The sequence below is a fragment of the Nicotiana tabacum genome, chromosome 20 (genome assembly GCF_000715075.1).
Source record: "Nicotiana tabacum cultivar K326 chromosome 20, ASM71507v2, whole genome shotgun sequence".
Classification (NCBI taxonomy): Eukaryota; Viridiplantae; Streptophyta; class Magnoliopsida; order Solanales; family Solanaceae; genus Nicotiana; species Nicotiana tabacum.
In genome coordinates this window covers 29,600,358-29,672,446 of record NC_134099.1, presented here as the reverse complement: position 1 = coordinate 29,672,446, position 72,089 = coordinate 29,600,358, and the positions used below count along the sequence as shown (strand labels likewise).

At 38.4% G+C, this 72,089-nt stretch overlaps 3 protein-coding genes and 2 long non-coding RNA genes across 5 annotated transcripts; 1 reads left to right on the top strand and 4 right to left on the bottom strand.

The window, feature by feature from the left end:
* Nucleotides 1-10,444: 10,444 nt before the first annotated feature.
* LOC142174320 (uncharacterized) lies at nt 10,445-10,828 on the bottom strand. The gene has a single exon (XM_075240100.1). The coding sequence runs from the start codon at nt 10,826-10,828 to the stop codon at nt 10,445-10,447; it is 384 nt and encodes a 127-aa protein (XP_075096201.1).
* Nucleotides 10,829-33,470: 22,642 nt separating this feature from the next.
* LOC142174951 (uncharacterized) lies at nt 33,471-40,938 on the bottom strand. The gene is made up of 3 exons (XR_012704110.1): nt 40,742-40,938; nt 38,944-40,266; nt 33,471-33,966 (listed from the first exon to the last, which is right to left on the bottom strand). It is a non-coding gene; the product is annotated as an uncharacterized LOC142174951 (long non-coding RNA).
* A 324-nt stretch (nt 40,939-41,262) lies between these two features.
* On the top strand, nt 41,263-44,008 carry LOC107824019 (uncharacterized). The gene is made up of 2 exons (XM_016650744.2): nt 41,263-42,116; nt 43,389-44,008. Exons 1-2 carry the CDS (start codon nt 41,509-41,511, stop codon nt 43,801-43,803), a joined length of 1,023 nt encoding a protein of 340 aa, XP_016506230.1. The 5' UTR covers nt 41,263-41,508; the 3' UTR covers nt 43,804-44,008.
* Nucleotides 44,009-50,277: 6,269 nt separating this feature from the next.
* Nucleotides 50,278-54,132, bottom strand: LOC107762648 (uncharacterized). Its single transcript, XR_001642851.2, has 2 exons — nt 53,280-54,132; nt 50,278-51,041 (listed from the first exon to the last, which is right to left on the bottom strand). It is a non-coding gene; the product is annotated as an uncharacterized LOC107762648 (long non-coding RNA).
* A 13,092-nt stretch (nt 54,133-67,224) lies between these two features.
* LOC107762649 (homeobox-leucine zipper protein HOX16) lies at nt 67,225-69,834 on the bottom strand. Its single transcript, XM_016581022.2, has 3 exons — nt 69,418-69,834; nt 68,507-68,901; nt 67,225-67,957 (listed from the first exon to the last, which is right to left on the bottom strand). The coding sequence occupies exons 1-3, from the start codon at nt 69,494-69,496 to the stop codon at nt 67,562-67,564; spliced, it is 870 nt and encodes a 289-aa protein (XP_016436508.1). The 5' UTR covers nt 69,497-69,834; the 3' UTR covers nt 67,225-67,561.
* Nucleotides 69,835-72,089: the final 2,255 nt, after the last annotated feature.

Sequence of the window (72,089 nt, the reverse complement as noted above, 5' to 3'; positions counted from 1 at the left end):
TTTAATAAGAGGCCTCGTCATTCGGGCAGATTCAGTGGTGCCTCGTCTGGAGGCAGGGATTCGTATGGTAGAGGCCATCTTCCTAGGCCCTTTCAGTCAGCACTTCAGGTTTCTCATGGCGCTTCAGGTGGTCGTGGTTCTCATATGCAGTATTCGGATCAACAACCCTACAGTGCACCACCAGCTCCTATCAGTGCATCACCGCTCTAGAGTTTTCGGAGTGGTCATTTAGGTCGCCAGGGCTAGACTTAGTTTACTCAGCCTGCAACACTCAGGTGGATGCTTTGAGTGGGGAGAGTATGGTCATATCCGGAGGGCTTGTTCGAGATTGGTGGGTACTCAGTAGCATCAGCAGGGTTCTCGTGCTATGGTTCAGGCACCAAGTGTTCCGCCGCTCGCTCCGCCAGCTAGGGGTGGGGGTAGAGGTGCTAGAGGTGGAGGTAGAGGTGGAGCCCAGACCGCTAGAGGTGGAGGCCGGCCAGCTGCAGGCCATCCCAGAGATATAGTCCAGGGTGGTAGGCCCCATCCCCGATGTTATGCTCTTCCATCCAGGCCTGAGGCTGAGGCTTCCGATGTAGTTATCACAGTTACTGTTCTATTTGTGGCAGAGATGCTTCAGTTTTGTTTGATCCAGAGTCTACATACTCCTATGTATCATCTTATTTTGCACCGTATCTAGTCATGCCTAGTGATTCCTTGAGTGTCCCTGTATATGTGTCTATACCGGTGGGTGATTCTATTATGGTAGATCGAGTCCATTGCTCGTGTATAGTTGTGATTGGGGGTCTTGAGATTTGTGTGGATTTATTACTCCTGGATATGGTTGATTTTGATGTCATATTGGGGATGGACTGGTTATCGCCTTACCACACTATCTTGGACTGTCATGCCAAGACTGTGACCTTAGCCTTGCCAGGTTTACCTCATTTAGAGTGGAGAGGGACTCCTGGTCATTTTACCCGTAGTGTTATCTCTTACGTGAAGGCTCGGTGTATGGTCGAGAAGGGGTGTTTGGCCTATTTGGCATATGTTCGTGATTCTAGTGCCGAGATTCCTTCTATTGATTCTGTGCTTGTTGTTCGTGAGTTCCCTGAGGTATTTCCTTCAGACCTTCCGGGTATGCCACCCGACAGGGATATTTACTTCTGCATTGATTTGGCTCCGGGTACTCAGCCCATTTCTATCCCGCAGTATCATATGGCCCCGCCTGAGTTGAAAGAGTTGAAGGAGTAGTTGCAAGACTTGCTTGAAGAAGGTTTCATCAGACCTAGTGTTTCGCCTTGGGGTGCACTAGTGTTGTTTGTTAAGAAGAAGGACGGATCGATGAGAATGTTTATTTATTATTGACAGTTGAACAAGGTTACAATCAAGAATAAGTATCCATTGCCAATGATTGATGATTTGTTTGATCAGCTTCAGGGTACCAAGGTATTTTCGAAGATTGACTTGAGATCTGGCTACCTTCAGTTGAGTATTAGGGCATCCGATGTCCCTAAGACAGCTTTCCGCACTCGATACAGGCATTATGAGTTCTTGGTGATATTATTCGAGTTGACAAATTCCCCAGCAGCTTTTATGGATTTGATGAACCGAGTGTTCAGGCCTTATTTGAATTCGTTCGTGATAGTTTTCATTGATGATATTTTGATCTATTCCCTCAGTCGAGAGGAGCACGAGCAACATCTTAGGGTGGTTCTTCAGACTTTGAGGGATAGTCAGTTGTATGCCAAGTTTTCGAAGTGTGAGTTCTGGTTGAGTTCAGTTGCATTTTTGGGTCATGTCATATCAGCAGAGGGTATTCAGGTTGATATGAAGAAGATAGAGGTAGTCAAGAACTGGCCTAGACCCGCATCAGCTACAGAGATCCGGAGTTTCTTGGATCTGGTAGGCTACTATCATCAGTTTGTGGAGGGGTTTTCGTCTATTGCAGCCCCGATGACCAGGTTGACCCAGAAGGGTGCCCAGTTCAGGTGGTCAGACGAGTGCGAGGTGAGCTTTCAGAAGCTCAAGACAGCTTTGACTACGGCATTGGTGTTGGTTTTGCCCACAGGTTCAGGGCCATATACAGTTTATTGTGATGAATCTCGTATTGGACTTAGTGCGGTGTTGATGCAGGATGACAAGGTCATTGCCTATGATTCACGGTAGTTGAAGATTCATGAGAAGAACTATCTGGTTCATGATTTGGAGTTGGCAGTCATTGTTCACGTGTTGAAGATTTGGAGGCATTATCTGTATGGTGTGGCATGTGAGGTGTTCACGGGTCACAAGAGTCTACAATACTTGTTCAAGCAGAAGGAGTTGAATTTGAGGCAGAGAAGGTGGTTGGAGCTGTTAAAAGACTATGATATGAACATCTTATATCATCCGGAAAAGGCCAATGTGGTGGCCGATGCTTTGAGTAGGAAGTCAACCAGTATGGGCAGTCTTGCTTATATTCTAGTCGGTGAGAGGCCGCTTGCTTTGGATGTTCAGGCTTTGGCCAATCAGTTCGTGAGGTTGGATGTTTCTGAGCCCAGTCGCGTGTTAGCTTGCACAGTCGCTCGTTCTTCTTTATTGGAGCATATCCGAGATCGGCAATATGATGATCCCTATTTGTGTGTCCTTAGAGACACGGTGCAGCACGAAGGTGCCAAGCAGGTTACCTTAGGAGATGATGGAGTTTTGAGATTGCAGGGTCAAGTTTGTGTGCCTAATATGGATGAACTCCGAGAGTTGATTTTAGAGGAGGCCCATAGTTCCTGGTACTCTATTCATCCGGGCGCCGCTAAGATGTATCAGGATTTGCGACAATATTATTGGTGGCAGAGGATAAAGAAGGACATTGTTGCTTATATGGCTCGGTGTTTGAACTGCCAACAAGTTAAGTACGAGCATCAAAGACCTAGTGGTTTGTTCCAGAAGATTGAGATTCCTGAGTGGAAGTGGGAGCGTATCACTATGGACTTCATTGTTGGACTCCCACGGACTCAGAGGAAGTTTGATTCAGTGTGGGTTATTGTTGATAGGCTGACCAAAGCAGCACATTTTATTCCTGTGGTAGTCTCCTACTCTTCCGAGAGGTTAGCTGAGATCTATATCCGGGATATTGTTCGTCTTCATGGTGTGCCCGAGTCTATCATTTCAGATCGAGGTACGCAGTTTACCTTCCATTTCTGGAGAGAAGTTCAGCGAGAGTTGGGCACACGGGTTGAGTTGAGCACAACGTTTCATCCTCAGATGGACGGACAGTCCGAACGAACTATTCAGATTTTGGAAGATATGCTCCGGGCTTGTGTCACTGACTTTGGAGGCTCGTGGGATCAGTTTTTGCCTCTAGCAGAGTTTTCCTACAACAACAGCTACCAGTCGAGTATCCAGATGGCCCCTTATGAGGCTTTGTATGGTAGGCGGTGTCGGTCGCTGGTTGGATGGTTTGAGCCGGGGAAGGCTCGGTTGTTCGGTACGGATCTGGTTTAGGATGCCTTGGACAAGGTCAGGATTATTCAGGATAGGCTTCATATAGCTCAGTCCAGGCAAAAGAGTTATGCCGACCATAAGGTTCGAGATTTTGCACTCATGGTCGGTGAGCGGGTATTGCTTCGGGTGTCGCCTATGAAGGGCGTGATGAGATTTGGAAAGAAGGGCAAGCTTAGCCCTAGGTTCATTGGCCCCTTTGAGATTCTTGATCGCGTGGGAGAGGTGGCTTACAGACTTGCGTTGCCGCCGAGCTTATCAGTCGTGCATCCAGTGTTTCATGTGTCAATGCTTCGAAAGTATCACGACGATCCATCCAACGTGTTAGATTTCAGCACTGTCCAGTTGGACAAGGACTTGTCTTATGAGGAGGAGCCGGTAGGTATTCTAGACCAGCAGGTTTGTCAGTTGAGATCGAAGAGCTTTCCTTATGTTCGTGTTCAGTGGAGAGGTCAGCCTACTAAGGCATCGACCTGGGAGTCCGAGTCCGATAAGCGAAGCCGTTATCCCCATCTTTTCCCCGACTCAGGTACTTCCTTCTTATGTCCGTTCGAGGACGAATGATTGTTTTAGAGGTGGAGAATGTGATGACCCAAAAGTTCATCACTTATTTTAAAATGAATTCTGTGTTTCGAGGCCTTAAAAACCTCTTTCAGCATCACCTCGATTTGCATGCGTAGTCCGGGCGCATAGTCGGGAATCCATTATGTGTAATTTGTGGAAAATGATGAATTTTGACTTTAAAATGGATTTAAGTTGACTTCAGTCAATATTTTGGGTAAACAGACCCGGACCCATGATTTGACGGTCCCAGAGGGTCCGTAGAAAAATATGGGACTTGGGCATATGCCCGGAATCGTATTCCGAGGTCCCAAGCTCGAGAAATGAATTTTTAAAGAAAATTATTTTTTGAAATTATTTATGAGTTTTGGAAATGAAATGAGTTTAGAATTTGATGATATCAGGCCCATATTTTGGTTTCAAAGCCCGGTACAGGTCTTATATGTGATTTAAGATGAGTTTGTGAAATTTGGTAAGAAACGGAAGTCGTTTGAGGTGATTCGGACCCTTAGTTTTGAAAATTGATACTTTGAAAGTTTTGAAATTTTTCTTAGATTTCTATGCTAAATTCGTTGTTTAAGAGGTTATTTTGGCGATTTGATCACACGGGTAGGTTCATATGATGTTTTTGAGTTAGTATGCATATTTGGTTTGGAGCCCCGAGGGCTCGGGTGAGTTTTGGATGGGTTTCAGAAGGTTTTGAACTTAGGAAAAATTGCAGGTTTTTGCTGTCTCAGTGCACAGAGGTTTTGTTCTTTGTGTTCGTGTAGTCCCACTCGCGAACGCGTAAGGCAATTTCCTCAAGTGCCAGTTTGCTCTTTGCGCATGCGGAGCTTGGGACACGAACGCGACGCTATAGGGGGAGTACCCTTCGCGAACGCGTCCAGGCACTCGCGAACCCGTAAGGCTAATGGCATGGGGGGGTTCACATTTGTTCTACGCGAACGCGGCCATCTGACCGCGAACGTGAAGGCTCCAGGAGCTGAAGGTCTGAGAACGCGAGCCGAAAAACGCGAACGCGAAGGTCGCCTAGGTCTGAACCATCGCAAATGCGACAGGCCTATCGCGAACGCGATGAAGGCCTGCCGAGTGATTTTTAAACAGTAACAGAACACTCGGGATTTCACCAAAATTTCATAACTTCTTCTTCCAAACTCCAAGTTGGGTGATTTTTGAAAGAGGACTTCACCACAAATTCATAGGTATGTAATCTTAGGCTCATTTTCTTCAATTTCCATTAACACCCATTAGATTTCTAGGCCTAAATCATGTTCTTAAGGGTAGAAAATTAGGGATTTCGGTAGAGTTAGGGCTTTTTGCATAATTGGAATTTAGACCTCATTTTGGGGTTGGATTTCGAAACTAATTACATATTTGGGCTCGTGGGTGAATGGGCGTTCGGGTTTTAGTCCGAACCTCGGGTTTTGACCAAGCGGGCCTTGGGTTGATTTTTGACTTTTTGGGAAGAATGATGGAAAATCTATAATTAAACATTGGAATTGAATTGTGTAACATTTATTGATGTTATTAAGTCGATTATGTCTAGATACAATTGATTTGGAGCCAAATTCAAAAGGAAAAGCGGTGTTTGAAGCTTGAGTTGGCCGTGGAAGTTCGAGGTAAATGTTTGGTCTAACCTTAGCTTGAGGGATTAGGAGTTGTGTCCTATTTGCTACATGTTACTTGTTGAGTACGACGTATAGGCATGGTGACGAGTATCTATACGTTGGTGTCAAGCATGACCGTGAGTCTTAAATTGAAATTGTTGTGTTCTAAATAAATACTACGAATGCCTAAGTTGTTGATTCTTTGTGTTGAACAAGGATTATGATTATCCTCGTGGAAATTACTTATGATTGAGTATTGGTGCTGGTTGAGGTAGTTAGATATTGGAACAAGTTTGGTTATAGCTGATTCTCCCTTGCCGGGACATATTTACTTATACTGTCGATTACCTTACCGCGATAGTATTGTTTCTTTATTGATCCCTTGCCGGGACTCTTGTTGGCATTAGTGTTGAACTGTATATGTGGATCGAGTTGCGCACCCCAATAATATTATATTTAGATCGGATTGCACGCCGCAACGATATTATATTTGGATCGGGTTGCACGCCACAACAGTGATAAATGATATGGATCGGGTTGCTCGCTGCAACAGTGTCATTATATTTTGGGATCGGGTTGCGCGCCGATAATACAAGTGTTTATGGATTGGTTAAAAGTTCCTTATTGTTTTGCTGTAAATCCTAAATTGCCATTATGCCTTTCTCTAAATTTACTATTGATATTGATATTCCCCCGCAGCATGTACCCCCTCCCATCTTTACTTGTTTATTCCTGTTTTATTTTTCGCTGCACATTATATAACTGCACAGGTTTATTTGGTAGTCTAGTCCTAGCCTCGTCACTACTTCGTCGGGGTTAGGCCAAGCATTTACCAGCACATGGGGTCGGTTGTGCTGATACTACACTCTACATTATGTGTAGATACCGGAGCAGCAGCTTTTGGACCGTAGCATCGGGCAGCTGCCTTCAGTCTAGTTAGAGATCCCGAGGTAGTCCTGCAGGCGTCCACAGGCCCGACGTTCTCTTCTATCTTTATATGTATTCTGTTTTTATTTACTTCAGAGACAGATTGTATTTTTCTTTCCAGACATTTGTATGTAGTATTCGTAGTTGGCCTGTGATATTGTGAATCCGAATTTTGGATAAAGATGTATGTTGGTATTCTCTTACTGGTTTGGCTAAGTTATCAGATTAAGTCTTTCGTATGTATTTATTTATCGTTAATATTTCATTGTTGATCACATGTTAATTTAAATTGTTAAAAGGGCTAAATAAAAGAGTTAGTGATTCTATACTACGCGGCTTTGCTTGCTTTCACGAGTAGGCGCCATCACGACTCTCAAGGGTGGGAAATCCGGGTCATGACAGAAACTTTTAACATTCCCATTGTTGCATGCATATCATTTTCCTTTGATCTTTTTCTATCTCTACTTTCGATTTCTTGTAATTTCTTCAATTTCAGTCCCCGTTTTCCTTTTCGGCTGACATCTTTTTTCTCCGACTTTTCTGTATACACTTTTACTACTGAAATATATCAAATTCCCCACTCCTTTATCGGTGGCCATTCCTCCCGGCGGTGATGAATTCGTGGTTGAGGAGGAAGATAGTTTCCCTATTGTGGAGGAGGTGGTTCCCAAGAATCCTTTGGCCAGACATGATTTCCCAAAGGAACCTGCTCCTTCTCCTGCTCAAGAGCTTTCTGAGACGGGGCTGCGTCAAATAGCCGACCTCCGGTCCAAGTACTGTATTCCCTCTTACGTCAAGATTATCCTGGAGGGAGATGATATAGTGCAGGTTCACGGCCTGTATATTGTGCTTTCTATGTTTACCCGTTCTTAGTCGGTTATTCTCTTCCTCTCCCCCCATTAGCGGAGGAGTTTTGTTGCTTTTATAACATTTGCCCTGCGTAGCTATCCCCTTATTATACAAAGCTTTTCTGATGCTAGCAAAGTATGCAGAGTTGGCCGGCTGTGAGGTCAATATTTGCCATCTGTTGCATCTATTCTCGCCCAGCTTTTATAGAGGCACATTGATACATCTGCGACATCGTGGGGTCAAGGGGTTAGTGGCGGGGATGGATGATAAGATGATCCGGCGATTCTGGCGTAAATACTTCTTCATCAAGATCGAGCACCTAGTGGCGAATCCGACCGGGTTCCCCGAGTAATGGAATTATAATCGTAAGCGTCCTGCGGAATGTTCGTTATTTTCTTTCTGTCTCTTTTGTTTTTGAATCTCATGGGTTTCTTATTTTCAGCTGAGAGGCGTGCACCTTCTCGCGTCTTCGATATTGAGGATTGGGTGACTCGCGTGTTACCCCACACCGTGAGAATTTGTGACTGGGACTTCCTTTCACAAGCATTTTTGACCCAATACTCCGTCCAGTAAGTGTTATTTCTACCTTAACTTATTGCCGTTCACTATTGCCTTTAGACGCGACCTTCTTTTGGTGCTAGGTCGGCGAGTTTCCAAAAAGGTGAAGGCTCCAGTACCTGTATTTCACCAAGCTATCGCGTCGGCTGGAATGCAATTTGCTTTAACTGAGTTTGCTCGAGAAGGTCAGACTCAATTTCCGCCAATGAGGGACTCCGCCCCTCAAACTGTTGCCGTGCGGGATGAAATCTCTTCTCAACCTATCTTTCACCTTGTAGACGAGCCATCTAATGACAAGGAGATATTGTCGAGGAAAAGACGAAGGGTGGAGATCGGGAAGGCCATTGTCGCTGACATTGAGCCGGAAAGATTTATTGCTTTGGAAGCCAAATCTGTGCTTACACCAGACATCGAGGCCATTTCTGCGGTGGGTTGTCGTCATGGAGAGGAGACCCTCTAGGGTTAAGGGTGGTCGTGGTAGCGGAGAAATTACACGGGCCGCAGAAGGTGGCTCATCATCGGCGGTCGGGGGAAGTAGAGTTGTCCCTGCGGGGGACTATGACTCTGGCTCTGACATCGACCCTAAGGAGGTATGGACCTTCATGGAGAAGACTACTCGTGTGGAGATAAGGACGGAGGGTCCTAATCGGTATATAGTCATTCCTATGGACTATGACCTCTTGGCCAACTCAGAACGGGCGGCGTCGGCCTTTGCTCCCCTCTGCGCAACTTCCTAGAGTACGACACTACAAGCGATGAAAGATGCGGATCTGTCATTGGGTATATCTGGCATGGCCCTGCGAGTGAGTGCTTTTCCATGTTAGGTTAAGTTTTTTTCTTATGTATAATATGCTTACACTAACTTCTTGTCTTTTTTTTACATGCTAGACTCTTATTATGGGGATTGAGCGCGACCGACGGGAGTAGCAGAGGACGACCATTTTTAAGAAGATGACTTCCAAGTACAAGGAGTACCGTACCAAGCACCGAATGTTGGCCTACTTTCTCAGCCATGATGGCGAGTTTCAGTTGCTTCGTGATGGGCTCAAATAGAAGGACGATGAGTTGACGAAAAATGATGAAGAGCTGAGGGAGAGGGACGACGAGCTTAGGAGGGCCATCAGTAGGTGAATCGAGCTTGAGGCAGCGCTAAAGGCCAAAGAGGACGAGCTCGATGTGAGTAAGAGGGCGATGGCTGAGAACAGTAACCTTCAGGTGCAAGTGGCATTCTTAATGATTGAACTCGGGAAGAGGGACGCAAGGGCTATCGATTTGAGGGATGAGCTGAGTGCCAAGATCGAAGAATCGGGTCGGGCCGAGAAAGGCAGAATGGCTGCTATGGCTGAAGCGGTGGCCCTAGATGATGCTCTCCGTGTTTGTAGGTCCGAGCGTACAAATGGTGTGGAGACGTCGGTGCTCAAGGTGGCGAGGTTAGAGGAGTGAATGATGGGTTTGGAGGCGGAGGTGTCTGAATTAAATGAGCAAGTCGTTGCCCTAAGGACTGAGAAGATACAATAGCAAGCACAACCATCTACATCTCGTACTTCTGCCGATCCCAACGTGTCGCGAGAGTTGTACGAAGTGTGGGTCCATGCCGGGGCTCAACTTGACGTGTACAAATCTTTATAGGTTATCGGGAAGGTCTCCAAGGTGGAGCTTGAGGGCGTCTGTGTCAAGGCACATGCCGCTCGTAAAGCTTGTGGTTACGACCTTGGTACACCCGGTGGGGATGATGATGATGATGATGATGCCGCGTATGGGCTTGCCTCCGATACTTGGTATGATGACGATTATGTTGATGGGGACGATGTGGTGTGAAGCTTTTATACTTAGTTTTTTTTTGCTTTGCTATTTTTGTGAGGGCGTTCTCAAGCCCTTTGTAAAAAGTTGTAATTCGAACAATTGAAATGGAACGATTGCCTTTTTGCTATATATTTTTTGATTCTCGTTCTCTTCTTTTTTTTTTGTTTTCTATGCGGGGAAGTCCCTGACTTTTTGGCCGTTTGCATGTAGTGTTTTGGCATAGTCGAGCGTAAAATAATTCGAGCGAGGTCGAATGTAGAGTAATTCGAGCGAGGTCGAATGTAGAGTAATTCGAGCGAGGTCGAATGTAGAGTAATTCGAGCGAGGTCGAATGTAGAGTAATTCGAGCGAGGTCGAATGTAAAGTGTAAAATGACTTGGTGGAGTTGTGCAAAGATGTTGCTTTGTTTATTTCATTCATTGGAGAATATTACACGTTTCTGCTTGTTTCATTCATACATTGGAGAAGTTTTAGTCTACCTAGTCCTTTCATCGTTCGACCTGGAGAAGTAGTCGATAGGCGAGGAGATGAATTATACTCGAACTTCGAGACATCCCCTTCGTCGCGTCATTAAAAACCTCCCTAATAAAACCCAATCAGGACAAAACCCGGGTGAGGGAAAAAGAGTACAACTTGGAGGATGCCCGTTCTTATAAGTTGAAGTATTTGAGGTGGGCGACGTTCTAATTGTTTGGTAGTAGCTTTCCCTCCATTATTTCTAGTTGGAATGATCCTTTGTTTGCTGCTGCCGTGATTTTGTACGGCTCATCCCAACTGGCTCCTAGTTTACCTTCTCTTGGGTCTTTGTTTGCCTGTGTTTTGGCTCTGAGTACATAGTCCCTGACTTTGAGTGGTCGTACTTTGGCCTTTTTGTTGTAATATTGTTCTGCTTGCTGTTTTTGGGCTATTATTCTTATGTAAGCCATGTCTCTTCGCTCCTCCGCTTCGTCGAAGTCTTTCTTGTTCTCGTCGTTGGTTGGTCCGCTCTCATTGGAATATCTCAAACATGGTTCCCCAACCTCGACTGGTATCACTGCATCAGTCCCATAGACTAGTGAATATGGCATTTCTCCTGTGCTTGTTTTTGGCGTAGTGTGGTATAACTACAACACTTCTGGTAGTAATTCCATCCATAGTCCCTTGGCATCCTCAAACTTTTTCTTCAAGATGTTTAGTATTGTTTTGTTGGAGAATTTGGCATGGTCGTTGCCGGCAGGGTGATATGGCGTGGAGAGTATTCACTTGATGTGCCATTTCTCGAAGAATTCGGCGATCTTTTTTCTGGTGAACTGAGGTCCGTTGTCATAGTTGATTTCTTTGGGGATGCTGAAGTGGCATATGATGTTTCTCCATATGCATGTGATAACTTCCTATTCGCGTATTTGGGCGAATGCACCTTCTTCTAACCACTTGGAAAAATAGTTAGTTAAAACCAAAAGAAATCGTATATTACCTCGTCCTACTGGAAGGGGTCCGACAATGTCCATTCCCCATTTGATGAACGACCATGACGATGTGACTGAGTGGAGGTGCTCGCCCACTTTATGTATCATAGGAGCGTACTTCTGGCACTGCTCGCACATTTTGACGTAGTCAGTGATTTCCTTCTTCATGGTGGGCCAATAATAACCTGCTCATAAAAGGCATCTGACAAGGGCTCGGTTGCCGGTATGGGCACCGCAGTGGCCTTCGTGTACTTCCTCGAGGACGCGTCTTGTTTGGTTCGGCCCTAGGCATTTCGCCAAGGGGCCTCCAAATGTTCTTTTGTATAGGTCGTGGTTTACGATGATATACAGCCGTCTGCATTCGAAGCTTTTTGGCTTCTTTTTTGTCTGATAGGAGTACTCCCTCCTGCAAATATATTATAATGCGGTTGTTCCAGTCCCACATCAAATTTATAGAGTGTACCTCAAGTTGGTCTATTGACGAGTGGAGGAGGGTAACCACGTTTTCTTTTGTAATGTTCTTTGGGCTGTTGCTAACTTGGCAAGGCCATCTACCTCAATGTTTTGTGCTCGAGGTATCTGGTCGAGTTGACATTCGTCGAATTCTGGTAGTAGTTTATGAATTTCTGCCTGGTACTTTTGTAGCCTTTACTCTTTGATTTGGAAAGTCCCTGTGACTTGGTTGACAATGAGTTGTGAGTCGCATCTGAGAACGACTCGTCGTGCTCTGTATTTGAGAGCTAGCTTTAGTCCTACAATTACAGCCTCGTACTCAGCCTCATTGTTAGTCATATCAGGGCACTGTATGGATTGGCGGATGACTTCGCCTGTTGGGACCTCGAGTACGAGTCTCAGTCCAGATCCTGATGCGTTGGAAGTACCATCGGTGTATAGGACCCATAGGTTGGGTAACCCGGGAAAGGTACGAGAAGTTTCTTGCTCTACCTCGGGAATTATTTTGGCACTGAAATCGGCGACGAAGTCGGCGAGCACCTGCGATTTTATCGTTGTTCGCGGCTGATATGTTATATCGTGCTCGCTCAATTCTATGGCCCACTTGGCCAATCTCCCTGACATTTTGAGTTTATGTAGGATGCTCCTTAGGGGGAAGGTCGCCACCACTGATATAGGGTGACATTGAAAATAGGGTCTAAGCTTTCGTGAAGCTATGACAAATGCCAAGGCCAATTTTTCAAGGGAGTGGTACCTTGTTTCGGCGTCGACCAGGGTTTTGTTAATGTAATAGATTCGAGATTGCGTGCCTTTGTTTTCATAGACTAGTACTACACTTACTACGCCTCTGATACGACCAAGTATATCAGGAGGCACTCGCCGGGTTCTGCTTTGGCGAGTAGCGGGGACAAGGACAAGTACGCCTTTAGTTCTCTTAAGGCCTCGATGCATTCTGAATTCCACTAGAGCCCGTTGTCCTTTTTAAGCATGTTGAAGAATTTGTGGCATCTGTCAGAGGATCGTGAGATGAACCTCGACAGGGCAGCTATACGACCTGTTAGTTTTTGTACCTATTTCTTGCTGGTAATACTTCGGGTATTCTCTCATTGGCTTTGATCTGGTCGGGGTTGACCTTGATGCCTCTTTGTAACACTAGAAATTTGAGAAATTTGCCCGAAATTACGCTGAAGGCACACTTTTTGGGGTTCAGCTTCATACCGTATTGCCTTAGTATGCCGATGGCTTCCTTTAGGTGGTTGATGTGGTCTTCCTTCCTTTTTGATTTGACCAACATATCATCTATGTAAACTTCCATTGTTTTGCCGAGTTGGTCCTTAAACATCTTGATGACTAGCCTTTGATAAGTCGCCCCTGCGTTCTTCAACCCGAATGGCATGACTCTGTAATAGTACGTTCCCTGATGAGTGATGAAAGTAGTCTTTTCCTAGTCCTTCTCCTCCATGAGGATTTGGTTGTAACCTGAGTAGGCGTCCAAAAAGCTCAACAACTCGTGCCCTGTCGTTGTATCGATGTGAGACAACGGAAAGGAGTCTTTCGGGCAGGCCTTGTTTAGGTCCGTGAAATCCACGCACATCCGCCACTTACCATTTTTCTTTTTCATTATGACTACGTTGGCAACCCATTGGGGGTATTTCGACTCTCGGATGGAGCCATTAGCGAGTAGTTTATCCAACTCATCATTGACAGCCTCGTTAATTGCAGTGTTGAATTTTTTTCTTACTTGTCGTACTGGAAGGTAGAGTGGATCGGCGTTCAACTTGTGTGTGGCAACATCTTTCGGGATACATGGCATATCTGCATGGGAGAAAGCAAACAGATCGGCATTGTCAATTAGAAACTTATGAAATATACCTAGTTTTGGCCTATGTAAGCCCTTTTGCTATTGTCTATGTTGTCTAGTTGGATAGGGTCGAGATCTTCTACTGTTGACCCTGCAGCTTCCACGAAGTCGGGTTCCTTGATGATGTCTTTTTGTTCATCGAGTTCGGGCCCCGACTTTGGTAATTGCTATGCTCTCGAGTTTATTCCCTTTAACTGTTGAGTGTATGTATAATCTTGGGCGATGCGGTAGCACTCTTGGGTTGTGTGTTGTTCGCCTCAGATGCTGAATATCCCCCACGGAGTAGGGAACTTGATTACTTGATACATGCTGGACAGGATGGCTCTCATGGCATGTATCCATGGTCACCCTATGATGGCGTTGTAAGTTGTGTCCTAGTTCATGACATGGAACGTTGTTTCTAGGGTGACACTTCCGGCTAGGATGGACAATGTTATCTCTCCTGAGGTTCGCTCAATTGCATTGTTAAAACCTATTAGTGTTATGCAGCGTAGCACTATCTTGTCCTCAAGTCTCATTTGTGTGAGAACTCGGGGGTGAATAATACACACGCTGCTTTCATCGTCTACCATTATTCTTTTTACATCAGTATCTAAAATACGTAAAGTAATGACAAGAGCATTGAAGTGAGGGAAGGTCAAACTATGGGTATCTGACTTATCGAAGATGATACTGTCTTCGAGGTCATCATACCATTCATGGGTGATCGACCGCTTTAGTTTACGTGTGGTTGTGTACTTCACGTGATTGATTGCTGCTTCGTTGCCTTCGTCGATGATCATTTGGATGGTGCAGGTGGGGGAGGGTGGCTTTGGAGGGCCTTGGTATTGTTCTCGTTCGCAGCCGAAGTTGGATCTTCCTCGATCGCTCATCAGCTCCCTTAGGTGTCCTTGATGAAGCATGTTCACTACTTCTTGCCGTAGGGCTATGCAGTCTTTGGTCTTATGGCCTTGTTCCTGATGAAACTCACAGATGACGTTCAATTTTCTAGTACATGGGTCGGACTTCATCTTCTGTGGCCACTTTACCTTCGGGCCGAGCTTCTCTAGTGCGTACACAATTTCTGAAAGGGAGACAAAAAAATTGTGAGCAGATAAGAGTGAAGGCATACCTCTTTCATTTCGCTGAGTCCCTGTATGTGGCCTAGGCGGCCCTTCGGCATGGCAAGGAGAGGGAGCGATGGCCGTTCTGACATATGGTTGGTACATGTCCCGGTTGGGGCGTGGGCCTGAATGGTTTCTTCGGCCATCATTACGACGGTCTTTTTCTCGACTTCGTTTGGACTGACGTTAGCCGTTAGGTTGGACCATTGAGATCATCCTCTTCCGCTCTCACCTCGGTGCAATAGGAATTGTGAATTTCTTCCCAAGTGGTGAGAGGGTATTTCATAAGTCTGCTCAACAACTTTCGGGTTGCTCTTGAAACATTCCTGTTCAACCCATTTTGGAAGGCTGCCAACGCCATCCCTTCTGATAAGTTTGGCAAGCTCATTCTTACTCTATTGAATCTGGAGAGAAAGTCCTTGAGTCCCTCGCTAGGCGATGTCTGACGGCGAATATATCATTCACCCTGGCCTCTGCCTTTTTGGCCTCTGCATGGGTGATAACGAACTTGTCGGCCATTCCACCAGTAATTTTTTCACTGCTGGTGGCGCTTCTTCAGTTGTGGACGTGGAGGCTCCCCTTTCGCGTGAAGCGGTTACACTTCCATGTTGGGAGGTGAGTCACTCCGCCTGGGTGTAGCACTCGGTGTCACGTTCTTCTCGTCTTCTCGGTCATCCTCGTTGATGGTGTTTAAGAGGTTGGTAGTGACGCCCATTGTAGACATGTAATTTTTGACCCTCCTCGAGATTTTACGCATTTTAGCGTTTAAATATTTAGTTTAGGACTAATATCGCTATTTTAACTAGTTTTGACTCTTTTACTTTATTTAAGAACAAAAATTAAAAATCACAAAAATAGTTCCATATTTCTCTATTTAATTCACGTATTAGGTATTTTTAGAAGGATATATTACTTTGAACCTATTTTATTTTAATATAATATTTGAAAATACCAAAAATAGTTTCAACTTTAATTTTAATTTTATTTTAAATGTAATAGTTTATTAAAATTAATTAAGAGTTATTTTATATCTTCTTATAAGTATTTTTTGAAGTAAATTAAATTTTCAGCCTTTTCTTAGCCCAATTTTGTAGATTTAGAGCCTCATTCAAACCTAGGCCCATATTTTATCTTACCCTAATACATAAAACCTAGACACCCTTCTTAAAAAAAATCGAGAGACCTAAACCAAGAAAACCCTAGAGAACACCCTAATAGCACAGCCGCCAGTCCACCTCTCTCCACCGGCTGCTCACGCCGGACAGCCGCATCACCCCCTCTTCACCACCGACCGTCATCACCTCCATCGCCTCTCTCAACTTGGGGTGCGAAATCCGCCGCCGCTGCCATCTCCGGCCAATTATCGCTGTCGTGGTATTCCTTCCATCAACTACAAATATTGTTCCTAGGAAAATATTTCATTGATATGGAAGATAATAGTCTTTAATGTGTTCAAAACGCCTAGGTGTCATTTCCTCGACAGCTTTCATCTCAGGCCAAATACTAGCCAAATATAGCCCTTCCAGCACATTTCTTCCTCTGTTTTCTAATAACTAACTATGAATGAATTCTTGAACCACGGGCTTTGCATAAGATATTAATAGGTTTGTCTGAGATTGCATTCTGAAGAAGCTTTTCAAGATTGGAAATGTTTCTTTAGTCATCTCTGTGATTGATGATCTATTTGCATGAACGAGTACACAACATTCGTCGAGGTTATTAGGTTCGTTTGGGGTTCCGTCGCCGATTCGAGGTTTGGTCAATAGATCATTTTTTTGGTTTGCTGCTTTGGAAATTTTCAGTCATTGTACATGGCGAAAAATACGTAGCGATAAAGGTCCAACTTCTTCCCCTATTTATTTGCTCCTTTTAATTTTACAAATATGTGATGTTTTGTTTGGTGTGATTCAATGAATTCTTTCATGTTTGACCACTGAATAGACTCATTTCTATCTTAGTGGTCAAGGTTGTTTAAATTAAACAGACAATCTGTTACTATTTGAGTGAAATTTTTTTGATTAATAAAAAACACGTGACATTTTTCATTTTTATTAGATTTTTCATCACTTGAAACTCAATGTGTTTGAAAGAAGGGGAAATTAAGAATCGAGCATGATATGAGATGTTCACAGACTAGCTTGTGTTGGGATTTTAGGCTTGCAGTATATTCTGAAATTGGGGTCAGTTATTATGAGAAATGAGAGGAAATTGGATTGAAAATGATCTCGTCACTTTAGTTTATTTATTGTTTAATCGCTAGGAGCATGCTTAGGCCGACCACACTTGGGTAGGCAAGCCTTAGGGTTTTGTTAGTTTTGAGGCGAGAGGTCGTTCCCTTAGTTAAATTTATCTGGAAAATGCCCCGTAGATTTTGTATATATTTTTATCCGGGGTATGCCCCGTAGTATTTGTATTTGGAGGCTGTAAGTAGAACTTGTAGTATTTGTTTATTTTATTATTTTTCTTTTATTAGGTAGGGACGACCTCGAGCCTCTTGTGTGTTTATTTTTCTTTCTTTTTTTGTGTTTATTTACCTCAATTTAAATATTTTAAAAGACAACTTGATCATGTACGCAACCGTACTATTTACGGGACTCGGGGAATACCTAACACCTTCTTCCGAGTCAAATGAACCCCCTTACCTTAATCTCTAGTGCAGACTTAGTTTTGAAGTCCTAAGTGTTTTAAAAGGAAAAATCATTTTTAAAAAAACGGTGACCTGACACATCGAAACCAATGTCAGGTGGCGACTCTGAAAAGTCCTTTTGAACACAAATTTTTGTCACTTTCTAATTAAAAACCCTTTTGAGCTTCAAAAATCACTTTTTATTTATTTTAAGAAGGTTAGTGAGGTTGTAAAAAAGGGGTGTGACAGCTCTAGCGACTTTGCTAGGGAGTTGCAGGTCCGAGCTGATACTTGATTTTGTTGGCTTTTAAGATATTCGATTAAGGTATTTGTTTTCTTTAGCTGCTTTGTTTGTTTGTTTGTTTGTTTTATTTCTTGTTTTGTTGGTTACTTATTTGTCGCTTTTTCTTATGTGTTTACCGCTTTATAACTGTCATCATTTGCATAACCATGAGTCTTCTTTCTGTAACAAGTCTTCCGGAGTACGTTTGAGCGTACACGGCCTTTTCGTGAGTCACCGTGTCCTTAGGGGGGTGGCATGGGAGCGTGGAGTGGGCGGACAGCTAGAGCAGCCGCCATCAACCACGTGTCGCCCCGAATTGCCTTGTCCAGTGAACCCCAAGCTTAAGTTAACCTTTAGGTCATTCTTATTTGCATCATGTCATTTAGACCTAGTAGGACTCGGTCCCAAGCACTGTATTCCGTTGTAGGAGGCCTATCCAAATTATGTCAAAACGGGCCCATGTCCCAAAAAGATATTTAATCACCTTGTGTGTTACATGCTGCATTCTTTTAGGGTAAAAAGGTCATTTGGCGGACAAATGACGGTTTGAGGGTAAATGAGAAGGAAAAGAGGGTGAAGTATAAAAATGAAGCAAGTAGGGCCCAGTTATGTTTTTCCTTCACAACCTTTTCAAGAAAAGACCAAAAAAATTAAAAATGAAAAATCTAAAAAGATTTTGCACTTTCCCATCATTTTCCAAAAAATAGAAAAGAAAAAGAGAAAAAGAAGAAAAAAAGGAAAAGAAAGAAAAAGGAAGGAAAAAAGGAGAAAAAAGAAAATCCAAAAAGATTTTACATTTTTCCATCATTTTTCAAAAAGACAAAAAATATAATTTTTCCAAATTAGCTGCATTTTTTTAAAAGCTTTCTCCTATGTCCAATCTTCCCGAACTACACATACCTGATTCTCATCTTTCGGGGCAGGATACGTAGGCAGCCCACATAAGGTTCGGTCTTCCTAGTGAGTCTTAGGTTCTTGGTTTCGCGGGGTCTTAGCCAAATCTTGTATATCTAGCCACGTTTGGCCACATTGGTTATGTGGTTATTTTACAAAATAGGGCTATTTCTCAAAATGACTTATTATCCCATGTCTTAGAGCCCTAAGTCCACAACAAGGTGTTTTCTCAGTTTTAAGGTCCATTCCTGTTGAGTTTGCATGTCTAGCCATTGTTTGGTCACATCGGCTATTCTTGAAAAATGGGGCCATTTTTACGCAAGTGGTTCAATGGCCCATGTCTTAGGATCTTGAGTCCACAACTAGGTACCATATTACTTTAAGGTCCATCCTTATTGAGTTTGCATCTTTAGCCACTTCTGGCCATATCGGTCGTTTTTTCAAAATGGATCATTTTTGCAAATTAATCTTGGGCCATGATTATTTGGAGTGTGAATCCATATAAACCTTAGTGAGATATTTCCATATCTGAGTAGTCACCCTTGCTGAGTTTCCACTTCTAGCCACTCTTGGCCACATAGGTTAATTTTCAAAAATAGCTCAATCGTGTCTTGCATGTGTCCAATAGGAGGTGTTGTGGTGTCGCATAGTGTCTTGAGTCACTGATCTATTTCGTCTTATTTTTCTCATTCAGGTGTGGATCCATGTACCAGGACTCGAGCATGATAGATACCCCAGGACCACTGCATTCGGGAGCTACTTGAGGAGACTTTTCTATATTTTTGAGTTTGTTTTCATGTTTTCTTTTACTTTGTAGTCATGTCCAGTAGTACTGCATCTTTTAGGTGATGTCAGAGACTATCATAGTCTAGTTGAGTTTGTCGAGTCTTTCATTATATCGTACTTCCTGTTTTGTATTTGAAAAACTAAAAAAATTATAAATGAAAAATCCAAAAAGATTTTTGTTTCTTAGTTTATTTTGTCCACTATATTTTCCAGAACTACGCTTGATCTGATTCATGAGGGACATGATACGTAGGCAACCTACATAGGGTTCGATCGAATAATTATTTTAAAAAAAGGAATTAAAAAAGAAGAAAAAAAAAAGAAAGTTGCGGGATGTGAGAAATGAGAGAAAAGAAAAGAATGACAATTAAAAAGAAAAAAGAGAGGAAGAAAAATGAGCGAGCCAAGAAGTACTAGAAAAGAAAGAAAAGAGAAAATTGAAATGAACAACATCGGGATGATGCCAAATGACCATGTGACCCTCGAAGCCATTATAGAACCGTTAATTGTTGCTAGGGGCATTGCACGCAATGTGATATTTCTATCTGATAAATGCTCTAACGCTAACATGTTGGCTTTGTTTTGCTCCCCTTGGTTACTTTCATTATTATTATAACAGAGGGTGGTTAGTTTATGGCACTTTGACGATTCATCCATACAACACAAGGTCAAAAAGCAAGGTAGTCATGGCTAGCAAAGACTTGGATACATGAGTTGTTGACCCCTCGAGGGAGATTGTGGAGTCGGAATCTGAATTGAAAGAGGAGATCCAAAGGCTAAAACAACAAATATCTGAAATGTGTCAGGCATGGGCCAATGATCAAGGACCACCCCTTTCTCATGTTTTCCCAGAGTTTACACCCATCTCGACTACTACCACTCCGGTTTCATTATCTGATCAATTCTATTCATTTAGGTTCAGTCTTCATCCCAATTGTATGACTATAGCTGGAACTTCTGTTGCGCACTCCCAAAGTGTGCCATTGACAACCAATCAGACAACCACTACAATTATGCCTGTCTTCACCATCCCACAGCCGACGGTAGTGTAGAGGAAAACTCATGAGTCACAATTTGCTACCCAGCAAGAAAAATACCATTCTCCTGAGTACCATTCCTACCTATTTGATCTTCCTGCAAAGATAGAGAAGCCCACCGGAAGAAATAACCCAAAGACTGAAAAGCTTAGAACAACAGTTGAAAAACATACAAGGGCTGGCAGGTCAGAAGAGTATTGTCTTCAAGGATCTATGTATGTTCCCCGATGTCCACTTGCCACCTGGTTTCAAGACTCCCAAATTTGAAAAGTATGATGAACATGGAGACCCTATAGCCCACCTGAAAAGGTATTACAATCAACTAAGAGGTGCAGGAAGAAATAAAGAATTACTGATGGCTTATTTTGGGGAAAGCCTTACGGGTATAGCCTCCGAATGGTTTATGGATCAAGACACATCTTGCTGGTATGTCTGGGATGACATGGCCCAGGACTTTGTCAAACAGTTCCAATATAACATTGACATCGCCCCGGACCATAATTCCCTCTCAAATCTGAAGAAGAAACCAACTGAAAGTTTCAGGGAATATGCCATTAAATGGAGAGAACAAGCAGCCAGAGTTAAGCCACCCATGGATGACCACAAGCTAATCACTGTCTTTCTTCAGGCTCAAGAGCCCGATTACTTTAAAACCTAATGTCCACAGTTGGAAAATCAATCTCGGAAGTAATTGTCCCAAGTCACCAGTTGAATCCCGAATCGAGGAAAGGGTGGACTCTGTTCAACAGTCCGCGAACCAGAAATCCGAGTAAGGAAATCTGTTAACACGGGAGAAGGTGTTAGGCATTCCTGGGTTCTGTGGTTCTATCATGGTCGCTCAACTGTCATATTTGGCTTAATTATCTAATTTTAATCAATTATGAACTCATGTGCAAATTTCAACTTTTAACCGCTTTTATTCAATTTTTAAAGAAGATTAAACGTCGTTTAAAACACGTCTTTGGATTGCGCCACATGAAATGCACCTGCAATCCTAAACATATTTTATTCAATGTTTTAAGATTTGATTTGGGTTACATGAAATGCACACCCGAGTTTAGGAAGGTAATATTATTAATATACGCGCCTAAAGCAACTAATGCATTTGCGGCTTTGCGAGGGCCACGGAAAATTTGCTAAATGACAAGCCTCGAATTCTAAGGATTAAACAAGATTAATAAAACGAGGGCCATGCAATTTAAGATTTTTGTTTGGGCATGACACACCTCGGTTCCAATTTTAAAAAAATCCAAACTAAATTTCGGAGGGCCATAGCTATTTGTGTTGTTAAATATGGCGGACCTCAAGTTCATTTTAGAGAGTCTAATTAATTATGGAAGAGAAGAAACCCCAGGAGTTCAGAATATCCACTATGCTAAAAGCCCGAACTAAATTTGCTATCAGCGAACAAGCAAGCGATGGAATTGGGCCAACGGAATCAAGCAGGCCCAAACTATGCCAAATACGTAATTCTGATTCTAGGAAAGTCTTTCCGAATTCAGGCCCAATATGAGCCCAAAACCCCGTGAGTCTGAGAGTGACGAGAAAAGACTCGACTTCGAATCCCTGAAGCGCTCAAATTGCGTCCGGAAAGCCATGATGGAACCAAATTTCAACAAGGGCAAACTGCTGATTCATGAAATTCTTTAAACACAAAATTAACGTTCAACTTTGACAACTAAATGATATGCAACCTCAAATCACAAAACCTCACAATAACTCTAAGTACTGACATGAGGGTAAACCTCAACAAATCCTGTGAAAGTGCCACTAAACAGCCATATGATTCCAATTTGTTAAAAGAAATATGTGACGAACTGTGCTAGGCTGAGACATTCTCAGAACAAACAAAAAAACCATATCTGACTTTTATTTGAAATCCCTCATTGAAGCAAATCATCACATGAACAAAAGAGAAAGGGTGAACAACAAACTTCTGAAGTTACTAGACTATGCTTCAAACCATAAGAAAGCAGGATTTAAAAACCAAATGGAAGGCAGAACATAGATCAATTGTGTTGTACCCAAAAATCTGAATTAATACATTTGAACCCTAATCATGAAAGGCACATCTATAAACAAACAATTTCAACCAATCAGCTAAGAGCCACAGTCCTCAATCAATACACATTAAAAGGTCTAACAGTTTTGAATCACTATATTCGGGCAAGCTCAAATCCAAACCTTAAAACAAAATGAAATGCACATAAGAAGCTAAACTAAAACATAAACGACAACAGGGTAGAATTTGACACAACAGGGACTGATATTTTTATTTGAAACCAACTGGATCACAGATCTTAATACACAGCTCAATCAGGTTTCAGTTCCATCCAAGTTTCAAAAGCATACCTGGAAATTGAAAGGGAAAAAGAGGTGAAGAAGCAATACATAACAGCAGAACAAAAGCACAGCAGTATCAATGCAACAGTGACCTCTCAGCAGTTTGAAACCCAGAAAAACCAAAAATCAAACCATCTCCCAACCCAGGTGCAAGATGTGAAACTTTCAGAGATTTTAACTAATGAAGAAGATCAGAAATCCCCAGCTGACACCGAATTTTATCAGTTTTTATCAAAGAAATATACTGGAAATTAGTGCAGTTTCAGAATTCTCAGCTGTTTTTATTCTCTCAGAATTTTTATCTCTTTTTAGTCTCTTAGGTCTACCTTGAAAGGCAAGAAATGATGCCTTTATAAGCAAGAATCAGGGCAGCCTTAAGTGTTCAGTTTCTTTCATTTTAGTCCTTTTTAAATTTTCATTTTTGCTGCTTAGCCCTTCAATTACTGACTTGTTGGTCAAGTTAGTCTGTTTTTCAGCTTCTAGGTAGCTTCATAGGTGGTTATAACAAGATTCCCTTAAGTGACTTACCCAATTTACCCCTATTGCCTCTGTATTTTACCTTGAAGCCCGGCCAGACTTGAACATGGGATTTGAATCCCCGAACAGGCTCAATGCTTAACTAGACATGGACTCAGACTCAAACCAAATAGAATTCCTTTAACATGAGATCTTAGACTGACCTCAGAGCCCAAAGACGAAACCCAAACAAATTCAGAAAACTTAAAAACCAAACAAATCAACTAATTAACGATCATAAACAGGCGGGGAACTAATTAAGCTAACTAATTAAGCTTAGTGACCAAAACAAAGACAAAAATGAGAAGTTTAAGCATGGCACTAATGAAAGCTAACCAGACCACAAACTTCAAATTTGAAAAAGAAAGCCGAAAAGCCAATATAATAGATACGAACACAAAATCAATCTTAGAGGGAAACTAGGTTCAGAACCTTGCTCGAATTTCAATCAAAGTAAAATAACTTAAAGAAAGGGAGAAGAAAAGAAGAGGAACAGAAGGTGAAACTCGGATAGAAAAGAAAAAGGGAAAGAAACTTACCCTAGTAAACCCGAAATGGCATCGGACATCTTGATTTAAACGGAACTGATGCTAATCACTTGTTCTTTATCAAGAACAAATGAGCAGCATCAATTCGCGTTGAATCAGACTTCAAACTCGAACAAATCGGAGGCCTAAGGTCATGCATGCCCACAGATTCGACGGAAATTGACTCCAGGAGTTTTAGGGTTTGAACTCAGATTTGAAATTCGGAGAGTTCTGGGGTGATTTAAGGGAATCTAAGTGGGGATTTAGAATGAAGGGGAAACAGGGTTCATGGGTGTGATTTTGGGGTTGAACCGAGGCGGCGCCGCCACCAGAGAGCATAGGGGCGGCGCTAGGTTTTTTCTTTTAAAACAAGATTCGAGACATTCTGGGTTTGTTTGATGGAAGATGCTTGTAGATTTGGACTGAGGGAGTTGAGGAGGGTATTTGGTGTTAATTTGAGGTCGGGTTCGTGGTGGTGGCGCCGCCTCCGGTGGTGGGGGGATTTAGAGGCGGCGTCGTTAGGGTTTGCAGAGGCAGGTTGTGAGGGAGATGAATGAGGGGTAGGGGCAGGTTTGGACACTTAAATACTAAATGACCCGAGCTTCAGGACCGCCCGATCAAGAAACCTCGACGGTCCTGATCTGTTGCCCGTGAAACGACGTCGTTTTATTTAAAGGGGGGAAAACCAGATCGGGTTAAGGTGGTTGGGCCGGGTGAAGGGGTTTGGACGACTTGGGCCTGGGGGATTTTGAACTCAAATGGCCCAAATCAGGGTCTTCTAAATCCAACTCTTTTTATTTTCCCTTGATTCTTTTTCTAATTTCTTTTTAAATCAAATTTAAAATTAAAATAAGACCTAAATTAATTCCTAACCAAATTTTCCTATCAAATTGAATTAACTAACTGTAAATAATGTTCACCACCCCTAATTAAATGCCAAATTAAAGAAAACTAACAAAAATTCGAAAAATTAAAATTAAAGTGCGAAAAATGAACTATTTTGTGATTTTCATATTTTATAAAACAAACTAATTTACTAATTATTCTAAAAAATATGAAATTAAATCCTAAATGCAGTGTGTGATATTTTTGTATTTTTATGAATAAAATAAAATAAATGTGCATAGACAAATGCAAATAATTAACAGAAAATGCCACAAAATCCAACAAAATTGCAAACACTGAAAGAAATTAGTTTGTTTTGAATTTGTTGGAATAATTCATATAGGGCAAAAATCACGTACTCACAGTAATCAAAATGGGAGAAATGGTAGAGAATGACCTTAAGACGGGCAAAATTATAAGTCAAGCAGCTCTCAAAGCTGCAATTCAGGCTGTCCCAATTGAATCTGGTAATTTTAGTGGCATGGATGAGAAGGTTGAAGAAATCATGATGACATCAGGGTCGAGAAGAGGTCCTAGAAGAACATCTTGAAGGTAAGACCAACCTAGTTTGTTTTTTGACAATTCCCCTGAGAATCCACATTACTCTGTTGCTCCACCCCAGTATGTTGTTCAGCCACCAAAACACCCCAGAAGGCGAGCGCCAGCACCGCAAAATCTCCACCAACCTCCACAAAATTTTCAAGTGCCCCATAACCCACATCCAAGCCAAGGGTATAGAGGTAAACAAAGGTTGAAAGATAATTTTACACCGATAGGAGAGTCCTATGCAAGCTTGTTTGAGAAATTAAAGCATTATGACCTGATTGCACCTATTTCTCAGAATCATGTGGACCCGCGTGCAAGAAGCTTTGACCCTTCTAAAAGGTGTGAATACCATTCTAATGCCCAAGGGCACAATGTCGAAAGTTGTTGGGATTTGAAAAGAGAAATAGAAATAATGATCTAGGACAAACTGATTGTGATCCAAGACAGTGACGCCCAGAATATCACGCAGAATCCTTTACCTGCATATGATGATGTACATTTCGTGGGGATGATGCATGGTTATAGGGAGTATGAGAATCCTTTGGGGAACTTGCTGACTGAAGTTAATAACATTGAAATTGGTGAAGGTCCCAGTAATTTTGATATGCAACCCAGTGGCTAAGATGTCGAGCTTGGTAATTGGAAAGACACTCCTTTCTTAGCTAGCCAGGGAGGAGTTTTGGTGGTTTATTTTGTTGTCATTTCTGTTGTCCGGGTTATTTTGGGGTTGTAATCCAGACATTGTCTTGTGGCTCAAACATTTCTTCTTCTTATTTTCTCTAGTTCGTTTAGTTGTAGTAACTCGTCTAGTGTTATTTAGGATTGTTCTAGGGTTGTAACCCATGTCTATTTTGCTTGTTTTGTTTAAACCCTTTTCACCATCTATCTAATGCAATCTCCTGTTTTCTGTTAAGTTTTGTTTAGGTCACTTTTCCTTTTATAGTTATTTTCATCCTTACTCTAGTGATATGACATGCACGCATAATTCTCAGCCTAGTCTTGAAAGTTAGTCTAATCATGAAGGAATGACACGATTTTGAATATGATAAAAGAGGCATTTGAGGAAACAAGTAAAGATTCACACATTCTGAGATAACCTAAATTTTGAATTGAGTGAAACTGAGGTAGTTAGTCTGGAAAATCAAGAGGTTGATGAGAGCATACAACAAGGGAATGTCTCTCAAGCAGTTTGAGGTAGATCAGTCAGTGCTGAAATGCATTCTTCCACATCAAGATAAGTTTGAATCAAGCCTGCTTCGAACTGACAAGGATCATTCATTGGGACAAAAGTATTGCCCGTTGACACTTTGTGTTTGTGTTGATGCCATCAATAGATACTATGTATGATTTCTTTGCTTATCTTCAATTGCATGTTTGTACTCGGCATTTTTAAAGTTTGGTATGACGAAGGCATTTTATTCTGCTGCCCAAACACTTTTATCTTTTGCTACCCCTTTTCAGCCTTAATTTGTTTTACTTCATACCCCTCTTTTGGAATCAGAAGCAGAGTTAGGAACTAGAAAAGAAAAAGAGAAAAAGAAGAAGAAAAAAAAAAGAAAAGGAAAAAAACCCAACTTTGTGTTTGAACTACGTTCGACCTGATTCTTGTCACCTCAAGATACGTAGGCAGACTTACGGTTCGCTCACACCAAATAAAATATTTCATAATCTCCGAAGTTAAGAGTGGGACAGTGTTTCTTAGAAATCTCATCAAAGCAAAAATCTAAAAAAAATCTCAGACTCTAAGAAACTAGGGTAGAAGTTTTAATTTGGCCAAAAGATCTGATTCCAAAAGTTATAATTTTGAACCTTTCATCTTAAATTATTTTGAGCCTTCATGTCACCTTTTCTTTCTAACCCTGTCCAAAAGCCTATATTACGGTCCAAAGAAATACCTTCCAACCAATCTTTGAGGATGTCAAATCAAGTGTGGTGAAAGTATGATCTTCCTGCATCATGGGATATGATCTTCCTGCATCATGGGTAATACCGTTGTTCTCAGCATAAAGAGAGAAAATGATAAAATGAGAGAGTCTTATCGGTGAAAACCCCCATGGGCACCGTAAGGAGACAGTGAGTTGAGAAAAAGAGCAAAATGAGAGAGGCTTGATGGTGAAAACCCTTCAGGGTACTATAAGTCGATTTTGGAGCACTGAAGCCCAGTTTCACAACTTGAGTTAAACATTAGACTTGCTTGACAGATCAGGCCGCTTAATCCGAAATACATGTCATGTTCAGTAGAGATGGCCTTAAAAATCATATTAGTTCCTACTTTGTTCTTTTTTCGGGGTAAAAGTTTTTTTCTTGTTAGATACCATCTCTTCTCGTTTTTCTCCTTATTTTGTTCCTCTTTTTTTGTCTGAGTCCCTTTTGAGTCTGTTTTTGTTGAAACAATTGAGAAATGACTTCAAAACCTGCTACCAACTTTTTAATCACAGGCGATGTCTGAAAAGCACATCAAATTGATATAAGACACATAAGAATAGTGGGTGCACTGAGTTGGAGATAATAGGTGTCCTTTGGGATTGAGTAAAATGCAAAGATTTTGGTGAATGTTAGAACACGAGCACAATGCATCGGGCATAAGGTATTGGACTTGAATGAATCAGGAATATTTCTTGTGATAAGGGTTGTCCAAAAAAGCGGTCGGCCGATAGCAAGCACTGTCTTCCAAGTTGAAATCCAAGTTGATTGTGACAAGTGCAAGAGAAATCGCCCTCGTAGTCAAGGCCACAAACTAACCACCACATTTTAAACTCACAAGTTTTCTTTGTTTGAAACAGGAACAAAGCAGTGCAAGCAAGTTGGTTCAAAAACAAACAAAAAAACAAAAAAAGAAGAAGAGAAGAGCCGACAAAGGGAAGTTTCTCAAATCTTTGCTTTTATCTGTCTTGCTAGTGTGCATAAAATATTACCGTTGCTCTTCACATTTTTCCTCCTAGGATAAAAAGTCCTAGTCTGATGGATTTTCCTCCCAATAAAAATCTTAGTCTGACGAATTTTTCTCCTAAGATAGTAAACCTAGTCTGATGAATTTTCTCCTAGGATCGCAATCTTAATCTAGTAAATTTTTCTCCTAAGATAGAAGACCTAGTCTGATAAACTTTCTCCTAGGATCGAAATCTTAGTCTGATAAATTTTTCTCCTAAGATAAAAAGCCCTAGTCTATATGAATCTTTCTCATAGGATAAAAATCTTAGTCTGATGAATCTTTCTCCTAAGATAAGAAAACCTAGTCTGATGAGTTTTCTCCTAGGATAAAAATCTTAGTCTGATGAATCTTTCTCCTAAGATAAAAAAAGTCCTAGTCTAATGAACTTTTTCCTAGGATCAAAATCTTAGTCTGATGAATCTTTCTCCTAAGATAGAAAACCTAGTCTGATGAATTTTCTCCTAGGATAGAAATCTTATAGTCTGTTTGCCCAAGCTTATTTTTGGCCAAAAGTGCTTTTTTTTGGCCAAAAGCACTTTTGGCAAAAAATTGAGGTGTTTGGCTAAGTTTCTGGAAGGAAAAAAAGTGCTTTTGAGGAGAAGCAGAAGCAGTTTTGGAGAAGCAGAGAAAAGTAGCTTCTCTCCAAAAGCACTAATTGCTGGCCAAACACTAATTGCTGCTCAGAAGTGTTTTTCAACTAATTAGCCAAACACAAATTGCTTCTCACCAAAAGTACTTTTGAGAAAAGCACTTTTGAAAAAAAGCACTTCTCAAAATAAGCTGATTTTTGCAGCTTGGCCAAATGGGCTATTAGTTTGATGAATTTTTCTCCGAAGATAGAAAGCCTAGTCTGATGAATTTTCTTCTAGGATCGAAGTCTTAGTCTGATGAATTTTTCTTCTAAGATAACAACAACAAAAAAAGAAAAAGAAAAAGAAAAAAAGGACTTAGTCTGATGAATTTGCTAGTCAAATGTAATTGGTTTTACTCGCACATCCCAGTCAAGTCTTTAGTTTTGCTCTCATCATTGCATCAATAACATAGATGATTTACAATTTTGCTAACAAATCACAAATCTTCCTAGCGAAAACTGGGGCAGAAAATTTTGTTTGTTTTGTTGTTTTGATTGCAGGCATCCACCTGGAGAATGAGGGAATTCTTTTCAGAGTTACTTCAAATTTTGAGTCAGTAGCAGGTGCCCACCTGAAGAACAAGGGAATGTCTTTTCAGAATTCAATTCAAGTTGGAAATAGCAGAAGCTCGAGACAAGAATGCGAGTCAACAGTCCGAGATGACCAACATAAGTAGTCTCAATCCAAAATAAAAGAAAAGAAAAAAAGAAGTGAATCCAAAACACAGAAACAAAGAAAGATGTGAACTGCTCAAGGCATGGTGGAAGTCACGAGCGCTACACCTCCGGTCTTGATCCGAAAAAGCTGAAGAAGAATGAACTAGCACCTGCAGCTAGCAAGCGTCAAGATTCAAATCAAAAAGTCTGCATGAAGAACCATTCAAGACTCAAGATCAAGCTTCAGAAGACTTATAGATAGGAATTTTGTAACTCATAGCTGACAGGCTTAGTTAATCTTTTTCATTTTTTGATTTTGACGTAATAACAAGACCGCGGACCGTAACCTCGACAGAACGACACTTCAATCGGCGCTCCACCTCGGTACACTCCATCACTGTTCCCACTTCTGAACTACACGTGACCTGATTCCTTTATAGCCAAGAATATGTAGGCAGCTCAGATACCAGGGCTCGGTCACATTCTCCTTTCTTTTAGTTTTGGTCTCTCTAAATAAGGGTCGGGTCAAAAAACTTGTCTCGTCATTCTTTGTCTGAAAACTCTTCGTGTTTTCAGCCAAAGAGGGGTAGCCCAGACATGCAATTTTTGACCCTCCCCGAGATTTTATGCATTTTAGCGTTTAAATATTTATTTTAGGACTAATATCGCTATTTTAACTAGTTTGACTCTTTTACTTTATTTTAAGAACAAAAATAGTTCCATATTTCTCTATTTAATTCACGTTTTAGGTATTTTTAGAAAGATATATTACTTTGAACCTATTTTATTTTAATATAATCTTTAAAAATATCAAATATAGTTTTAACTTTAATTTTTAGTTTTATTTAAAATATAATAGTTTATTAAAATTAATTAAGAGTTATTTTATATCTTCTTATAAGTATTTTTTAGAAGTAAATTAAATTTTCAGTTTTTTCTTAGCCCAATTTTGTAGATTTAGAGCCCAATTCAAACCTAGGCCCATATTTTATCTTACCCTAATACATAAAACCTAGACACCATTCTTAAAAAAAATTGAGAGAACTAAACCAAGAAAACCCTAGAGAACACCCTAATAGCACAGCCGCCAGTCCACCTCTCTCCACCGGCTGCTCATGCCGGACAGCCGCATCACCCCTTCTTCACCACCAGTTGTCATTACCCCCCTCGTCTCTCTCAACTTGGGGTGCAAAATCCGCCGCCGCTGCCATCTCTGGCCAGTTATCGCTGTCGTGGTATTCCTTCCATCAGCTACAAATATTGTTCCTAGGAAAATATTTCATTGATATGGAAGATAATAGTCTTTAATGTGTTCAAAACGCCTAGGTGTCATTTCCTCGGCAGCTATCTCAGGCCAAATACTAGCCAAATATAGCCCTTCCAGCACATTTCTTTCTCTGTTTTCTAATAAGTAACTATGACTGAATTCTTGAACCACGGGCTTTGCATCAGATATTAGTAGGTTTGTCTGAGATTGCATTCTGAAGAAGCTTTTCAAGATTGAAAATATTTCTTTAGTCATCTCTGTGATTGATGATCTACTTGCATGAACGAGTACACAACATTCGTCGAGGTTGTTAGGTTTGTTCGGGGTTCTGTCGCCGATTCGATGTTTGGTCAATAGCTCATTTTTTTGGTTTGATGCTTTGAAATTTTTTAGTCACTGTACACAGCAAAAAATATGCAGCAATAAAGGTCCAAATTCTTCCCCGATCTATTTGCTACTTTTAATTTTACAATTATGTGATGTTTTGTTTGGTGTGATTCAATGAATTCTTTCATGTTTGACCACTGAATAGACTCATTTCTATCTTAGTGGTCAAGTTTAGTTGTTTAAATTAAACAGACAATCTATTACTATTTGAGTGAAATTTCTTTGATTAATAAAAAACACGTGATATTTTTCATTTTTATTAGATTTTTCATCACTTGAAACTCAATGTGTTTGGAAGAAGGGGAAATTAAGAATCGAGCATGATATGAGTTGTTCGCAGACTAGCTTGTGTTGGGATTTTAGGCTTGTAGTATATTCTGTAACTGAGGTCAGATATTATGAGAAATGAGAAGAAATTGGATTGAAAATGATCTCGTCACTTTACTTTATTTATTGTTTAATCGCTAGGAGCATGCTTAGGCCGACCACACATGGGTAGGCAAGCCTTAGGATTTTGTTAGTTTTGAGGCGAGAGGTTGTTCCCTTAGTTAAATTTATCCGGGGAGTACCCCGTTGATTTTGTATTTATTTTTATCTGGAGTATGTCCCGTAGTATTTATATTTGGAGGCCGTAAGTAGAACTTGTAGTATTTTTTTATTTTTATTTTTTATTTTTATTTTATAAGGTAGGGACGACCTTGAACCTCTTGTGTGTGTGTTTTTGTGTGTGTTTATTTTTACCTTAATTTGAATATTTTAAAAGCCAACTTGATCATGTACGCAACCGTACTAGTTACGGGACTCGGGGAATGCCTAACACCTTCTTCCCGAGTCAAATGAATTCCTTTACCCTAATCTCTGGTGCAGACTTAATTTTGGAGTCCTAAGTGTTTTAAAAGGAAAAATCATTTTTAAAAAAAAGTGACCTGGCACACCGAAACCAATGTCAGGTGGCGACTCTGAAAAGTTCTTTTGAACCCAAATTTTTATCACTTTCTAATTGAAAACCCTTTTGAGCTTCAAAAATCACTTTTTATTTATTTTAAGAAGGTTAGTGAGGTTGTAAGAAAGGGGTGTGACACCCATTACTGCTTTCTGTCTTTCATCTCATTTTCCTGCCATTGTTAGTTTGTGCAAACGAGAAAAAGATGGCCGTTGTCGTTTTTTTAATCTAGAAAAAACTAAGATTTTAACTAGAAAGTCCTCATAGACAGCGCCAAATTGTTTGACCAAAAAATGTTGAGATTTTTATTAAACTAATTAATAAGAAAATAGAGGGTGAATCCTAGTTAAACATAATAAGTTCTAGATCTAAAGTTGGAAAATATCAATGGGATGAGATCGTATTCAAAAATAATAAATATCAAGTATATGACCAATGATTGTCAATGAATGTAGTAATAGAAGCATGCAATAAATATAGATAATGGAAATAAACGTAATAAGAAGGAATTTATCACCCAAATGTTAGGTGACTTGGACGATTTTCCTCCCTGACAACAACGTGGGGTGATAGGGAATGAAGATGGATAAGGAATCTTTGGATCTTGTGAATGAATAACGTAAATCGAACAATATAATCACTGTACAAGCTTTTGTATATTCTCTCTAGTCAACCCTTTATTTTGTGCTCTTATCAAAAAGTGAAGATCCCCTTTTTGTTCTTTATCTCTTCCTATTTATAGGGGATATCCCTGAGAAACCCTAAAAAAGTACGACTGAATATTCTTTTATTCTATTCTAACTTATCCTACCGTTACTTTCATACGCCCATTACTCGACCTCGACGCTAATCTCTCTTAAGACGATTCCTCGCCCTTATGCCGTGGTTGGTTTAATCCTCGACCATGTTCATTTGCAACTATTAAGCCTAATCCAAATTTTGACCAATACAACACGTAAATGGAAATGAAGAGAATAGATAATAATTAAGTACTTAATTATCTACGTTTGTAGAAGATTTGATTAGTTAGGGCACAAATTGGTGAATAATTATAATATTTGATTTATTATCACAATAGTTGCTACAATTTGACGTAATCTTTAAATATTCAATTTAGTTATAGATGTAGGACATACTAGTCCATTTTATAAATTGGTTACACTAAGGATTCGTTTGTCCATAGATATATTTTTTTCAAAAATGTTTTTGTCCATACAATTTTGCAACTTGCAAGTTTTTAGAAATTTTTCGGAAATGAATTTTTTAATATTTCAGAAATTTTTGTTTCCCTACTCATAAAATTACAATATTTTTTCAAATGAAATGCATATCCAAACATAATCTCAAATTTCAAGTATTAGTTTTCAACCTAACTTCATATACTAATTTTTTCTCAAAAATTATGTCCAAACGCCTACTAAAAGAGTAAAAGAAATCGAGTAATAGGAATCTTCCATCTTTGGACCAACCACCGGACCTGTTTTAGCAAGTCTCTGGTGAAAATATATATTAGTACAATATGTATATGCTGTAAGTCAAGTTTAGTGAAACTCTTTTTTTACTTAACAAACGAGTTTAGGTCAGTTTGTGCAACTTGGATTTTTTCATCAATTGTCACGACCCAATTAAGGATCGAGACCGGCGCTTAGGAGCAAGTGCTTCCAAGTAAGCCTCATTAGTATTTTACAGAAAATCGGACAGAATTTCCCCTGTTTTTAGACTATCCCAAAAAGATTTTCCTATCTCAAATCAACAACCAAACACCCTAATAGCAATTCAAACAATCGACAACTTATTAATTAACCAAAATAGTCTTTACCATTACTAATCAACCCACTAACAACCAGAAATACTAATCTATCTCTGACTTTGATAATAAAGAACGATACTCGACATAAGACTAATAGCAAAATAATACTCATGACACTAAAATAATGACTATGGAGCGACTTTAAGAATTCAAAGAAAAAACCATAACAATTGATAAAAATCTCTGCCCACACGAACAAGTGCGAGGCTCACAAAAAATTCTCAACTTGTGCGCTCTAATTAACGAAATCCTCGCATGCGTCAACTGTTGTCTCTGTAAAAAAAATTAGTGTGGAATGAGTCACTAGCTCAGTGAGTAATAACACTTAACCACAACCGTTTTTATTGGGGACAAGTCAGAAAACATGCTAGTATATCAAACAGAAAATAACATAAAAATGTCCTTTCAGAAACAATAAATAATTTTCAGTCTCGTCATGCTTTTCTTGTAGTATAATACAATTAACAGTTCGGTAATAAGCTCGGTAACCACTGTCTAATATCAATATTCACATTTGGGAGGTTTCAATGAACGGATCATGTAATCGGTATAACTGTGGACTTCTTCGCAAGAAGTCAAATATAACGGTAGTCCCTACTCGAGGAAAATCGGTAACGATATGCTAGTTCTACCTTCCCACTAGCGAGGGCTATAACGGTAATCTGTAATTACAAGGTGCACCAAGTCTAACGAACCCGACGTTATCTACGGGATCCTTCAATATCTACTCCCATTTATACTTGTCTCTGTAATCCGTATATACTCATAGAAAATATTTTAAAACAATATAGGGCATTTCAGTTCTTATCAAATCATATAATTTCTTTTCGATAACAGTAAATTCAGGTAATGGTAAAACAGATCTAGTGACAACGAAAATATTTTAAACAACGGTAATCTTCTCAAATAACTATTTCTGTATCATATCGAGTAAAAGACTTGTGCCACATGCAACTTAAAATAATCGGTAACATATTCATGTTAAAAATCATATGTAAATCATGCAAGTTATGAAAACACAAATTGCGGTAAGATTACTACTCACAGTACTCGTGCCGAAATACCAAATGTTTCACTTCGAGCAATTCGTACAAATTCCTCCAATCAATCTATAATTACATAATATCAATCTCATGTTAATTTCCTTGTTTAGGCTAGTTCATAGCTAATTTAGAATACCCAACCCTCGAAGTTTCATATTTGACTCTTAATTCGCCGAATTATATTTACCCACCTATGAGTAATTACTAATCTATCAACTCCAATATATTCATATATTTTATTAATCCAATTTCATAAAGTTCTATTGATTCTTTAGGAAGAAAATTCTCAAGTGTGAATGAACTAGTGTAATTTCTATTTCTCTGTAGAATCTCCCAATCATGAGAATCGAAATTAAAATCTACCAGAAAGAGAAGCTCAAGCAATACCCATAAGACACAATTCGTGCTTAAGATTCCTCAACAGATTGCCAAAGATTAACAAAAATTTATACATATCTTTCCTTGTTTCAGACTTTTGTCAATCTCCTTATTTAACTCTAACCATTAAAATATATTCTCAAATTTGTGGAATAAGTACCTGAAGATATAAATAAATAATGGATGGAAATGACTTCTTTTGCGGTACCAAACTTTTTCCCAACTCACCTTCTGTATTTGTTTTTGAATTTTCGCTTTAATTCTGACCCGTTCCTTGTTTTGTTTGATTCTGTTTAGTTTTACGCAACAGAATTGATTTTTGTTGCAAGAGAAAGGGGCTTCAACCCTTTCTTCCTTTTTCGTTTCTGTTAGCTAGCGTAGGGCTTGCCCTATTTAATCTTATTTGTAATTTTTTCAGTAAATTACATAATTACCCTCTTTCTTTTAATGAGTATTACATTCTCCCCACCTTATGAAATTCGGTCTCCGAATTTAGCTCAGGTACGTACCTGTAGACTGAAATAAATGAGGATACTTGACTCGCATAACATCTTCTATTTCCCATTTAGTTTCTTCAACAATATGATTTCTCCATAAGACTTTAACGAGCACAATTTCTTTTTACCGTAGCTTTCTTACTTGCCTATCAACAATAGCCATCGGCTCCTCCTCGTAGGACAACTTCTCATCGAATGGTATAGTCGGTGCTTCAATCACCTAAGATGAGTCTGATATACATTTTCTTAGCATTGAGACATGAAACACTGGGTGAATAAAGGATAACTCAGGAGGAAGTGCCAAACGATAAGCCACCGCTCCCATTCGGTCTAGTATCTCATACGGTCCTATAAACCTGGGGCTCAACTTGCCTCTTTTCCTAAACCGCATTACACCTTTCATAAGGGAGACTCGTAGGAATATTTTGTCTCCAATCGTGAACACTAAATCTCTTCTTCTCTTATCAGCATAAGACTTTTGTCTGCTTTGAGCTGCAAGCAATCTCTGTCTGATCAACTGGACCTTGTCCATAGCTTCTTGTACTAGGTCGGATCCCAATAAGTTAGTCTCACCAGCTTCAAACCATCCGATAGGAGAACGACACCTTTTACCATACAGTGCTTTGTACGATGCCATTTGAATACTGGACTGGAAGCTATTGTTGTAAGCAAATTCAGCTAACGGTAGATAAGTGTCCCAACTACCTCCAAACTCAAGAATGAAAGCTCTCAACATATCCTCCAAGATCTTAATAGTACGTTCAGACTGCCCGTCTGTCTGTGGATAAAATGCAGTACTAAGATCTACTCGTGTACCCAATGCTTCTTGAAAAGATTTCCAAAAGCGTAAAGTGAACTGTGATCCTCTATCAGAGATGATGGATACTGAAACTCTGTGAAGTCGGACAATTTCATTCATAAATATCTGTGCATACCTGACTCCACCATATGTAGTTTTCACCGGCAAAAAGTGTGCTGATTTCGTCAGTCGATCGACAATCACCCATACCGAGTCATAACCTCTAAGGGTTCGTGGTAGCCCGATTACAAAATCCATAGTAATTCTTTCCCATTTCCACTCTGGAATCTCAATTTATTGTAGTAATCCTACGGGTCTCTGATGCTTAACCTTGACCTGCTGACAAGTTAAACAACTAGAAACAAAGTTAGCAACATCTTTCTTCATACCTTCCCACCAATAAAATTGCTTTAGGTCATGGTACATTTTTGTGGATCCAGGATGTATAATGCATTTAGTCTTGTGAGTTTCTTTAAGAATAGCATGTCTCAACCCATCTACGTCTGCTACACATAGCCTGTCACTCATTCGAAGAACACCATCATTGTCAACAATCATATCCTTGCTTTTACCAACTAAGGCCTCATCTCTGTATTTGCATAATCGTTCGTCCTTATATTGGGTGGCCTTAATGCTCTCAACTAATGAAGACTTAGCTTGAGCACAAGCCAACAATGCCTCTGAATTTCCGACACTAAATCTGATACATGTATCTTCTAGTCTCTAAATATCTCTGGCCAAAAGTCTCTTTGCAGGGGCTATATGTGCCAAACTCCCCATATATTTTCTACTCAATGCATCAGCCACCATATTGGCTTTTCCAGGATGATACAAAATAGAACAATCATAGTCTTTGAGTAGTTCCATCCAACGACACTGCCGAAGATTCAGATCTCTCTGCTGAAAGATATACTTCAAACTTTTATGGTCAGTATAAATCTCACAAGTTTCGTCGTATAGATAATGTCTCCAAATTTTTAGAGCAAATACCACTGCAACCATCTCCAAATCATGTGTAGGATAGTTTTGCTCGTGCTTTTTCAATTGTCTCGAAGCATAAGCAATAACACGACCATTTTGCATGAGAACACATCTTAATCCCACCCTCGAGGTGTCACAAAATACTGTAAATCCTCCAGAACCTGATGGTAAGGCTAATATTGGTGCAGTTGTCAAACATATTTTGAGTTTTTGAAAGCTCTGCTCACATTCCTCCGTCCACTGAAACTTTGCATTTTTATGCGTTAGCTTGGTCAGCGGCGCTGCTATTCTGGAGAAATCCTGCACAAAACGCCTGTAATAGCCTGTTAAGCCTAAAAAGCTGCGAATCTCTGTAGGAGAAGTAGGTCTGGGCCATTTCTGCACAGCTTTAGTCTTCTTAGGATCTACCATAATTCCATCATTGGATACAACATGCCCCAAAAATGCTACCGAGTCTAGCCAAAATTCACACTTCGAGAACTTAGCATAAAGCCGATGTTCTCGCAATGTCTGCAACACAGTCCTGAGATGATTCTCATGTTCTCTTTCGCTACGAGAATATATCGGGATATCATCAATAAATACTATTACAAATCTATCTAGAAACGGCTTGAACACCATATTCATTAAATCCTTGAATGTCGCTGGAGCATTAGTCAGTCCGAAAGGCATCATAAGAAACTCATAGTGCCCGTATCGAATCCTGAAAGCAGTCTTAGAAATATCTTCATCTTTGATTCTAAGTTGATGATAACTAGAACGGAGGTCAATCTTTGAAAAGTGGGCAGCTCCTTGTAACTGATCAAATATGTCATCTATACGAGGCAAATGATATTTGTTACATATTATTATCTTGTTCAACTGCCTGTAGCCAATGCACATTCTCAGGGATCCGTTTTTCTTCTTTACGAACAGTACTGGTGCACCCCATGCTGATACACTAGGTCTAATAAAACCCTTATCTAACAAATCTTGTAACTGTTGCTTTAGCTCCCTCAACTCTGCTGGTGCCATTCGATATGGGGGTATCGATATGGGCTGTGTGTCAGGTAGCAAATCAATACCAAAGTCTATTTCTCGTAACGGAGGCAATCCTGGTAAATCCTCAGGAAATACATCAGAAAATTCTCTCACTACTGGTACATTTTCTATACTAACTGTTTCCTTTCTTGTATCATTTACAATAGCTAAGAGACCCAAGCAACCTTTCTTCAGAAGTCGTTGAGCCTTCATAAAAGATACGATTTTGCAAGTCTCTGGAACCTGACTCCCTCTTAGAATAAAATTGGGTTCATTTGGTATCTCAAACTTAACTATCTTTGCATGACAATCGACTATAGCATAGCAAGAAGATAACCAATCCATTCCCATAAAGCACGATACACGTACTCAGCTAATAGAGACTCTCCAATAGGAGTAGCAACTAGAAAAGGATCATTCAATAGCTCGGGTTGTCTACTAAATCTCAAAGCAAAGTACGAGGACACATAGGAGTGGGTAGATCCCGGATCAATCAACACAAGTGCATCAAATGAACAGACAGAAAGAATACCTGTAACCACTGCATTCGAGGCCTGAGCATCCAATCTAGTAAATGCAAAAACTCTTGCCTGACCTCTACCAGCATTGCCTTGTCCTTGATTCACAGTAGCACGGTCTCCAACACCTTGACCTCTATTTCATGTACCTGTAGCACCTGAAGTATTACGAGTAGTCTGAGTCGGTACAGCTGACTGACTAGAAGCCTGGTTGAAATTTCTCGGAGGCTGAGGGAAATCCCTCAAGTGATGTCCTAACTGGCCACACCGAAAGCACTCTCCAATTAGAATACGACATTGGCCCAAATGTGATCTACCACAAGTCTAGCAGACTGGAGTAGTGGCATATATCTGCGCAGAATTACGATGTCTAGAAGATGATGGTCCCCTATTACCTTGTCTGTAATGTGGTCTGTATGTGGATTGTGAAGACATGTGTGTCCCTGTCTGAGAACCCTATTGATGTTGTCCCTGATTTCCTACTCTTTTATTTTCACTAAACCACCACTGAAAGCCCCTCTTGTCTTGGCCTTCTTACGTAAATCATTAGCTGCACTCTCCTCACGTCCCTTGTTTTCAATCTTTCTAGCAAGGTCGACTACATCAGAGTAGAATAAAGTCTTAATCTGTGGGGATACTGCAATGTATAGACGACCAACCAATCCATCGACAAACCTCTGAACTCGAGCTTCTTCGGTAGGCACTAAGTGATGAGCATATATAGCCATCTTACAGAACTTAGTGTTACATGTTGACACATCCATATCTGGAGTCTGAACCAATCTCTCAAAGTCTCTAGCATATTGTTGCATCAGACTGTCTGGAAGAAAATGATTCTTGAACAACTTAGTGAACTCGTCCCATGTCAGTGGTGCTGCTCATGCTGGCCTTCTTAGCAATACAGTTTCATACCATGTGTTGGCCATATCCTCTAGTTTGTATGCTACGAGCTCCACAACTCTCTCACTAGAACATCCAAGAGCACGTAATGCCTTGAGTGTCCCATCCAAGAAACTTTGAGGATCTGCTGAATTACTGGAACCTGTGAATTTTGGTGATTTCAATTTCAGGAACTCGTGTAGGGACAATTCCTTATTCCCGAAAGGCTGAGTCTGTGTAGGTAATTGTGTCTGTAAAGTAGCCTAAGGAGCTAAACTTCCGCCTTGAGTAGGCACCAATGCTTCTAACACATTCAACAACCTTGCCACTGCATCTGCAGGTAAGACAACAGTAGGTACAATAGTACACAAATTGCGGTAAGATTACTACTCACAGTGCTCATGCCGAAATATCAAATGCTTCACCTCGAGCAATTCGTACAAATTCCTCCAATCAATCTATAATTACATAATATCAATCTCATGTTAATTTTCTTGTTTTGGCTAGTTCATAGCTAATTTAGAATACCCGACCCTCGAGGTTTCATATTTGACTTTTAATTCGCCGAATTATATTTACCCAGCTATGAGTAATTACTAATCTATCAACTCCAACATATTCATATATTTTATTAATCCAATTTCATAAAGTTCTATTGATTCTTTAGGAAGAAAATTCTCAAGTGTGAATGAACTAGTGTAATTTCTATTTCTGTGTAGAATCTCCCAATCATGAGAATCGAAATTAAAATCTACCAGAAAGAGAAGCTCAAGCTATACCCGTAAGATACAATTCGTGCTTAAGATTCCTCAACAGATTGCCAAAGATTAACAAAAAATTTATACATATCTTTCCTTGTTTCACTGACTTTTGCCAATGTCATTATTTAACTCTAACCATTAAAATATATTCTCAAATTTGTGGAATAAGTACCTGAAGATTTGAACAAATAATGGATGAAAGTGGCTTCTTTTGCGGTACCAAGCTTTTTCCCAACTCACCTTCTGTATTTGTTTTTGATTTTTCGCTTTAATTCTGACCCGTTCCTTTTTTTCTTTTGCTTCTGTTTGATTTTACGCATCAGAATTGATTTTTGTTGCAAGAGAAAGCGGCTTCGGCCCTTTCTTCCTTTTTCGTTTATGCTAGCCAGCGTAGGGCTTGCCCTATTTAATTTTATTTGTAATTTTTTTTGGTGAATTACGTAATTACCCTCTTTCTTTTAATGAGTATTACACATCTACCATCTTCTGCCAGTAATTTTGTCCACCACGGCAAAAAACAACGAAACATATTTTATCCGTGAATTTAAACTTTAGCCTCCAATATTATCACCTAATTTGTTAACAAATTTCTAGTTTAGCCTTAAAATTATCTCCCAGTTTAGAGTATGAAAATTGACCAATTAATGAACAAAAATTAAAAACCTCGTTTGCTCCTCCCTAACATAGTTTCCTATGCTTTACCCGGCCATACAAAATGAAAAATCTACTCAATCTCCAAAAACCCTACTAAAAAACAAATCCAAAATGCTATAGACTTCTCCTTACTATCAGTCTATTCTAAGCCTTTCACAAATCCCAACCTAAAAACTCCTCATTCTATTCATTGTTAACCATGAAAAAATGTACCTCTAGTGTTCTAAGCTCAAACATGTGAGCCGTATATCTCAGTGTTCTTCAGTACATTTTCTCTTGCACCAAATGGCCACTTCTTTGTCCCACTCTCCCCAGTTATTGACTTTCTCTTACAGAAAGTCTCACCCCTCTTTCTCATTACCCAAGATTCAATCTTTCTTGCACCAAAAGGGACAATTTCACTTAAAGACTCAATCTTTTCCGATATTTCAAACTTTTAACCATCTGGGTCATATTCAAAAGAGAAAATTTCACTTAAAGATTCAATCTTTTCCAATATTTCAAACTTTTAACCATTTGGGTCATTTTGAGAGGGTAAAAAGAGCTTGTTGTTCTGATGGTTTTCTTGAAGAAATTGAAAAGGAAGAGTCTTTACTGGCTAACGAGGAAAAGCCATTGAAATTCTTGTTGTGGGTATTGTTATGGGCCTCTGTATCTATTGGTTTATTTGCAGTTTCAGGGAATGCAAAAGCTGCAGCAGCAGCTGCTGATTCTATTCGGGCTTCGGGCTTTGGTGTAAAAGTTGCTACTGCTTTAAGAAGTTTAGGCTGGCCAGATGAGGCTGTTGTGTTTGCTTTGGCTACACTTCCTGTTATTGAGCTTCGTGGGGCTATTCCTGTTGGTTATTGGTTGCAACTCAAGCCTATTGCGTTGACTGTCTTATCTATTCTTGGGTAAGTTTTGCATTCTCTTTTTTTAGGCCCTTAATCTGCAGCTTAATAAGGTGGTATTTGGAAGAAATATTGCACATTGGCTTCACTTCCTGTAATTGAATGTCTTGTTTCATTTTTAGGAGTAATTTTGCTTGCTGTTCTGCATTTTGAATACCGTTGATCGGAGCTAAAAGAAAGGTGCATTGTTGTGCTGTAACTTGAATGTTAGCTACTGATAATTAACTTCTTGAAGGGAAATGTCTAAAGAAACCATCATCCAAATTCCAGTCATTAATTACTGGTGGTTTTTATTGATAACCAAGATATCCCTGAGGGCTAGTGGAGTACAGTTCGAAATTGGGTAGATAGTGGGTCCGCCCCTCTACCTTTCCCCGCTTAAATACCAAAATTTTTATCTACGGCAGGGTTCGAACCCGTGACGTGCACATAATGCACATATCACACATTCAGGGGCGGATCTAGAGCAAAGGATACGAGTTCCCATGAATCCAGTAACTTTTACATAGACCCTGTATTTATACTAAAAAATTCATTAAAAGTATAAGAATATTTAGCTTGGAACCAATTCGTTGGTCCATTTATCATGTAGATTAACATGAGATTGTTATAGGAACCCATAAACTTAAAATTCTGGATCCGCCTCTGCACACATTGCGTTCTTACCACTAGACCAAAGCACTGGGGGCCATTAATTGTCGGTAGTTGGAGCTTCAGTTGCTGTGAAAATGATGTCTATTGGTGATTGTCTTACAATAGTTTAGACTTCAGAAGCCATAGTGTCTATGCTAATGTTGTATGAGTGGAAGGTTGCGATTCAAGTGTAGCTCATTCCGGAAAAGAGATGTAACTCCAGTTCCTTGAAAATCATTATTGCGGATAGGGGTAGTAGACAGTTGAATCCAAATTTGACCATTTTCAGTTAATTATCAAGCTAGTGCTGCATTTTGGGGGACATAGTTTTTGAACGTGGTGTCCGTGATAAATATGAAAGAGAAGAAGATTTACCAATGACTTAATGAATATGGTAGATATCTAAGTATATGTCAGAGACAATTCAAAATATTATAATTGACTAGTGAGGGACGCTATTACATCTATGCATATCTAACAAAGTCTTAAGTAATTATTGAAGTCTATTAGTTATTGTTTTATATTAATTAGAGTTCAGGAGCTATAGCGATCGTGTTAATCTTATATAAGTGGGAAGGGAAGCTCTTGGAGTGCAACTCATTTTCACTTTGCTAATGATGAAAACTGGTGCTGCATATGTAGGAACATGGTTCCCGTCCCCTTTATCGTGCTCTACTTAAAGAAGTTAGCAATTTTCCTTGCTGGAATGAACAAATCAGCATCAAAGCTTTTGGATTTGTTGTTTGAGAGGGCGAAAGAGAAGGCAGGTCCTGTACAAGAGTTTCAGTGGCTCGGTTTAATGCTCTTTGTGGCAGTTCCATTTCCTGGAACCGGAGCTTGGACAGGAGCCATCATAGCTTCTGTCCTCGATATGCCTTTCTGGTCTGCTGTTTCTGCGAACTTTGTTGGTGTAGTCTTGGCTGGCCTTCTGGTAAATTTGTTGGTGAATCTTGGACTCAAGTATGCTATTATAACTGGTATAATACTGTTCATTATATCGACATTCATGTGGAGTATCCTTCGAAGTCTTAAAAAATCACTGAGCTCATCAAGCTGATATCAAGTCCTGTTGAAGTTTTGAGATGATTAGTATAACCTATTATGGATAAAACGGAAACTAATAAGAGAAAGAGAAGTCTTTTTCTTTCTTTAGTCGATCAATATTACAACTTTTCCTTCACATGTATATTGCTATTATTTGTATTGGGCACCATCATATAATCTCTTCTGATCAATCAAGAGGATAAATTCACTTAGTCTCACACCGTTCTTCTGATTATGCATTTTCCTCTTTACTTTCTATATGCCTATGTATGCAATGATAGAGATGGAATACTTTAAGATCAACAGAATTCTAAGGCCTGTGAAAACAGCCTCTTGCAGAAATGCAGGGTGAGGCTGCGTACAATAGTCCCTTGTGGTCCGGCCCTTTCTCGAACCCCGCACATAGCGGGAGCTTAGTCCACCGGGCTGCCCTTTAGAATCCTAAAACCCCGGAACCAATTGTTTACTACATATTGTGTCTGTGGCAGTGGCATGCTTTTAGTTGGATCATTTTACAGAATCCTATATGTCTTCCATGTAGAAATGATGATAGACTTTCTAATAGAGACAGAACTTGTAGGTATGTGTATTATGTAGTTTGTTTTGGGGAGTATTCAAGGGATAACAGTTTACAGCACAGCATACTGATGAAATGCTTTGTCCGATAAACTACTGCAGATGGAAATCTCACACAACCCGCTGTATGTATGTTCTTTTATATGTATCATCGCTATAAACTAATAGCCCGTTTGGCCAAGCTGCAAAAATCAGTTTATTTTGAGAAGTGCTTTTTTTTAAAAGTACTTTTGGTGAGAAGCAGTTTGTGTTTGGCTAATTAGTTTGAAAAGCACTTTTGAGCAGCAATTAGTGTTTGGCCAAGCTTTAAAAAACTGTTTCTAAGTGTATTTTTCTCAAAAGTGTTTCTCAAAAAAGTACTTTTGGAGAGAAGCTACTTTTTTCTGCTTCTCCAAAACTGCTTCTGCTTCTGCTCAAAAGCACTTTTTTCCTTTCAGAAGCTTGGCCAAACACCTCAAATTGAGGCCAAAAGCACTTTTGGCAAAAAAAAAAAAGCACTTTTGACCAAAAATAAGCTTGACCAAACAGGCTATAAGTCCAAGGACCTGATACAAGCCACCTTTGTACTTCTAGTTGCCTGTGTGTTGAGTCTTGGGGCAATGACTGAGGGTTGCTTTTCTAAACAAAGATTAACTTGGTTAGCTTTAAGGTGAAAAAGGCTCAGCTCCGCATCTTTTCTCCTGTTCCTTTGTGAATAGGTTTTTGGAAGATTCATTTAGGCAAGAAATGCTTACGTCCTGTTTGTTGAACTAAATGCTTCAGGATCATGTCCAACTATGCCTTATAAAAAGGAATAAGCGATCGTTGTAAATATAATCCGGTTTACAAGTCCGGAATCGGATCCCACAGAGAACTAAGGCTTAACTACAGTTGTTCAATATCGCTAAGAAACACGAGTCCAAATAATTTCCTAATTATAATGGTTATTTTTATCTACTTAACTAACAAATACTAGAAAGCAGTAAAACTATGAATTAACAAGGATAAGGATTGGAAACAAGATTAAGGAGGTCTAGAGTTATGATTTTCCCTATTGTCGGAATCCTTTTCACCACGTTTTCTATAAATTCGCCTAAGTATTCTCTACTGATCATGAGCGCTCTGACTGTCGTAACTCTCTCCCGAGTAATTACCACAATTTACTAGACATATTCTCCCGAATTACGCTAGTTGACATTAAGTACAGCTCACTCGGATCGCACCCAAGGTTTCGCTATCCCTAATCCCACCTTTAAACCCTTCGTATTGATCCCTTGTATACGTTAGGAATAATGTTGTTCAACAACTACCTAAATATGCACTCTCTCCCGAGTAATACACACTAAATAGGCACAGTCGATTGAGAGCTCTTCAACCAACCACAATAATAACGTAGTTGAATAAATAGAGAAAATACTACGGCAAAACTATATTAACGTAACAGGAAAATCATCCTCCAAAGTTCCATCAAAACCCTAGATAACAAATTAGCTATTCATAATAGTATGCATAACTACAATACTAGAATTCATAACCAATAATGAAAATAGGAAGAAGGAAGTGAAAAACTCGTAGAAGAATTCTCCGCCTTGCTCCTAGTGTGTTCTTTTCTCCTTAGGTCGAATCCCCAGTCTAATGTCGGTCTCTCTGTCCAATCTCGGTCTCCCCTATAAAAATGATGTTTAATAACTATTTATATGTCTAGGTAGGGTTGGGCCCAAACGAAAATACCTTCTCTCGTGTGAAATAGGACAATCACTCTGTAAAATTTGTACAGGCGCACCGCAGGCTGCGCCGCACAGGTGGGGAAGTGCAGAGAGTTGTTTCCTGACAGGCTGTTGGAAAATTGCACAGATGCGGCGCACTGTGCGGTGCAGCAGTGGGAATTCGCAAAAATGCAAAACATGAAAGTTGTAGCCCTTTCAAATAGCTTTCCAATAATATATTGTGGAGCCCAAACGGAGTTCTGAGCGAGAAGTTATGTGTATTTTACTAGACAATGCACTGTATGCCCGCTCAATTCTTCGTTTCATTCTTAACTATCATCCGTTGATCCTCGAACACGATCCCGGCTTTATTCCTTGGGCTTTTACTCAGACCTTAAAGCTTCAAATCACTTGAATTCATTCCATGATATCTACATAGCTCGGAATCACTCTTACAAGGCATAAAATACACAATTATTGCAAAACAGTAGCAATTAAAGCTCAAACTCAATTAAAGTGCAGTACATTAGAGTCTAATAAGTACTAAAATACGCAATTATAGGCTGTCATCAATACCCCACACTTAAACCATTGCTCGTCCTCGAGTAATCAAACTATACTTTATATAGGCACGACCTTTTTAAACAACTCTCCTAACTCATTATACCAAGAATATTTAAAATAGACTAAGCACAAAAGCGTAACATCTTCACCTCAAGATTTGACTCACAAGTACCACGCATTATTCACAACTCACCCACTTACTCTAACATAGAGGTCACTGAAATTACCTTTCCTTCATGAATCAAGTGCCCTCACATAATAAAAGAGAGTAGTTCTACACAATAAAATTTAAGAACAATTAGGAACTCAAGATATAAAGAATTCACCCACTCTCAGAAATAACATTTATATGCCATAAAAGATGCACCATAGGCTTGCCCGTAGTGTACTACTCTACTAATCGAGCACATTCAGTCTAGGATCAAGTAGGACTTTATTTGGTTGTAATGTAGGCTGTGAGACGGGTAGGATATATTTAGATATAAGAGTGACTACGCCTCCCTAAGTACTTTAATACATATACTTTAACATTTAAAACCCCACACTTATGTCAAACCATAACTCCACCTTCACATCAATATATATTAACTCCATACTTCTTTAAGCACAATTACATCAAGAACCATCACTTATCAAGGAATATTTTTCACAAAAATAAAACTATTTTTTTCTTTCTTTTCTTTTTCTTTTCCAATTCAAGTGGCTCTTACTTTTTCAAAACAATGCACCTTTCTCCTTATTTCATTAGTTCCACTCAAAAGCCAAACCAACCACCCCACACTTTAACTTTTACAACGTTCATAATAATTCAAGTGCTCATGAGAGGTGAACAAATTCAAATAGATGGTTAATTCAAAAAAAAAAAGGTAAGGCTTGTAATGTGGTTGCCAAAGAAACAGGATTACATGCTCAAAGGGGTTAACTACGATACATAACAATTAGGCGGGTAAAATATACATGTCTGGCTCAACAAACAAATGCCTATATCACTTCCAAGACTGAACAAAACTACTATTGTGCTTTGCAAACACACGGGGCAAGTTTTAGACATCAAATGCAATGCACTGAATACATACAAACCTTACACACACACATAGCACATAGCTCACTCAGGATTGGACTCATCAAGACACTCTAGTCAAAGCAGTTAAATAAAGTTAAGGTCATACAACTTAAGGTACTTCTACAAGAGTCAAAAACTGAGCCTAGGCGTCACAACCAAAGTACTCTCTATTCTCAAGGCATAACAAAGTCAAGAGATATTGTTTCAATTCAATTCATCTCACACTTGCTCCTATTCCAAATAAAAATAAAACTAGTTACACCTGATTCAAACAAAACCCTTGGAAAAGAACCGCGCACAAAGAAAAATCAATGGGGAATTACTACACTACCTACAAAGAAAATCTTTTTTTTTCCTTTATTTTTTTTAGACTTAAATCCCTAAAGAAAATTGTCTAATAGATCCATCGTTGGGAAAAGTCCAATATTTTTAAAAAAAAAATATTATTCAATTAAACTAACATAACTAAAGTAGCATAGAAAGTCACCTAGACAATCTCCTCACCCCACATTTACAATTGTGCATTGTCCCCAATGCACACCATACTAATAAGAGGGTAAAAGAAACTCCTTGATAGGCCACAGACTAAGTACTAGTAGCTCATGGGGTACTCAGGCTTCTCCCAAGCTTGGCACCTCACACTTAGTTCCAACCATCTGGTTTGTTGTTGCATCCTTCTAATAGCTTTGCTTTCCAAGCTCCTAGAAAATCCAAAAGCGACACTACAAAAATAATACAATTAAAAAAATAAAAATAAAAGAAAGTAGTAAAGTTGGGTCGCCTCTCAACAAGCGCTTGATTCAATGTCGCAGCACGACATGAACCATTTTTTGCCTCCACTTTGAACTTATGAATTGGACCCCAAGTTTTGATTCTGCTCTATAATCATGATCCTGGGGTGGTGGAACGAATCTGACTGGTCCAATAAAACAATATAGTATTCTGCACTTTTTGGCCTTTAGATGAGATGTGTAATCCCGCTTTCTGGCAAGAAGAATTCCAGAATGTAGGCATCGTGTTCCTTATTCCTTGACTCTTCAAGTGGATCGGATGGCTCTATTTCTGTATCATCATCCAAACACAATGTGAAAAAATGCTTGGAGTGTAGAACAATGCGCTCAACTACATAAACATTGAGATTGTCAACATCCTCAACACTAATGACACTAGAGTCAACTAAATATGTATCCTCAATATCCTTGATTGACTCTAGTATCTTTTCTACAACATCGGCATTCTCAAAATCTAGTCCGATTGATTGTTGGTGTTCTACTCTATCCTTCTCATCTAGCTTATCTCCGTATTTTTTTAAATCTTCCAGTATAATGGCAATTTCTGCAGCCAATTCATGCTCATATTGGCTACTATCCACAATGTCAACTTGTTGCGCTTTACAAGGTTCAATTAATTTATTCGCTTGAGTCTCCAAGTTGTGAATAGTTGCCTCTTGCCTTTGTATTTGTCGTGGTTTCTCATCATATTGTTCCACATGGCACTTTAACATATCCATGGTTAGTTATAACATATCTTCAATTTTCTTCAAATCAGCTTCCTAGGTTTCTTTGATCCTATTAACTTCACCAGAAAATGTAGAACCATCATAGTAAGGGGTTGGGGGAGGATAAGATAAATAATCACAACCATGAAAGTAACCATCTTGACCATCACACACATTCCACACATAAGATTGAGTTGGTGCACATAACTCGCTCTCGGAAAATTTTTGACAATTTTACAATGGCTGGTTTCCTCCACAATATGCATAAGGAGGATCAAAAGTAGAGTTACCAATATCAGAACTCTCATAATTCCAAGATGCCATGTCTCTCAAGTCAAAAATTAAAAATAAAAAAAATAATCAAATACAAAAACAAAAATAAAAGTTCAAACTTGCAACCTAGAAATATGTACACATACAGCTATACCATTAGTTCCCCGACAACGACACCAAAATTTGATCACGCCCAACTATGCCTTATAAAAAGGACTAAGCGGTCGTTGCAAATATAATTCGGTTTACAAGTCCGGAGTCGAATCCCACAGAGAACTAAGACTTAGATATAGTTGTTCAACATCGCTAAGAAACACAAGTCCAAACAATTTTCTAATTATAAAGATTATAATATTTATTTTTATCTACTTAACTAAAAAATACTAGAAAGCAGTAAAACTATGAATTAGCAAGGATAAGGATTGGAGACAAGATTAAGAAGGTCTAGAGTTATGATTTTCCCTATTATCGGAATCTTTTTCGCCACGTTTTCTATAAATTCGCCTAAGTATTCTCTACCGATCATGAGCGCTCTGACTGTTGTAACTCTATCCTGAGTAATTACCACAATTTACTAAATATATTCTCCCGAATTACGCTAGCTTGTATTAAGTACGACTCACTCGGATCTCACCCAAGACTTTGTTATCCCTTATCCCACTTTTAAACCCTTCATATTGATCCCTCATATACGTTAGGAGTGATGTTGTTCAATAACTACCTAAATATGCACTCTCTCCCGAGTAATACACACTAAATAGGCACAGTCGATTGAGAACTCTTCAACCAACCACAATAATAACGTAGTTGAACAAATAGAGAAAATACTACAGCAAAACTATATTAACATAACAGGAAAACCATCCTCCAATAGGTTCCATCAAAACCCTAGATAACAAATTAGCTATTCATAATAGTATGCGTAACTACAATACTAGAATTCATAACCAATAATGAAAATAGGAAGAAGGAAGTAAAAAACTCGTAGAAGAATTCTTTGCCTTGCTCCTAGTGTATTCTTGCCTCCTTAGGTCAAATCTCCGGTCTCCACGACGGCTCCGTGCTCTTCCTAGGTCTAAAATGTGTCCAGAGTCACCAAAATAATGTTTTTCCATGTATACATACCAAGTAGGGTTGGGCCCAAACGAAAATACCTTCTCTCGCAAGAAATAAGACAATCACTCTGTAAAATTTGTACAGGCGTGCCGCAGGCTTCGACGCACTGTGCGGCGCGGCAGTGGGCAAGTTCAGTGAGCTGTTTCCTGGCAGACTGTTGGAAATTTGCACAGATACGGCGCACTCTGCGGCGCGGTATTGAGAATTTACAAAAATGCAAAACATGAAATTGTAGCCCTTTCGAATAGCTTTCCAACAATATATTGTAGAGCCCAAACGGAGTACTGAGCGAAAAGTTATATGTATTTTACTAGACAATGCACTGTATGCCCGCTAGATTCTTTATTTCGTTCTTAACTATCTTCTGTTGATCCTCGAACACGATCCCGGCTTGATTCCTTGGGCTTTTACTCAGACTTCAAAGCTCCAAATCACTTGAATTCATTCCATGATATCTACATAGCTCGAAATCACTCCTACAAGGCATAAAATACACAATTAGTGCAATACAATAGCGATTAAAGGTCAAACTCAATTAAAGTGTAATAAGCAACTAAAATACGCAATTATAGCCTGTCATCACTTCATAATGAGATTAATGATGTGACAATTTCCCCTTTGAATAGTGTATTTTGAAGTGGCAATATTATGAGATGTTCTTTCCAGTACTGAGCCAACTTCACCACCTCTCACCTCACTGTTATAGCTAAAGTTTTGTAGATTTTTAGTGTCAATTGTACATTTTACCTTGAAAAAAGTTTATGTAAAAAAGTCGTAGGTGCGTGGGTCCATATTCTCTTTCTTACTTCCTAGGACTGCAGAATACCTTTTCCGGCGTAATCTTTCACCGGAATCTAACTCTTCTTTCTTCTTATTCAGTAATCACCCACTGTGATTACTACCAAACCTTTCTTTCTTCTAAATCAGTAATCACCCACTGTGATTGTCACACCCCTTTTCACCAACCTTCACTAAACCCTCTTAAATAAATAAAAAAAATTTAGTAAAAAAGCTTGAAAAAGGTTTTCAATTTGAAAAGTGACAATTGTGTGTTCAAAAGGATTAACTTAGAGTCGCCACCTGACATTTGATTTCGGTGTGTTAGGTCACCGTTTTTTTTCTAAAAATAATAATTTTCCTTTCAAAACACTTTGAACTCTAAAACTAAGTCTACACCAGAGATTTGGGCAAGGGGGTTCATTTGACTCGGGGAGAAGGTGTTAGACACTCCCTAAGTCCCGTAACTAGTACGGTTGCGCACTTGATCTAATCGAATGATGACGGCCTAGCATGCTCCTAGCGGTTAAGTAAGAAAGAGTACAAATATAAAAATAAACTAAAGTAAATAGGATTCTTTTCATGTTCATTCTCCTTTTAATCTTTAATTTTAATGTATTTAGACCGAGCCCAATCCTAAAGCATGTAATTTAATTAAATACTAGCGGGCTTGATCTTTTTCCGATTCCCCACGGTGCAACAATTATGCAAAATAATTCATGTATTCAACATAGGAAACACATAAAAGAAAGAAAGAGATCACAATTGACAAAGCAGAAGAAAAGAAAAGGGCAAAAATATTAAAGTGGATCAAAATATGATGAAAGCCATTTAGAGTTTAGCTAACCCCCCCCCCCCCCCCCCCCCATTCTAACGTGTCCTTCATTTTCAGATTTTACCTTCCCAGAAATCTCACTTGTATGCACCTTATGCGAGAATCACTACCACATATATCTTTCCTTGTTCTATTTTATCCACAAAATTAATCCTGTCACACTTTGCTCACAGAATTCATTCAAAGACATGTATCCTCATGTTAGACTTACAGAGGCATGCAATCACAGTTTATCAAAATGGATCAATGCATTAAAACATGTAGTCAACCCGCAATATGGTCATAAAACAAATGAATTGAACCATACTACAGCAAACCTTTTAAAAACTGATTGGGTTTTCCACTCTTACAGGACCAAAATTCTAATAGTGACAACTTAGCATATTTGAAACACATCCGTAGTAGACTCGAAACAAACAATTTTCATGTTCAAATTCCACTTAGCACGAAGAGTAAAGAAAATCAAAGAAAAAGAAAATCTCATCCACTGTAACCATTTCCATGTCTGAATAACACCCTGTATGGGAGTAGATAACAGAGCATAATCAAATTCGAACAGAGAATTCAAGCAGACAACTCCTAGGATTCATTCTGAATTAACATAGATGAAATGGAACAACCAGTTTAACTTAGTTCCTGTGATCATTCAAATTGCTTAGACATGAACATCAACTTAGCATTGAAACATAATCACCATTTGATTACCCTAAGAGATCTAGCAAACTGTTTGTAACAATTTGAAGACATGTTTTAGAACATTAATTAACTTAACTGGGCAATCATCAAACAAGGAAAGTCATGGAGGAATTCAGTAACGTCAGGCCAACAAATATACACCTACAATAACCACAAGAAAATCAGCCACTTATTCATGTTTCGCTTAATAGACATACGATTAACCAATTCAAGTCGAACACACAAAAACTAGTCATTCAGATCTGAAATAACTCCCTAGAACACTGAAACAATTTCATGAATAGATAAGACACATACTCGAGTCAATTCTTAACATCCAAGTTTCAAATAGCCCCGAACCAGTTAAATTTTGGCTCGTCATATTAAGATCGACAACACAGAAATATAGTAGGAGGCAAACATAAACCTGATATGCAAAAAGTTTGATTAATTCTGGAAGTTGAATACAAGCAAGTGCGGCAACAAAATCAAACGAAACAGCAACTAGAACTCGAACATAAACTGGACTGAATTGGCTCGGCGCTAACTGAACCGCAAATGAACCTCGATTTGCAAACAATGAACAGCTCGAACGACCTCGACTCCACGGCAAACCTCAATCAAACTTCATAGTTGAAGACCAAGTCAAGAATCCAGTATTCGCTTTTTTCTGTTTTGGAAATCAAAAGAACAAACTAAAAAAACTCTAACGTTCTTTATATAAACTGAAATTAGAAAACGAAGATTGCCAAATCAGAACTAAAAACCTAGCTTGACGCCTCTCCAATTTTCTCTCCCTTTTCTTTCGATTTTTTTTCTGTCAAAATCTGAAAACGAACCCCTTATATATTGAACCTGGAAACCTCCAGCCTTTCTCTTCAAAGAACTGAAAAATCTCTCAACCAAGTAAGCACGTGGTTGAATGGAAGGCTTGGATCGATTGATCAATCCCACGCTTCCCATTCGTCCAACACATACTCGAAGAGACTCTCAGTCGCGCGTGCAAAAACGAGTGAGAAGAAAGAAATTAGTTCGAGAATATTCTTCACGTGGTTTGGATGAAGTGGAGAAGAGAGAGAGGATGGGGGGACCATAGGGACCAATGAGTGAAGTTTTTGGGTGGTCTTACCATGGCTGAAGCGCGGCTAGGATGGGGTGAAGAGGGGACGCCATTTGGGTGGTGTTACATTAGGGTAGGGTTTGGAAATATTAGGTTTTTATGTCAAGGTAAGGATAAATCTTGGCCGTTGGATGGGAAATAGATTGATGGCTGAGATCTAATGTGGAGATGGGGCGGGGCGGCGGATTGGATCAGCAGGTTTTGGGTTTGGGGCGTGGGTCAAGGGGTTATGGGATTGGGCTGCCCAGGTTTGGGCCTCTATTTGTGTAGAAATGGGGATTCAAATTTGTACTTCTTCAATTTTAAAGTCCATTAAATAACAAACTCAATCTTTTAAATTAAAACTAAACTAATTCCGATTAATTAAACAAATTATGCGATAATATGAAACTACATATTTTTTTATTTTTATACATATTATTATACTCAAAATAAAAGTGAAAAATCATGGTAAAAACAAAAGATATGGCTATAAAATATTAATAACCTAAACTAAATAGAAATAAGGTAAAACATGAAACTATATATATACTGTATTTATTATTATTATTATAGTTTTTTTTTGTGCCTTAAAAATGGTAGTGAAGTAAAATCTTATAAAAATAAACCCAAATTTTTTGTGCCTTAAAAAAATAGAATTATAATTAAAATAAAGTGAAGTCCTATAGAAATAACTCAAAAAAACTAGGATTTTTAAGGGTAATACTAATGTGCGGGTCAAAATTACATGTCTACAGTGATTACTACCAAACCTTTCTTTCTTCTAAATCAGTAATCACCCACTATGATTTCTACCAAACCTTCTTCTTAGATTATCAAAGTAGTTGTTTAGATCTAATATGGGAGAAAACATGATATACCTCAATGATGACTTCAAATCTTTCGATATCACCAGATGGAATTCTAACAAATACACATGATTTGAATGGGTGGAGAGAAGTCGCAATATGATGAGACGCTCATCCATGGGCAAAAAGACAATGGAATGGTTGTGCTTCATACTTAAAGAAGCTTCGAAAGATCAGAAGAATCTAGTGAGGAGATGGAAGAATAAGGAACATCTGATAGAATATTTCCGCACTAGGAAATTCAATGCTCACGGAAGGTATATGATTATCTTGTCATTAAAGGGAGAGGAAAGGTCGGTCATTATTATGCCAGAGTTGGCCTTGAATGCAGGTTGGAAAGACATTGCATTTAAGATAGAGAGATTCATTTATTATGGCCCCAAGTTGAGTGAAAAAATACCACCCAGATACATCGTGGACAAATAACCTTATGCCAAAGCAGTTAAGGAGAGTAAATGGCAATCCAATACCCTTAGAGAGGCAGTAGTTAGTTCAAATAAAGGAGACAATTCTATTATGGAACGACACGGAATTGAGGACACTGGCCTACTCAAAAGATGCATTATTGGGTACTTTGGAAAGGATATTACTGAGCGACCGACACTAACAAACATAAGGAGATGGGTTGTTGCTTCTTGGAATAAAGCTTTTGGGGTCAACATGTACGCGATGACTGGTAACATGTTTCTATTCGAATTTCCAAATAGATATATGGCCGAGCAGGTTTTGCAAGGTGAATGGATATGGAAAAAGTTCAAGTTCCATCTGGAATGGTGGAACTACAATGTTGGTTGCTTATCAAATTCTCAAATAGTGGAAACCTGTCGGATTAGAGCCATAGGGATTCCCCTTCATCTCTGGTCACAAAAGATCTTCAAAGAAATAAGAGATCTCTGTTGGGGTGAATAGCTACTAAAGAAGAAACTAACCTCAAAAATCATCTCAAGTGGGCCAAAATCCAAGTTGCTGGTGCTGGCAAGAAAATACCCACTAAAATTTTGATTGAAAGAGAAGGGATCAGATTTTTCATCCTAATCTAGACTGAAAAACAAGCAAGATTTGAGCTGAAATCATCAGAAACCCTAGCCCGTGCCGAAGAAGAAACAGAGAAAGGTACAAATTTCACAAGTGACCAGTGGACAGAGAAGACCTATGAGAAACCAACGGTTAAAAGCAGTCAAACAGCTGTAAATATGATGGGGAAGCACATGGGGTGTACTTTACTTCATGTGAAGATTAAAGGAGAGGCACGTGTGCAGCACATGCAAGGTCCAAGTTCTATTTCAACAGATCTGGGCCTAAATAGCACAAATACTGGTCTGAAATTAAATGGGCCTGATCCAGCGGCCCAGGTCAATTTCAATGACATTTCACGGGAGCCCAATGAAGACAAAAGAGTGACACCTTATTTTGAGGAACGTGGCAGCATCTCAAGTTCGAAATTTTAAGAAAATAACAAAGAGAATCCAATTCCCTCTACAACCCTCGAAATTATAGCACATGCAACAACAGATAGGGAATGCGAACAACCTGAATATGATGAAGAGGCAGGAAAATTGGGACAGAATGCAGGGGAGCTCACTGTTCACACGAAATTAGGGGAAGATCAAGTAGATAGCAGGCTAGCGGTCCAAAAACAACTAATTCATCTCAATTCTTAACAAAACTGGGAGGTAGAGGAGGTTACTCCTCTCTCAATTCAACACCAAAATTCAATAATGGATAAGGATATGGGCGCGACACTATGGGTTCACCAGAACATGATTAAATTGGGAAAAATGTTCGGAGTAGATTTTTTTTATCACAAAGAAGAAGAACCGGAGCTGCTGATGCAAATTGACAGTTGTAGACAAGTTAGAAGAGTAGAGACAGAGGTGGAAGTAAAGAAACAAAGATTCAAAGGCTCACTAAAATTAAAAGGTCTAGCTTTCTTTGATGTCAAATTCAAGAGTGATGGAAAAAGAAATAGGGGAAAGACCTATCAATTATTGCAATATGAAGATAAATCTAATATCATGGAATATTAGGGGATTAAATGACAAGAAGAAATGAGAGATCATAAAGAGTCAAATAAGCAACTGGAAGGCATGCATTATTTGTATGCAAGAAACAAAATTGGAGGGGGATATCAAGGGATTTGTCAGTCAAATTTGGGGGTGGGGGTGGGGAGATGGGTGAGGTATGCATGTCTAGAAGCTAGTGGCACGAGAGGGGAAATTTTATTATTATGGGACCGTAGAGTGTGGAAAGGGGAGATGTTACAAATTGGGTCATACACGCTGACATGTAAGTTCGAGGCTCTCTTACAGAACTTTTAGTGTCATATAACAGGAGTATATGCTCCAAATTGCAGAATTGAAAGAAGAACAGTATGGAGGGAACTTGGTGCAGTGAGGGGTCTTTTGAATGGCCCTTGGACAGTTTGTGGTGACTTCAATATCACAAGGTTTCCCATTGAAAAAAGGGACTGCCTTAGGAGGTCCAAAGAGATGGTGGAATTCTCAAACTTCATTGAAGACATGGAGTTGATAGACCTTCAACTTGAAGGAGGCTCCTACACTTGGTTCAAAGGGGATAATCATACAACTGCTTCTAGAATTGACAGGTTTCTAATTTCAGAAGAATGGGATGATAGCTTCAGAAACATCAAGAAAACTATCCAACAAAGGTTGATCTCTAATCATACCCTGGTGGCCCTCTGCTGTGGTGTTTGGGAGCAAGCCAAATCATACTTTAAGTTTGAAAATTGGTGGTTGAATTCTGAAGGTTTTGATGACAGAATCAGGAACTGGTGGACAACTTTTGAATTCTCAGGAAGACCAGACTATATTTTAGCTTGCAAACTAAAAGCCCTCAAAGGCAAGCTAAAAGAATGGAGCAGAAGTTGTAAGGGGAATTTGGGAATGCAAAAATCTAAACTGATGAACCAATTGGCAGAATTTGATACAATACAGCAAGCAAGAGCTTTGATAGAGGAGGAGTCAGTGAGGAAGGCAGCTGCCCTCATGGATTTTGAGGAGCATCTCAAGAATGAAGAAAGTGCATGGAGATAGAAATCTAGGACCCTATGGCTCAAAGAAAGGGATAGAAATACAAAGTTTTTTCATCGCACTGCCGATGCACACAAGAGGTACAATAATATTGATCAACTGATGATCCAAGATGAAACAGTGGAGGAGCCAAGTAGAATAAAGAATGCGATCATTGAATTCTATAAAAAGTTATACACAGAACCTGAAGAGTGGAGACCTGCAGCCAATTTTTACAACTGCCCCACTATCTCAGATTTGGAGAAGGAATTTCTACAACCAAATTTGAGGAGCAAGAAGTTCTGAGCTGTCTGAAGAAGTGTGCAAGTGACAAGGCCCTAGGCCCTGATGGTTACACAATGAGTTTTTACATTAAGTGCTGGGATATTATGAAGCAGGACATCATAAAGGCTTTTAACAATTTTCATTCTCAAGAGATGTTTGAGAAGAGCTTCAATGCAACATATATAACACTGATTCCAAAGAAGACAAGTGCTAAATAACTAAGATATTTTAGGCCAATCAGCCTGATAGAAGTTTCTACAAGCTGCTCTCAAAAGTTTTGACTGAAAGACTGAAGAGGGTGGTAGACAAACTAGTAGGTGCTCAACAGATGGGTTTTATCAAAGGAAGACAAATAATGGATGTAATGTTGATAGCCAATGAAGCAGTGGATCAAGAATCAAAAAGAAAAAACTAGGAATTCTATGCAAATTAGATATTGAGAAGGCCTATGATCATGTCAAGTGGAGTTTTTTGTTGAAAATGCTAGAACAGATGAGTTTTGGGCCGAAATGGATCAATTGGATGAAATTCTGTATCTCTACTGTGAGATTTTCCATCCTCATAAATGGATCTCCTAAAGGTTTCTTCCCTGCCAATATTGGTCTAAGACAAGGTGACCCCTTATCTCCCTTCCTATTCATCATAGCCATGGAAGGTCTGAACAACATGGTTAAGACAACAAATGTCAATAGATGGGTCAAAGGCTTTGAGGTTGACATGAATGGTGCTAATAGTCTAGAGATCACACATCTCCAATATGCTGATGATACTCTAGTCTTCTGTGATGCTGAAGAGAAGCATCTTAGATATTTGAGGATCATCTTGGTTTTATTTGAAGAAATTTTAGGACTTCACATCAACTACAGAAAGAGCCATATTTACCCCATCAATGATGTCCACAATATGGAGCAACTGTCACTTCTACTAGGAGGATAAGTAGGGTATTTACCTACCATCTATCTGGGGATGTCTCTGGGTGCAAGATCTAAATCCAAAGAGATTTGGAATTCAGTTATTGAAAAATATGAGAAGAAGTTGTCAAGATGGAAAGCACAATATTTATCAATGGTGGGGAAGGCTAGTCTTAATCAACTCAGTTTTAGATTCACTTCCCACTTACATGATGTTGTTGTTCCCAATTCCAGCTGGAATTATACAAAGATTGGACAAACTCAGAAGATCCTTCCTTTGGCAAGGGAATAAGGAGAGAAATGCCTTCCATTTGGTCAAATAGAAATACATTACAGTGATGAAAAGGCAAGGTAGTCTGGGAATCAGAAACTTGAAGAATCAAAGCAAGACTCTCAAAATGAAATGGCTATGGAGGTATTCTCAAGAACCCCAAACCTTATGGATCAAAGTGATCAAAGCAAAGTATGGGGAGGAAAATAACTGGGTGTCAAAGGAAGTTAGTGCATCATATGGAGTTAGTGTGTGAAAATCCATCAGGGAATTGTGGCCTACAATGAAGAATCACACTTTCATAAGAGTGAACAATGGAAGGAAAGCTTCATTTTGGAATGATAACTAGTTGGGGAATGGATGCCTAAAGGAACTCTACCCTGATATGTTTGGTTTGGCACAAAACCAACAAAAGACAGTAGCTGAGATGTGGAGTTCTCAAGGATGAGAACTAATTCTTAGAAGGCCGTTGAATGACTGGGAGATAACAAGATTAACTGACCTTTATAACAATCTGGAGACATTTAAAGGAATACAGAAAGGGGTGGACTCACTTTGGTGGCAGAGGCATGACAGAGGGGTCTATCAGGTTAAGGTAGCATATAAGATTTTGAATCAAAATAACCCACAGATAAGAGATTGGCCATGGAAGCATATATGGAAAACTAAAGTTCCCTATAAGGTAGCTTGTTTCACTTGGCTAGTAGCAAATAAGGCTGTCTTAACTTAGGATAATCTCATAAAGAGAGGAATCTCTTTGTGCTCAAGATGTCTTCTATGTGGGGAAAGTGTTGAGACATTTAGCCATCTATTTCTACACTGCAAGATAACAGACCAACTATGAAATTTTTTTATTAATCTTAGTGGTATTTCATGGGCAATGCCCCATAGGATCAATAAAGTTCTTTTTAGTTGGGAAGAAGCTGGAGCTGAAGCAACCAACATAGATAGATGGAGGACTGTCCCAGTATGCATCTGGTGGACAGTTTGGAAGGAAAGAAATGCTAGATGTTTTGAAGACAGAAGCAACTCAGTACATAAGATCAAACTCAATTGTATTCTTCTTTTTTGTTTTTGGTGTAAACAGATTTACACAGAAAATATATTATCAATCATAGACATATTAGGATCTTGCCAGGATTGCACGCTAGCAAATCTAGTTAGCATTTACCTGTAAATATGATTTCCAATACAACCTATATACTAATTTATAATATATTCAAATGTTATCATTTCAAAAAAAAATTATGTAAAAGAATTTTTCAGTGAAATAATATTGATCATATTTGACTATTTTGCATTTATGGGAAGTAAGACTGATCAATTGAAGATTTACTACCCTTTTTATTCTTTAGTTTTGAGAGATGGAAGGTGGGTTGCAGTTGGGGTTGTAACCTTTGTTGGGGGGGGGGGTCAACTTATGAATTAAATTGATTGATGAAAAAATGACACTATATAGCCGGTGTAAAAATAATAGCCAAAAAAATGTATAAGATTTGTATATTTTTGTATATATATATATTGTATGTTATATACAAAAATTATTTATATACTTTTTCGGCTACTAAATAAGATTAGTTTTTGGCACGGGCTAAAAGTGATAATACCCCTTAATTGATTGGTTTGGGACATATTTGGACCTAGGCCTTGTTCAGGGACTACTTCTCTACTAGTAGCATGGGTTAAGTACTCCTCCTAAAAGATTTTGGGCCAGTGAAATGTTCTACTATGCAAAAATTGCACGAAATTAAAAAATAGCCAGATTTACAAGTGGTCGTTTAAAAATAGCCACAATTTAAAAAGTAATCGAAATTTAGCCACTTTTCATGTAAAGATAAATCTGAACAAAAACACTGTTTAAAATCCGGAAAATACTCCAATATATATAATATACTCCAGTATATTATATTGGAGTTCCAGTATAATATATTAGACTTCCAGCATAATATACCAGTCAAGCATAATATGCTGGAAGTTCATACATAGGTGTTCTAATCTCCAGTATATTATGCTGGAACATTCTGCGTATTGGAGTTCCAGCATAATATGCTGGAAGTTCATACACAAGTGTACCGATCTCCAGTATAGTATGCTGGAATTTTTCGTATTGCAGCAAAATAATGACTATTTTTCAATGACTTTGCAAACGCTGGCTATTTTTGAATGATCAGTCCAAAATTGACTAGCCCGTGCTATTTTTACGCAAAAACTGGATGGATGTGTATCTAAATGAATCCTCAAAAATTGTTAATTGGGCTCAATATTGCTTTACAAAAAGAAGAGTTTCTTGGTTCTATATTTGTGTTTATCATTTCCTTTTTGTCTGAGAGGCATTGAAGAGTCACATTTAAATCTTTCATTCTTTCCCCCAAATAGAGAACTTGTGGTAACACATGTGAGTCTGAAGAAGCAAGTCCGATCATTTAACTTTACACCTTTGATAAGCTTGCGTGGCATATTTGAAGCGTTTGAACTTTGAAGTATAGCTTGTAATAAAAACGTGAGAGAGTTGTTGATATCTCTCCAATTTATCAAATCAACGAAGAATTAATCTAAATAGCCACCCAAACATTTAAACTAAAAATAGTTGGTAGATGTATAATATATGTATGCTCCATGTATAATAAGTAAATAATTAATGTATAATCTATGTGTATAATTAATATATTATCAATATATATTAACTACGAATAATAAACAGTTAATTCGACCGGCTTTATATGTAGAGCTCCCACTCCATTTTAAGTAGCAGTAGCATAAAACATTGAAGTAATAACTAGAAAAATATCAATTGAATTTGAATTTGATTTTGAAAGTTGTGAAATTAGTATAGGATATTAATATTAATGGAATGGTATCAATTTCTTTTTTGCAACATTCATATTTAAAAAAAAAAGGTCATACAAATTGGAATATAAAAATTCATCACTAGCATCATTGTGCACAAGAATCTTAATTAGTTTTAGTGAGCTATGTTGTTGATCGTGTCAGATATTTAAAGATGAATGACTTTTCAAAGATTCAACACGATATTTTTTAAGAATCCAAGCAAATAACTAGTGATTGCTATCAGACTTCCAAACTTATTTTTGGTTAAGTAAATAAACTTAAGGCTAAACTTAACTAGAAAGATATCAGCTGATTATAGTTGGAGAGCACCTTAAAGCGAGGGGAACCCGCTCCACTCAGTTCATTGGCTCCCAACAATGTGCTAGGGTTATTTTGGCTTTTGGCATGTTATTACAGAAATGGATTCAAATGTATATATCTATATGATTCGAGATAAAAACATGATGTAATAGTTGCCGTGGCATGAATAAAAAGAGCGGTTCGGTGCACTAAGCTCCCGTTATGCGCGGTGTCTAGCGAAGGGCCGGATCATAGGGTCTATCGTACGTAATTTTACCCTGCATTTTTGCAAGGAAATATTTTTACGGCTCGAATTTGTGACCTCCTACTACAGGAGGTCGCGTGGCCTGAATCTTGCCCCAAAAATGAGCAATATATTCGAAACTTTGATGGAAAAGAAAAAAAGTTCTTTATTAGAACCAAACTGATAAAAGGCAAGAATAACATTAAGGGGTCGTTTGGTTGGAATACGGATTATGCCGGTATAGGTTATGTCGGTATAAGTTATGTTGGGATAAGTTATGCTGAGATTAGTTATGTTGGGATTGTTGTTTATTCATTGTTTGGTATATTGTATTAAGAATGACAATTGCATAACTTCTAAGAAGAAGGTATAAGTTATACCGACGCTAATTACCCACCCCTCTATAAGGTATAAGTTATCCCGATGTTAAAATTAACACCGGGATAATATACCTGATTTGCTAACCAAACATAATATTAAAATAATATTAAAATTTTAAATGATCTTTATACCTTCTTGTGCCTTCTTATGCCTCGTGCCAAACGACCGGAGGAATCAAGAATTTGATCAGTTAGGAAATAGGCAGAGAAGCTCATGAGCACATGAAACGGCAATATACTGTTTTATAAAATGTTCTCTTTTCTGCCATCTAGACATGGGCACGCACGTGGGTAGTGGGTCCCATGAGAGTGACCCTACACGTGTGACATCACCACTCCTGAAATATAGGTCCCTTTCAACTTTCGGACAATGCCTTGTCTTGTCACCAAAGCTCAGTTTCTTCGTCAATTGGGCCCCCAAGTACAGTAGGTTTTACAATTTTTTTTAAACAATTATACTAGGAATATATAAGACTATATATAAATTATACTCTCTTCGTTTCAATTCACGTGAACTAATTTCCTTTTTAGTTCATGCCAAAAAGAATGATCTATTTCATATTTGAAAATAATTTACCTTTATACAATGATTTATAATCATACAAAATATATGTCTTATTTTTACACCATAAGTTTAATTTTTTTTTAAAAAAATTGTGTCCAATCAATGAATCACATAAATTAAAATGGAGGAAGTATATATTACATGTTTGCCGACTATTTATATTTTAAGCGTTTGAATGAATAACTATTTACATTAGCTCTTCATTTTTCATGTTTATTGTTTTGTCCACCATTTTTCATGCTTATCTACATGGCGTGTAAAAGAATAAGTGAAAGAGACGTACTGGGTTCCACGGGCCCACTTTCTTGTTTCCCCACTGTGCATACCACGCCACGTTGCTCGGCCAATCTACATCGGCTGGCATCTTATGGTGGGGCCCATTGGGCTTCGTTCGTTTTGCTATGGCATTTGTTTGACTACCAGACACGTGTGAAATCTTGGTTCCCCACTTGTCAATATTTCATTTGTCTTCACCAAGGTATCAGATTTTTTTGAATTTTGCCCAATGAGGTTTTAATATTGTTGATAGGCATTATTGATATCTAAGTACATAAAATTGCAGTAACTAAGTTGAACAAAAGTCACTTTTGACATGTCCTAAAGTCTAACCCAGAATACGTGCTACCACAATTTGTACTAATACTAACTTCAAGAGATATTCAACTTGAAGATTTTGGAAAGTAAAAGCATTTTTCGCCTTTCATTTTATTGGTCGATATATGAGCTTTGTTAAATATTGATATTTCGTTTATTTCATTGGTTCATCAAGATCAAATGTTATTCATTTAGATTTATAGCGTTATCATTAGAGGCAGACCCGAGATTAATTCTACATAAATAAAATAAAATATATGAACATATGAATTTAAAATCTATTCAAGTGTATGAATATAATTGATCAAGACAACGATAATAAGTATATCCCAGTCTCTTATAAATGTGGGATCTGCCCTCACTTCTTAAGATTTAGGGTGTTAGTGCATGTAACATTCGAATTGGTTTACACCTTTTTTTTCCGGTGTTACCGGTGAAGAAGCTAGGAATTTTTTCAAGGATGTTCAAATTTAAAATAAGTAAAAAAATAATTCGACAAAGGGTGTTCAACACATGTTATGTACCTTTAAAATCTAATATTTTGCTTATATAAATAGTGTAATTTTTCGACAAAGGGTGGTCAGTTGACCATCCTAACCCAAGTGTGCCTTCGCTCCTAGGTGTTAGTGTAACAATGCAATTGGTTTCAATTTCGATCTTGATTCCACATGTTCTAGAAGTTCTTAGAATAAATTAATATGAAGCCAAAAGTGACATTTCATGGTTCTTAAGTTACGCAAAAGCATTAAGGCGGCTCTTCTTGAATAAGCAATACTAAATTAAGCTGTTGGGCTCTTGCATATATAGATTTCAAAGTTATGGGTTCACGATTATAATTATTTTAAGTTATTGAGTTCTAAATAAATAATTTATACATATTCATAGATTTTTTAAGATAAATACAGGGTTCGAACCGTAGCCGAACCTGCTCCCGTCACTCTAGCTCCGCCCTGGGCTCTTGTATAGCTCTTTAACACCTCCCTCATTTTATGTAACCTACAAAACTTGGATCAGCATCAATAACAAAGAAAGCTACCTGATTTGAAGTAAACAAATGAAATAGCTGTCGTTTGCTTCTTGAGTTTAGTAACTTAGAGACATATTATTATATTTTTCAATACCAACAATGACTTCGCATACAAAATACAAACTTTGTGCCCAATCCCTTGTCCAAGTGGTTATGAGTTGCAAGTATCAATTGTATGGCCCATCTCTACCCCATTTAATAGTTACATCTTCCTACATTTTCCACTTGAAGCTACTAATATTAGAGAGATGTCACACAACCTCAAGTCATAGTCTATAAGTTTACTCGTCGATAGCTGAATGTTTCAATTTGGTTCGATCATAATTACATATGCAAAATTTCATCGGATATTTTTCAAATAGTTAAGTGATCATTTGAGTAATGGATTCATGAAAAGGATCGCTTTAAACACGAATGAGCTTTCCCTTCCTTTATATCACCCACCATTTTTTCCTATTTTTGGTTCAATTCACCATTTCCATATGTAATGGAGATTCTAAAGTATTAATTTCCCCAAAAATAACAATCATTTCTTTCCCTTTTGAGTCGAATTGTGCAAGCCAAATATTACAACATGGAAAAAAAGCACAAAATGAAGAAGAGGACCACTTAGTAATGGTCGAATCTTAAAGACAACTAATATTATCATACTATTTGTCTATTAATTATTGGTATATCTAAAACAAAACTTGATTCCCTCAAAAACTTGACACTACAAGCTCGTGTTTGGTAAGGTTCCAACACTGTAGTTAATATAAAATTATGAAAGAAGTTAACAGACTTAGAGTATAAATATTTCATTTGATTTGTTCCTTCAAGGCTACGTGCTAGCTATCCTTAAAGAAAGGATTAAAATAGATTCCATATCAATTTTAGCCATTAAAAAATGGACCCAAAGTCATAGTACAATTACACATGTTAATACGTAACAAGAAATGCATCAGCAAGATATTCATGTTAAAAAGAATAGTTGATTCCCTCAATTAAAAAATATTTAAAGTGATGGGGTATGTCTCAACGTCCATTTTATAAAGTTAATTAAAGAAGAAAAATTGTCAACATCTAGCTAAAAGGTCATTGCCTATTGAAATACACTTTTGAATCCAATCATCCACAAAATTTGACTTTAAGAGGGTATTGCCCTTCCTTTTTCCTCCCCATTGCCAAAGATTTCAACCTCAATCCTCACTTTTTCTCTTACATGCAGTTTCTTTTTCTTTTTCTTTTTTGGCATTTTCCTTTTTAAAAGTTGTAAATTAATCACATACATATCCGTTTAGACAATTGTTTGAAAATTAGATTTCTGGAGAGGAAAAAAACAACTTCCTCTTTTTTATTTTATATGACATTTTTATCTAATTCAGAAGAATAATATCTTTTTATATTTAAAGTTTTTTACGTGAATTTTTACGCGACGGGCATAGTATTCTGTTCAACCAATGCCCACTAAAGACTTTTAGCATTTAGGGTGCCAAGTGCTTACATATATATACATATACAAAATTTTTGCCGAAGCTTACGAGGTCCGATGATACCTCACTGTAACACATAGGTCCGCCTCTGATTAACATGCGTCAAAATATTATAACATATTTAACACTACTAACTTTTAATGATATTATTAAAATGTGGAATTTTCTTCTTAAATTTCCATCTTGTGCCTCTAAATCCAGTGGTTTTCCCATAGAACAATATGCATTGCAGAAGAGTCCCACAGTTTTTATATTCAAAACCCCTCTCTTTCTTTCCGACCACTAGAAGAAAATGCACATGCTCTTATTCTGTTTTGTACATATCCCAGAAAGTGACTCATCATTGATTTAACTTGTCCAAATAAGGCCAAAGGATCCTAACAATTAGTATAAATTAACAGTAGCAACTGAAAAGAAGAAGAAAAAAGGCAATAGTACCATTTGTTTTTGAGCTAAAGAGAAAAAGGCCAATCACAACATTTTTTGAAACAAGCTAGTAATAAAGACACCTCAATTAGTTAACTACTAGTAATCCTATATACAAACATATTATTGATTAATATAGTGTAAAACTACAAAGGAAATTTAGCAACTGCCTTGGAACATTAAGTGATCGTTTGGTTAGAAACAAGTTATCTCATGATTAATTATCTCGGGATTAGTTGTTCATCTTTCCATAAGGATAAAAAACACTACAATCCCGAAATTAATTATACCACGATTTTATCCCAACCAAATACGGAATAAATCAATCTCAAATTTAATCTCGGGATTAATTATCCCTCGTACCAAATGAGCCCTTAAAGGATTGAGCCAAATCTTGAAGTTGAAAAATTAATATTGCCAGAACCAACAAGGCTGATCCTCAATTTGGAATCCCAAATTGCATGAATTAGCTTGAATTTGATCTCCAATTTCAGGGAAGCATAAAAAGCTCTTGCTTAAATTGTCATCTTCATCTTGAGAAAAATCAGATGGCTCTGGTTCAAATGCATTTGAAGAATGATTCCCATCAGTATAATGTGGGCTATCTGAATCAATAACATCACTTTTAGCTGAACTTGCATCTTCTTGTTTGCATTCTACCTTTTGTATACTTGGCACTTCTGAGGTAACAACAATTGGAGTTGCCTTTTGAGCTTCTGCATCGACTGGATTAATAGGTTCACTTTGTTCTGAATTTTCCTTCCCTTTCTCCCTCTCAAGCAATTTTTCTTTCAGCAAATCAACCTATTCATCAACAAAATCAAAGAATATATTAGAAACATATTTAAGAAAATAGACATTAGGCCTAGCTCGATCGTAAAAAAAAAAAAATAGTTCATGAGATGAGGATTATTGAAGACGATATAAAGGGATAACATCCTATTCCCTCAACTAATGTAGGACACTTAACATCCTCTCAGACATAATATGGGATTCCAACGTTGGATAAACCAAGAACACAGATGAGTTAGACTCTGATAACATGTTAAAAAAATGGATACAACAACAAACCCAGTGCAATCCCACACGTGGAATATGAGGAGAGTAATGTGTCCACAGACCTTACCCCTACTTTACGAAGGAAGAGAGGCTGTTTCCGATAGACCATGTTAAGAAAATGAATCTTTGGACTAATTTAACCCTAAAAACTAGCTCTTGAAATAAGATTGTCTAAGATTATATAACGAGACAACAACTCATTTCTTCCTGACTAATATGGGGTACTTAACAAACCCCTTTGGAAAATCTAATGCCAATGAAGAATGCTGGTTTTATAGGGAGTATTCAAGATACCTCATTTCTCAAATTCTCATTCTCTTTGAAAAGGGTGTCATAATCATCCTTCAGTTTATCAAAGCTAGCTTTGAGAACATCATAGTCTTTCTCAAGTAGTTTAGTCTTGTATCTAGCACGTCTGTTTTGGAACCAAATAGCAATTTGCCTAGGTTGTAGGCCAAGTTCTTGAGCCAATTGAACTTTCCTCTCTGGTTCCAGCTTGTTATCTACCTCAAAACTCTTCTCAAGAAACTGCACTTGATTTGGCAAAAGTCTTCTTTTCTTCTCTGGCCGGTGAAAGCAACTATCATAGTCATCATTGCTAGTTTCTTCTTTGTCAATTGGTGAGAAAAATGACCTCTCTTTACTAATTTCTCCTCCACCATCTTCGAAGTTAACCATTGATGTAGGCCCTGTAACAGAGCAAAATTAACAAAGAGCAAGGTCACTAATGTATCAAAATCTTGAAAAATTCTTAGGGAAACTATAGCCGCTACCCTTTGGGTGCCTGCTAACTATGCAATAGCTGTCAAACCACACCGGAGAGGTAAACTGAACTACACAAGCTCGGTGCGACAAGGTCTGACCGAAGGGCCTGCTGGTGAGGGGAATCGATACTAGGTCTCCCACGTGAGAAACATCTCACTCAACCAACAACCGATTCTTGAATAGAGTGTTCATTTCCTTTGCTTGACTATTTCTGAAACTAAAAAGACTTAAACTTGGACCAAATATTGTAGTACAAAACAATTGTCAAAACTCTTTATATTGAATTGAGCAGTGAAAGGATGTTAGTTACAAACTACCAAATTTTCAGCAACCATACACTAGAAGTAGAAATAAAAGTCAAAGAACTATAAGCTTACAAGAAAAATAGAAAAGAAGAGCAAACAAGAACAAATATTTAGCAGGGTGCAAAAGAGAATTACCATGAAAAGAGGGGGAAGAATTGGACATCCAGAGATTATGAAGAACTTCAGAATGCAAAACAGTATTAGTAGTAGTCATATTAGAACCTTCGTTAACTCTTCCAACTTCTATAATTATTTTCTTGAACCTTGAAGTTTTCTTAGGTGCAAGAATTATGAAAAATATGTGGTATTTAAGCAGTGGAAAATGAGGTTTTTTGATTGAATTTTGAAGTTTGTAGTAAAAAGGATGTGATTAACACTAAGGTTATATCACAAGCAAGAGAATAATGAAGGGTCACTGCCATCATCTAACAAAAGAGACTCAAAAATTGAGTTAAGAAAACAATGCATAAAAATGATGGAAAGAGGTAAGAAAAAAGAGAAAGAGAAAAGGAGATTCTTCCTTGGGAAGAGGAGATTGATGGGGTTTATAAACAAGCTAGCTGAAAGTGGCAACATGAGCTTTCTTCTTGCAATGGAACGCGGGCTTATTTTGAATTTCCTATTTTACCCCTAATTACTTTTCTATTTTATTTCTGTAACATTTTCTTTCCTTCTTATTTTTGAATTTGGTTATGACAATGTAAAGACCATACCCTTCGGAGTCGTCTGTTTCTAGTACATTGTTTCTAACTTGTGGATTTTAAATGGAGAAATATTGATCGACAAGAATTAATACAGCCAGACTCCAATTTATTTGGAATTGAAGAGTTATTATTATTATTGTGGTTTATATATTTACAAGAAATTACACCCAATAATCTTGAAAATGAACGATGCTTATATTATCTTTTTAATTTTTGTTGTTATCACAGATTCTATTGTCTATTTTCGTCTTCTTGAGCTAAGGGTCTTTCGGGAACAACCTCTCTATCCCTCTGGGGTAGGAGTAAGGTCTGCGTACATTCTACTCTCCCCATTCCCTACTTGTGGATTTTTACTGAGTTGTTGTTGTTGATCTTGAAAATGAACCGTCTTGATATTTTTGACTCCGATTGTCTCGTGGGCAAATTTTTAAGGTCAAAAGTCAAAAGCCTTGTAAAATTTGAAATATTGTTCATGGGGCAAGCGCGAGTCGAAAAATTAAACCTACTTCCAAGTTCATTCTTGTAAATCACCCACAATAGATATACTACTACTTTTTTCTTTGTTAAAATAGCACGGTCTAGCCAGTTTTCGGACTGGTCATTCAAAAATAGCCAGCGTTTGTCAAGTCATTGAAAAATTGCTACTACTTTGCTGCAACAGAGACCGGTCCAGCATAATATACTGTAGTTCGGCGCACCTGTGCATGAACTTCCAGCATATTATGCTGGACCGGTATACTTTGCTGGGTTCAGTATAATATACTGGAGACTGGAGAACCGGTGCTCCAAACTCCAGTATATTATGTTGAACCGGTATATTATACTGGAGTTCGGTGCACCTGTGCATGAACTTCCAGCATATTATGCTGGACCGGTATACTTTGTTGGGTTCAGTATATTAGACTGGAGAACCGGTGCTCCAAATTCCTGTATATTATGCTGGAGTATTTTTTTGGATTTTGAACAATGTTTTCGTTCAGATTTATCTTTACATAAAAAGTGGCTAAATTTCGATTACTTTTAAAACTGTAGCTATTTTTGAATGATCACTTGTACATCTGGCTATTTTTAAATTTCTTCCTTTTTCTTTAGGTGCATTTTCTAATGTTCTGAAAACTCATAGGTATATATAGTTTAACATTTACTTATGTTAATAATAAATTAAAATTTCTAAAATTTATTACTTAACTGATTTTTATAATTATAATGTTGTTAAGCATAGTACCAGATACTAGCACGACAAAGATTATTTGTCTATGTATCGGGTCGAGTCATAAGGATTAAAGTTATTTTTAGTAGGAAGCATTTACTTTTAAAGTCGAATTTCTCTATGCAAATTCAAATTTTATAATTATAATGTAGTTAAACATAATACCAAGGACTAGCACAACAAAAATTATTGCTCTACTATTTTTTGCTTCGGCTATCTTTTAATTTAGGTAAACTTGAGCATTGGAACGCATGTTGTTTCACTGAGACCCATCATTAACGCTCTCTACTATTTTGTATGGAAGAAATCCGACAGCTCTTGCAATGCACCTCAGATTTGGCCTATGAGCACGACTTATTCCTAAATCTAAACGCCATTCAAACTCATTACTACGATCATTCACTTTTTTTTTAATAATCATGATTTTCAGGTCAACTTGCTCGCATTTCTGTCTAATTTTCAAGTTACTTGTTATTTCTTGTCAAGGTTTGGACGTATGAAAAATAATACTCCCTCCATTTTAATTTATGTGAACTCATTTGACTGGGCACGGAGTTTAAGAAAAGAGAGAAGACTTTTGAACTTGTGGGGTAAAATGAGGCACATATATTTTGTGTGGCTATAAATCATTACATAAAAGTAAATTGTTTCCAAATAAGGAAAGGGGTCATTCTTTTTGGCACGGACTAAAAAAGAAATAGGTTCACATAAATTGAAACGGAGGGAGTAATTTATATTTTTTATCTTCATTACTGTTAGCACATGATTTTTACCCTAAGCAAATTATTCCCAAAATTCAAACAAAATAATTCTTTTTCTTTATTTTTACAATTTTTGTGCAGTTTGGCGTCATTTTCTGATAGTTGTTGCATTTTATTTATGCATGATTAATT

Excerpts from the sequence above, each read along its gene's own strand:
- LOC142174320 (XM_075240100.1), bottom strand. The coding sequence starts at position 10,828 with ATGCCATATTCACTAGTCTATGGGACTGATGCAGTGATACCAGTCGAG.
- LOC107824019 (XM_016650744.2), top strand. The coding sequence starts at position 41,509 with ATGGCCACTTCTTTGTCCCACTCTCCCCAGTTATTGACTTTCTCTTAC. Across the intron at positions 42,117-43,388 it reads ACTGTCTTATCTATTCTTGG|GAACATGGTTCCCGTCCCCT; the intron begins GTAAGTTTTGCA and ends CTGCATATGTAG.
- LOC107762649 (XM_016581022.2), bottom strand. The coding sequence starts at position 69,496 with ATGACTACTACTAATACTGTTTTGCATTCTGAAGTTCTTCATAATCTC. Across the intron at positions 68,902-69,417 it reads TTCTTCCCCCTCTTTTCATG|GGCCTACATCAATGGTTAAC; the intron begins GTAATTCTCTTT and ends GCTCTGTTACAG. Across the intron at positions 67,958-68,506 it reads ATGAGAATTTGAGAAATGAG|GTTGATTTGCTGAAAGAAAA; the intron begins GTATCTTGAATA and ends GTTGATGAATAG.